The sequence below is a fragment of the Polypterus senegalus genome, chromosome 7 (assembly GCF_016835505.1).
Source record: "Polypterus senegalus isolate Bchr_013 chromosome 7, ASM1683550v1, whole genome shotgun sequence".
Lineage (NCBI taxonomy): Eukaryota > Metazoa > Chordata > Cladistia > Polypteriformes > Polypteridae > Polypterus > Polypterus senegalus.
In genome coordinates this window covers 33,173,507-33,245,595 of record NC_053160.1, presented here as the reverse complement: position 1 = coordinate 33,245,595, position 72,089 = coordinate 33,173,507, and the positions used below count along the sequence as shown (strand labels likewise).

The 72,089-nt window shown below is 38.6% G+C and overlaps 2 protein-coding genes across 5 annotated transcripts; one reads left to right on the top strand and one right to left on the bottom strand.

Moving 5' to 3' along the window:
• The first annotated feature begins 24,941 nt into the window (after positions 1 to 24,941).
• Positions 24,942 to 36,356, top strand: btf3 (basic transcription factor 3). Of its 2 annotated transcripts, none has more exons than XM_039758456.1 (6): positions 24,942 to 25,047; positions 26,386 to 26,454; positions 28,505 to 28,618; positions 33,112 to 33,313; positions 33,493 to 33,549; positions 36,044 to 36,356. In XM_039758456.1, the coding sequence occupies exons 2-6, from the start codon at positions 26,386 to 26,388 to the stop codon at positions 36,088 to 36,090; spliced, it is 489 nt and encodes a 162-aa protein (XP_039614390.1). In that variant the 5' UTR covers positions 24,942 to 25,047; the 3' UTR covers positions 36,091 to 36,356. The 2 variants fall into 2 exon arrangements, with proteins under 2 accessions (XP_039614390.1, XP_039614389.1); XM_039758455.1 differs by having other exon boundaries at positions 24,980 to 25,111.
• A 1,591-nt stretch (positions 36,357 to 37,947) lies between these two features.
• On the bottom strand, positions 37,948 to 71,596 carry LOC120532120 (low-density lipoprotein receptor class A domain-containing protein 1-like). 3 transcript variants are annotated; one of them, XM_039758014.1, is made up of 6 exons: positions 71,521 to 71,596; positions 67,465 to 67,552; positions 62,404 to 62,526; positions 51,797 to 51,940; positions 39,883 to 40,005; positions 37,948 to 38,378 (listed from the first exon to the last, which is right to left on the bottom strand). In XM_039758014.1, exons 1-6 carry the CDS (start codon positions 71,551 to 71,553, stop codon positions 38,239 to 38,241), a joined length of 651 nt encoding a protein of 216 aa, XP_039613948.1. In that variant the 5' UTR covers positions 71,554 to 71,596; the 3' UTR covers positions 37,948 to 38,238. The 3 variants fall into 3 exon arrangements, with proteins under 3 accessions (XP_039613948.1, XP_039613950.1, XP_039613949.1); XM_039758016.1 differs by lacking the exon at positions 51,797 to 51,940; XM_039758015.1 differs by lacking the exon at positions 62,404 to 62,526.
• Positions 71,597 to 72,089: the final 493 nt, after the last annotated feature.

Genomic DNA, 72,089 nt, shown 5'->3' with positions numbered 1-72,089 from the left:
ACAGCTTATTTAGGTGCTTCATTTTCGATTTTTTTTTCATAATTATGGAAGGTGTCTTTTTGCATATCTGGCAACAGAACGTATTACCAACACAATAAATAAATTAGACATAGTCAGTATGTGCCATGCAACTAAAAAGCATCACCTGGGAATTGTCTTAGCAGACCCTGCGTAGCAAACACAACCCCCAGCCTCAGCAATCACTAACTCAAGCGTGTAGTTCCATGGCCTCACACACTGAGCAAATCATTATGTGCTACATAGTTTAGCTTTTATCACTCTTTAATTCAATATTGTTTATCATTATGCAGCTGCTGGAGTATGTGAATTTCCCCTTGGGATTAATAAAGTATCTATCTATCTATCTATCTATCTATCTATCTATCTATCTATCTATCTATCTATCTATCTATCTAATAGTGCCTTTTCTATCTATCTATCTATCTATCTATCTATCTATCTATCTATCTATCTATCTATCTAATATCTATCTATCTATCTATCTATCTATCTATCTATCTATCTATCTATCTATCTATCTATCTATCTATCTATCTAATAGTGCCTTTTCTATCTATCTATCTATCTATCTATCTATCTATCTATCTATCTATCTATCTATCTATCTATCTATCTATCTAATAGTGCCTTTTCTATCTATCTATCTATCTATCTATCTATCTATCTATCTATCTATCTATCTATCTATCTATCAGGAGAACTGAAAACTTATTTGCAGCTCAGAGATTTGTTTACCCTGTTCCTAATGGCCAGCTACAAATATACAGTATAAGATTGCATAATGCAAATACTATGTAATCTATAGACTGCTAAGCTTTTATAAGTAAATGAGAAAAACATTACAGGCTACACCTCTAACATTTAATATTCTCATAGAAGATGATACTTGTACTGTATAAATTTGTCACATTCTGAAATACAAACTTTATGACATTTAAATTAACAGCAGTTCAATAGCAAAAGCAATTAAAATGACAACTATAGACCTGTGAGATAGAATCATGCTGCTTGTAATATTTGAAACATTAGGAAACAATTTGATGAGAACTGCCCAATAGGCTCACTAATATAATTCACTATATTCTCCAAAATAACATAAAGTCAAGACTTGACGGTTCCTAAAGTTGTATTCTCTACCACACTACTTGGTATTTTGTTACGTATGTTGAATGTTCTTTGAGTGATAAAAAAAGAAAATAACTTTCTAATATGTATGTCCTAAATGTGTTTTCAACTGTGGAAAACATACAATATCTTTAATGTTTTTTAAATCTTCTTGGGTCTATCTGTAGGCTTTATATGCCTCCTTAATATCTCGTAATCTTCCTAGTGCTGTATCAAAAGTTAAGCTACTTCTTTAGATATGTTTTATTTAAACCATTAACATAAAAGCTAATTGAGGCACAATTATTATACAACAAATTTGAAAAGGACTAATTAACAGCAAATGTATGTATGTATAGTAAATATTCAAAAAATATTAACACATTTTAGATTTACTTAATATTTATCTTGTTTTCAGCATGTTTCTACATATTACCATGAAGTATGTAGTTTGGACTGTACATGGCTTATCTTTAGCTCTCAACCCAGGCAGTTCCTTACATAAATTGCATTCAAGCACATCAGAGACCCTTCAACTCAATTTAATCAGTCAAGCTCCTTCTGTTCCAAAAGAAGTCACAATACCCCCAAAACCTTACTCTAGGGATGCTAATGATGCATATTTACTGTATTTTAGTCAGCTTCTTTATATCTGCTGAGGGTATGTGATCAGTCTTTGGATAAACTGGATGGGTGAACAGATTTCACCCTCAAGTAGCCTTTCCCTCTATTATACATTCATTCCAATAATGATTATTTTGTTACAGATGACTGAGGTGATGATATTCCCTTCATAGCAAGATGTTTGTGTAGTTTTTTCTTTTTTGTGTTCTCAATGCTGTTATTATTTATTTAACTACTCTAACAACTTGTGGAGGGTAAAATAAGTTATTTCAAAAAGCAAGGGGCTGACATGCAAATTAATGTTATGCCCGAGTAAAAAAAGGTTTTCCAAACACTCTTGCATGAAAGGGGCCAAATTCTCATCCTCCGCATCCATAACAAATTTCTGAATTTTAGTTGTTCTATATCATGTATTAAAATTTGCTAACTCGTTAAGAAGAAAGTTTAAAAGAAAAAAGAAATGACAGATCGTGTCATTATATTGCTAACAATATTTTAGCACAAATAGATGGTTGGGAAGTTGTGAGCATATGAATGAATACCTGATACTGAGATTATGCACCACAAGCAATTTTAGATCTTTTCATAGAGATCTCGATTTTCTTTGCAGTTCTTCAAGACCGCTTCCCTCTGAAGCCCGTTGTTTCAGGAATTAAATTGTGGAAACATGAAATAATTTTTTTTCCTCAGCTGTCACTACAAACCACATGGGGTAAGTAACAGACTCAATAATGATCATTTTTGGGTGGGGTGGAGAGTTCCTATAATGCCTTCTAAGCCCAATTTCCTAATATAATGAGCAACCTACTGTTTTAATGCCTGCAGCTACACATAACTCATCCTTCTTTTTTTCTGTGCATGACATAAGGAGAACTTTTAAACAAGTTAATGTCCATAAGACAAGGATGGTATATCAGTGCGTGTTTTAAAAACCTACGGCAAACAATTAGCTGATGTCTTCTTTAATACTTTACTGAGATAATTTGTGGTCTTGATGACAGAATGTCATCCAAAACAAAGGAAAAGATGCTGCAAAGCCTCCACCCTCCACCATTACCAGACATTCCTCAACATCTTAAACTGATCAATGAATCTCAACAGCTGAAGTTGGTGAATCTGGAAACAGAAAGAACAACATCCTTCTTTGATGTCCTTATAGAAAAAGGCAAAGAAAGGTCTCAGCTGTGTTTCAAGAGAGCACTAGAACAGTGGACAGATGATCCAATTTTCAACAAATTTTGTGAAGCACATGTGACGACAGTTAACTATAAAGCTGAAAAAGGAATAAGTCTCATCAAAAATTACAATGACACACTGACAATGGACGAACAACAGAAACAGTTTATTCTTTGACTGGCTGTAAACCATCACAAGAATTTTCCAACTTCATCAAAGACAGTACTAATGTTGTAAACCTACAAGTGTGGAATGGTTGTCTGCTGTTTAGTTCAGAAGACATAAAAACTACCAAATGGAGCAGCATCTAAATAATGTTGATCTTCATTAAACCTTTGTGTGTTTATTATAAATATAATAAATATCCATCCATCCATTATCCAACCCGCTATATCCTAACTACAGGGTCACGGGGGTCTGCTGGAGCCAATCCCAGCCAACACAGGGCGCAAGGCAGAAAACAAACCACGGGCAGGGCGCCAGCCCACCGCAGATATAATAAATAATAAAACTTTTTTTGGACCACTCTAATATATATATATAGTATACTGTATATATATACTATATATGGTACATCCACCTTCTTAACTCACTTATCCAGGGCAGAGCCACAGGAGAGCTCGAGCCTATTCCAGCAAACGTTGGGCACAAAAGGCTCCCACAATCCCTGGATAGGACATATATAATGTGGCATAGTGGTTAAAGCTTTGGACTTCAAACTCCTGATACTGTGTGACCATGACAAAGTCACTTCACCTGCCTGTGCTCCAATTGGATACAGGCATCAGAGAAATAATAAAAAATAATGTAAAAAATATATAAGTAATATTTTTCATGTGTTCACACAAAAAAAAGGTTTGGGGCAGCCTCCTGTGTATTGTTCCTGGCTGCAAATGGATAGAATCAAGGTACAAATTTGTACATGTTGGAATCTACAACTGAATTGTTTTGCTGGCACCAAGATGGCAGCTTTAAGGGAAATCAGAGGAAGTGACGCCAATTGTGGGGCCGGAACCATGAATGATGTCATCAGTGGGCCCAGAACCAGAAGTGATGTCACTGTGCCCGGGACCGGAAATGACATCATCAGTGGGGCTGGAAACGGAAATGGCATCACTGAGTCCGGAATCAGAAGTGATTTCATCAGGGCCAGGCGGAATTTCCTTCAGGCTTTGTGAGCTTGACTAGGCATCCCTTTTGGCTTACTTTGATGCTGTAGGGAAAGGAGTAGATACCATTAGAGTCAGCACCCCCTCTCATCCCAGGGTGTTATGCATACTTCCCCAGAGTCTGGAAGGTTATCCCAGGCCCGCATGTGTGACACTATTTATTTATATTTTTGATGGCTCTGTTTAAATAAGCCAAAGGTTAATGGTTTTCCTTCTTTTTGTGGGGCTTTTATTATATATTTTGAGATTTTCATAGTTTTTTTGCAAGCTCCACATTTCTGGGGCCTGCATATGCTTTAGACGCCAGGCTGAAGAGTGATGAGCCTCTGATAGGCACTCCAGGTAGGATTCTGCCCTAACCCCTAATTTGTCTTGAAAGCCTCTAAGATTTCACTGTGCAGGAAACTCCATAACATGACAGACTGGGATGAGGCCTATTTCTAGGCAGGCTAGAGAAGGTCCTGGTCTGGAGAAGGGGTCTTTCAGTGACATCATACCTATGTTGATATTTTGAGTGCATTGATGTGTGGACAACAAGTTCTTCTTCGTGTTACACAGCTGTGAGCTTGAGGTGCTGGAGAAGCCAATAACCCACACGGGCACAATCATATAGGATGTCTTCTTTAATAATTCTAAATATTAGATGAGCAGAACACTTTAGCTACACCATTTTTAATTTTTGAAGAAATTTAATTTAAATTCCGAAAAAATAATCAAATGATAATATTTGTGAGCAGCCTGGATCCCTGCTTTTTGTCTTTTCTTAAATCATTCCATAGCTCCTGGTACCTCTCTTCTGTGTCTATTGCTATGTAATGCTTATTGCACAGCAGTCACATGATGGATTAGAAAGGGGCATAAATCGGTGGAGCTCCGATGGTGCTTTGCTCGAGTACTGTGCTTCTTATATCTGCAGAGCTCCTCTTACACGCTTCTTGTTTAGTCAGTCGTCAGTCAGTCATTTTCCAACCCGCTATATCCTAACGCAGGGTCACAGGGGTCTGCTGGAGCCATTCCCAGCCAGCAAAGGGCGCAAGGCTGGAACAAATCCTGGGCAGGGTGCCAGCCCACCACAGTTCTTGTTTAGTTCTTAGTACAATGTTTTTTCTGCAAGAGTTTAATGTTTTTGACCTTTGCTTTCATTTTTGCATTTTTAAGTACTGTCTAGCATGTTTGGTGCCTGTTTGGATATCCTGTTTTTGACCTTTTACTTGTTTTTAATAACTATTTTTGGATATGCCCTTCATGGATTTGTTTATTGTATTCATGTGTTATTCTACAGTATGTATGGCTTCTTGCCTGCTTCTAGATTTGCTTATCAAAATACAGATTTTTTTTTAAATAAAGTACTTTTAGTTTATAGATGTTTCTACTTCATTCATTAGGCTACCAAGACCTTTAATTAACCCCTAGGACTTGCTGAAAGTTTGAAAATCAGAACTGAAAAGAAAACTGCCATGGTGTTCATTACTGCATTTGCAAAGAAGTGTCATAGAAGCTGGCAAACAGCTCTTCAAAGGCAGCAGTTTGCAAATATTTCACAGGTTACACAAAGCTAATTGGCTGAGTGACACCAGGCCATCCCCCAGGGAAAGGAAACAAACAGAATATGTATAAGTAATAGTCCCACACAACCATAAGGGCTTGCATGGTTTCAGGGATGCCAAAGAATGTGACAGTGGATAAAAGAAACTGACAGACATGTTGCCGATACCTTAGTTGCAGGTGAACTCAGCTTAACACTTAAAATGGTGCTGGGTGGTATGTGGTAGGGTAGTGAATTGGTTCACATCACACAGTTACCTTAAGCTACATGATCAAATAACAACTTTAATGTTGCACACATTGTGCCTAAGCGTGTACAGTATGTGTCATGAAAAGAAGGTGTTCTCTGTGATACTAGCCAGAACAACAAGGTACAGTGGCTTTTGTTTGTAGATTGCATATCTACTTAAGATATGCATATCCTAATTAATAGCATTCTGTATGATTAACTTATTGTATACTCCATGGTACCAGATTTAGATTTCATTGTTAACCCAACAATAATATTGTTATTTGTGCAACCACATTAAACAAGGAAATACGAAGAATCAGTGTTCATGATTCCAACCCAGTAAAAGTTACTGCAATTATGGAATCAAAGCATACACAAAAATAACAAATTCTTGATTCATGAGAGGAGAGAAATCAATAGAGACATAGTATAAATGATGGATGTGACAGCCAACAATGACCAAAGGGTCAATATTTAAGAAACATAAATATTGGCTTTCTTACCTTAACTAATTATACAAAATATACCGGGGAATGGTGGAAACTTATCAGTAAACCTACAATATTTCCTTACTATAGTCTTGTCTGTAGAGGGAGCTCCAGGAGGACGGCCGCAAGAAATTCAAGTGGTATTTCTGATCCCAGAAATTATTATGAGGATTCATCTAAAGAAAATCATGGCTGGGGTTTAAACCACTTTTCCAGTCAGTTACTGCATCTAGAAAGTGTCTAGTTAGGTAGTAGGTCAGGAAAAGGACTTCACTAGTTTGAGTAAAAGAAGCAAGATTATGAAAATGAAAGGTATGACAAGTAAAAGAGATGAGAAGTTGTTGTCATAGAGAAGTGGCAAATGGGCTTCCATTCCATTAATCAGTCAGGGTAACTAACCTGTACAAGAAAGCCCAGAGAGACACCAGCATGTTTATTTCCTTGGTGTTTATTTTGTACTCTTTGGCAGTCGTTCTTTTCATCCCTCTCTTTTGAGTATTATTTATAACTAGCAAAATACCCGCTTCGCAGCGGCGAAGTACTGCCTTAAAATTTTTATTAAGAAGAAAATTAAACCATTTTAAACTGAGGGAAAATATACCAATAATTATTTGTTAAGGATCTCTTTGTATACCACATTGTCAGTTCGGCCCTCCGGTTGTAATATGACCAAGCTGTGCGCTGAGCTTACTCTTGAGCATGCAACGTACAGTTGGCCATGTGAACAGTAATCTTCTTTCAAATCTCACAGCTTGGATTGCTGCTGTCATAATCAGTTTGAGTTTCATGTTTGTTTCAATTACAACGGTATTTGCAGGACTTGTGCTGAATTGACATTCGGCATCTGTCAAGCGTTGTAAGCACACAACCAGTTTCATCGATAACTTCACATCCAGCTTTTGAGAATTTAAACATTCATAAACATCGAAGTCTCCACTACTGAAATTGTCACCTGTGAATCTAAGATGTTTAAGAGGCATTGGCGATTGTCAAAAGGTGTAAAATATTTGGCCATTTCGGTTTACTTGAAAGCGACAACCGAACAATTCAGCAGCAGCCATCAACTCACATGCAGAACCATAGGTGAAGGGCTTAAGCATTTCACTCTTATAGTGCTCCTGTGTAGTATAATTATCTCCTGTACCGTCATCAGTCCACACCTTGAACCTGTCCCAGTCATTCAGTACATAAGACACAATGTTCCTCCGGATATCAAGAGTGAGTCTGATATGGCCGTGCAATATGTAACACAGAGAATGGAAAAGGCAGGTGCCATCTCCGGGCATGGAAACCACTCGGTAAGTGACAGTTCTATAATCGATGGTGATCACCTCGATAGACATGTTAATGGGGGTACGGTTGGAACGAAAGGAAATGGGTACCTGAACAATGTAAAGTAAGTCTAAAATACCTAGACAATAACTACAATCCTAATAAATGAACAGTGAAACAGCGGAGAAGCCGTGGATTAAATAAAAAGGCTGTAGTTATCAGCAGGTAGACATGAATCTTGTGGCGAAGCAGGGAAGGGAATGTAGAGACCGGAGCGACAGGCGGCCTTATATAGGCAGGCAGCCAACAACGTGGAAGGCGTTGGGATGGGGGACCCAATGCCGCCTCACACGGTGACCGTGCTGCAGGCTATGGACGTATATATGTACGTAAGTAGGATTCAGTTAGCATTGGGAACTCGCGTACCAAATTTCTTGAAGATGGGCCCATAAGTAACAAAGACCGTTGGAAAGTTCAATATGGCGGCCGACAGTGGCGTCATACCACTGAAATAAGTACGTACATTGGTTTCGGTTAGTGCAGGGAAGCCGCCAACCAAATTTCGTGAAGATGGGGCCATAAATAAGAAAGTTCAACATGGCAGACATTGTTGACCGTTATGACCGTTACGCATAGAATTTCTGAAATGAAACCTGCTTAACTTTTGTAAGTAAGCTGTAAGGAATGAGCCTGCCAAATTTCAGCCTTCTACCTACACGGGAAGTTGGAGAATTAGTGACGTTGGAAAGTTCAATATGGCGGCCGACAGTGGCGTCATAGCACTGAAATAAGTACATACATCGGTTTTGGTTAGTGCAGGGAATCCGCCTACCAAATAAGGAATGAGCCTGATAATTTTAAGCCTTCTGTCTACACGGGAAGTTGGAGAATTAGTGATGAGTGAGTGAGTGAGTGAGTGAGTGAGTGAGGGCTTTGCCTTTTATTAGTATACTGTAGATAATGATACACATCTTAGTTGACTTGGGCCTCCTTAGTGTTTATACCATTGCTCACAAGGGAGCATTTATGGACAAAATATATGAATGACTACAAGTAAATACTAAAACAAATCTTAACCCAAAAGATGTAGCCAGCAAACATATGAAAACACCATGACATATAGATTGTGATCTTTTTTTATCTTAAACTAGCAATAATGTCTTTAAAGTAAAATGCTTAAGGTTCTAAGAAATATTTTTCTGCACAATACCATCAAGAATAAAAAGCAGCAACCTTTAGCCATTAATATTTCATCTTTAGTTATCTGTTGTAGGGCAGAAAACTCCAGTTCTTACAATGTATTCTGTGTTCTGCTCTTCTTTTCTCTTCTCTTCATTTCTTATTATGATTTACAATTTTTCAGATAATGTAACATCTCCTTCTGTGGCCTTCCTCTTGATTTCTTTGCCTTCAGTTTACCCTCCAGCACTGTTTTCAGCAATCCCTCTCTTCTTAGCACATGTCCTCTCCAGTTTTGTTGCCTTCTTCTCATTTCATTATGTAATTTATCTATCCAACTCATCTTCTCCATCCTTGCCTTGCCCATAACCATAGTTAAGATGCCTTCGGTCTATGTATATCCCTTTTCCTCATGGTCCATGTCTCAGATCCATACAAAACAACACTCCAGATTACTATTTTTATTATTCTTTTCGTCAGTGTTGTATTAATTCTAGATGTCAACAATTTCCATTTCACCTTGAAGGCTACTTATCCCATTGCTATAGGTATTTTTAATTTCTTTTTCATTTTTTCCATCTTATGAGAGCATAGTTCCCAAATATGTGACACTGTCTGCTTTTTCCAAGATGTGTTCTCCAATTTTTATTATTACCAGTTCAATTGGTCTTTCTTTAGTTATTCTCATCAATTTTGTTTCCTTTATATTGTGATTCATTCAATACTTCTTACTTGAGTAATCTAAAAGGTTTGTCGTGTGGTGGGTGCGGCAACGCACTGTAATCAGCGCATGCTCCAAACCCCTCTCTCTCTCTCTTTCTCTACACTGCTTGAATGTATTGCTCTATCATCTGTTGTTATGCCTCTGTTAGTCCATATATGATTCTTAATTTTGCTATATGGTTCATATATAGATTCCTAATCAGTCTTTTGTCCTGTCAATCTACCCAAATATATCTCAATATTCTAGTAGTTTCACCCTGTTTACTTAGTCAAATGCTTTCTCTGGTTCCACAAAACAGACCTATAGTTCTTTATTATACTTTAGACTTCTTTCACTGAATATCCTCAGCACTACCGTAGCATCTCTTGTTCCCATCCCTTTCCTGAATTATATTTGATCTTCTGTCATACAGTTTTTTGCCTTTGTTTCTAATCTTTTCACCATCACCTTTAACACTACTGTTGATACATGTGATAAAAGGTTACTGTTCTATAGTTTTCACAATTTCCTGCATTTGTCTTTTTTGGTGTTGGTATTAACATTGCTTCTCTGAAGTCATCGGGCCAGTCTCCTTCTTCGTAGATGTTCTTGAACAGTCTTTTTAGTTCTTGTTTCCCTTTATTACTATGGAGACTTAAATATTTAGCTTTTGAGACAAACACCAGGTGTTAATTCTACACCACATACTTCATATATCTTTTACCACTGGTAAATAGACACATAAATGTGTATTTTACTAATTTAGAAAAGCAGAGTAGAATTAACATAAAAATTTGCTGAGATAATGTCAAACCTACTAGCTCTCATTCACAAATAAAACTAAATTATACATTTCTGTATCTACACAAGCAACATGCATTTGTGACCTAGTCAATGGTTGAAAATGTGCATTAGCCCATACAACAACATTAAAATTTCATCAAAAATTAAAACTTCTCCTTATTTATTTATAGTATTTACTTGACATGGAATAGAATCAAATGAATGTTGAAATTTGAAGATCACAAAATACAGCACCAAACATCTTATTTATATATATATAACTTAACTTAAAATATGGATAAAATAGGATAAAGAAGGAAGAAATAAAAATATTGAAATAATAGTAAAGATGAACACACTTTGACTTTCAATTAATTAATTAATTAAGCGTTTCTGTAAAAAATGTACTTAATCTAAGCAAATTATCCTGTCAATCTACAGAATACAGTGATTTGGTTATAAATAATTTCTAAAGCCAATTAATTATTTATGATGTTCTTTATTCCTTTCCTGACATCTGCCTTATTTCAATTAAAGGCAATGGGGACAAATGCCTACCCCAACAGGTACCCCATGGCAGGAACCAACACTGAACAAGATGGGAGTCCATCTCAGGATATACTCATAATCACAAACACTAACCTAGTAAACTGTCATAAATCAATCCAACCTGCCCATCCTTAAAATTGGGAAGAAACCAGAGTACTCAAAATTAAAGCTCACAAAGACATAAACATGCAAACACATGCAGAGCTAACATTTGAACTCTGACTTTGTGAAACCACTGTGTCACATATCCCTTCTATAAGCTTTATGCATGGACTCTGAGCTTTCCTGGAAATGCCTCCATGATTTTGTGTTCAATTTTCTGTTTTCAGGCAACAGTCATGTGATAGACACCCATCAGCCACAACATCAAAAACATTAACAGGTGAATTGAATAACATTGATTATCTAATTAAAATGGGACCTGTCAAGGTGTGGGATATATTAGGCTGCAAGTGAACAGTCAGTTCTTAAAGGTAATGAGTTGAATGCAAGAAAAATCGGCAAACATAAGGATCTGAGCGACTCTGACAAGGAATAAATTGTGATTGCTAGATGACTGGGTGAGAGCATCTCCAAAACAGCAGGTCTTGTGGGATATTCCCAGTATGCAGTAGTTAGTATCTACTCATTGATGCGAGTGTGGAGTGAAAGCTTGCCCATTTGCTCTGATCACACAGAAGAGCTACTGTAGAACAAATTGCTGAAAAACTTAATGCTGGCCATGACAGAAAGGTGTCTGAACACACAGTGTATTACAGCTTGCTACATATAGGACTGTGTAGCTGCAGACTGGTTAGAGTGCAAATGCTGACCCCTGTCCACCACTGGAATTCCTACAATAGGCACATGAGCATCAGAGCTGGACCATAGAGCAATGCAAGAGGGTGGCCTGGTCTGATGCATCATGTTTTATTTTAGATCATATGGACAGCAGGCACATTTGCATCTTTTTCCTGATGAAGTGATGGCAGCAGGATACACTAAGGGAAGAAGGCAAGCTGGCAGAGGCAGGTGATGATCTAGGCAATGTTCTGCTGGGAAACCTTGGGTCCTAACATTCATGGGGATGTTACTTTGATACATGCCACCTCTCTAAAGATTGTTGCAGAGCAAATACATCCCTTTTTGGCAATTGTATTCCCTGATGGTATTGGCCTCTTTCAGCAGGATAATGTGCCCTGCCACCTCAGCAAACTTGCTCAGGAATGGTTTGAGGAACATGACAAAGATTTCAAGGTGTTAACTTGGCCTGCATATTTCCCAGATCTCATTCTGATCGAGCATCTGTGGGATGTGCTGGAAAGTCAAGTCTGATTTGTGGAGGCCCCACCACATAACATACAGGACTTAAAGGACCTGCTGCTTACGTCTTGGTGCCAGATACCACAGGACACCATCAGAGGTCTTGTGGAGTTCATGCCTCAATGGGTCAGAGCTGTTTTCGCAGCACGAGGTGTACCTACACAATATTAGGGTGGTAGCTTTAATGTTGTGGCTGATCAGTGTATAAGTAGCATGTTAGAAATGGAGCAGTTATGAAGAAAAAAATCACAAATTTATTAAGACTAGATGATCTCAAATTAAAAATTTCAGCTCAACTCAAAGAACAACATACAGATATGAACATACTGTATATCATGTATATGGATATTTTTTTATTTTTTTGTTCTCCCTCTTCAAGCTGATTTGTGAAAACAAAATCAACTTCAACTTCAATTTTCGAACATACAACAAAGCATATTCACAGTTTGTTCAAGTTCTTGACCGTAGGATAGAATGGATTTTATATTTCTAACTGATAAACACATTGATTGTGCGCTCATCTCGCCGTCATATGTCATGGAGATGATTAACTGTTTGTGTATTGAAGGCCATAGACAGTCATGTAACCATATAGCCATGATTAAATGTAAAATAATGCTATTTATAGTTTTGGGAATATTTATTTTACAAAGAAGTTACATATATATTTTTATAAATGTCACTATGTACATAACAACATATCATTTATAATCATCCATCCATTTTCTAATCTTCTTATTCATTTCAAGGTCACAAGGATAACTTTGCAGTCCTAATGTTACTTCTGATTACAATTTATGTAAGAAAGTATTGTTTATGCTTCTCATAGAGCATGTTTGTAGCGTAATCTTCTGTCTAATGCCTCTTTGAAATCAAAAGAACCTTTTTAACTGCTGCCAGAATCAATAGGCATGAATGGCATATCTCCACTGTCCTCTTTGTAAATACAGAAAAACAAATGTTTACACTTTGAAGTTTTGCTTGGGATGTGAGAAAAGAATTAATCACCTTGCAGGCTTGATTTGTCTGAAACAATTAAAGGGTACAGCACACACTCTGCACCTAGCAATTGGCTAGTACAATCCATCCATTATCCAACTCGATATATCCTAATTACAGGGTCATGGGGGTCTGCTGGAGCCAGTCTCAGCCAACAGAGGGCACAAGGCAGGAAACAAACCCTGGGCAGGGCACCAGCCCACCACAGGGCTAGTACAATTTTAATATCAAAAAATGAAACTATATTTTAATTACCCAGCTTTCATTAAAGTTTTCTCTTTACTGTGTCTGGGATGAATAGATTTTTTCTTTATAAAAATCACCATTTCTTTTTCTGTACTCAGCTAAAGGTTGTATAAGGCAACAAAGTAAGGAGGGCACATGCAGCACTGCAGGGAGTTAACTGTCAGCTGTAAGTTACACCATTTCACTTAAGACAAGATGAAACTACTAGTTTGATCTTTTAAAATTTAAGTGAAAAGTAAGAAGTGCTGTCAAGCACCACAGAGCACTATATAATACTCAAAGTGGAGGTGGCAGGTGTTGTGCCAAGGAGAAATAGACTACGATGGTTTGGACATATGCTTACAAAAGGAAGAGGAAGAGAATGATTGGGTGAAGAGATGGAGGGCATGAGGCCAATAGGCCAAGAACACATAGTTGGATGTGCTGTGGTGACTTGAGAATAATGAGCCTCACTCCAAAAGATGCCCACACAAGTGGCGAACATCAAAAAAAGATTTGGTTTGCAATTGGCTAACCTAGGTAAATCCAGAAAATATCCATTAAACCGATGATGATGATAGTGACAAATAGTAACATCCATCCATCCATCCATTATCCAACCCGCTATATCTTAACTACAGGGTCACGGGGGTCTGCTGGAGCCAATCCCAGCCAATACAGGGCGCAAGGCAGGAAACAAACCCCAGGCAGGGTGCCAGCCCACCGCAGCAAATAGTAACATGAATAGTTAAAATCAGCAACTTATAAATATCATGTAAGACATAAAGGAAATACAAAGCCAGAGAGAAAGTGCAGATCCATGCATATAAATAAGTCCTTCTCAACCTGGTTCTCTTTGCTCTTAAGACTAGTAGTCAAAGTATTTCTGGCATAGGATCAACTTGATTTTGTTTCTAATTCTTGTGACAATCACTAATAGGATGAACTGTCCTCGGGTTTGATAATTCATTACTTGTTGACAGGTCTGAATTTGATTTACAAGTACAATATCAACATGGAAGTAAGAACCCATTATTGGAAAAAAATGTATGCCCATTTAAGATGGATATTTAATATACAGTCTTTTTAGCAGCAATTATGCTTAGTTCAGATGTGTCCCTGTTCACTATCTGTGAGAATTGTGCATGTTTTCCCAGTTCCTGTATGGATTTTGTCACCATATAGTTTTGTTTTCCTCCCATATTTTAGATATTATGTAAATGTGGTTGTATACTCCAGCATTCCTTGTAATGAACTGGTACACCATAAGGGTTGGTTTCTGCATTGTGGTTGATTCTACTGGAACAGACTTCAGTTCCTGTAATCATGAAACAGCCCATGTGAGTTTAATAATGGATAAAGTTTTAATTGTAGATGCTTAATTTAATGTAGCTTACGCATTGGATGTATTGTATATGTGTTGTATTTTTGTATTCATGACTTTTACATCCTGTTTTCAGTGTGACAGGAATCTCCTTTCTTTATCTAGTAATTGAAGGTGCAATGGTTCTGACTGCAAAAGTAACCAATAGATGGGACTACAGACTACAGCCACACCTCCTTCCCCCAATGCAACTTTCTCTGGATGTCTTTATATATCATATAATGCGCTACCGTGGCTGTTTGTTTGTCTGTCCAGGATTTTAAATCACCTGTAGCTCGCACACCGTTTGAGCTATTGACTTAAAATTTGGTACACATATACTACGTGACGTCTACTGTCTGCTTTCGGGGTGATGATTAACCTCCACGGTTATTCTTCTTTTTATTTCTATTTCATTTTATTGTAGGATTAACTCTTGGCAGCGGCCCTCAAGGCCTTACCACTTTCATCGTCACTTCCTCTACCTCTTCATATCTTAAATCATTCTTGAGGCAGATTGAAGACTTAAGTGCCAGCTTAAGAAAAAAGAGCTGTTCACAAAGCAGCAAGCACATCAACCTCTGAGCAAACGAATGCTAAATAAAAGAGTATGAAAACTATTACTGGTAGTTCACGGAAATAGGATGTCAGGTCCCTTTACTCACAAAGGATTCTAAATACTATGGTTCATTTTTTTCAGTGGGAATCCTGAGGTCTCTTGCAACAAATAAGAAATGGGTCCCGAAGTTTTGTATGTGATAGCACAGCAACAAGGTGGCATGGTATGGCATAATGTGGCCGTCATAGCATATTATGTGTACTGTGCCACACTTTTTTATGTGTGTGTGTCCTTGTTGGTATTGATTATTATCAATTGTAGACATGCAAGTAAAAATGTCATTGCACTACATACACTATGTGCTATGTACACATGACAATTAACTTGAACTTGGTGGACTAGCTTTCATCACCAAATTGTGTTTAATCAAGTTTATTTATTCCTCTATGGAGTATTTTAAAATTGCAGTTCAAGGGAGAATAATATATCTCATTTCCAAAAGCAAACTACTCCATTCTACTACATATCTGAAGTACTAGCCTTCTGACCTACAGATATTCTTTTCTAGTAACTTGAAGGCTGAGCAGTAAAGTTTATCTACAGCATAAAAAAACTAGGTCATAAATTATATTAGTAACATGGAGGCATTTGGTGTACTCTGCTTCTGACATATACTGTAAGTACTTCATCAGCTTGGACCTGCATGGATCTGTCATGCAGCAGAACACATTTCTGCCTCTATATAAATGTACCCATCCAACCATTTCAGTCTCTAGGCCAACCACTTCAGCCAGAAGAAACACATTATATACAAGTGTATATATACAGTTATGATATAAAATACCTGAAGTATAGGGCCTTGGGGGTAAAAGCCTATCCTAGCAGCCCTGGGGAGGACATCAGTCCGTAGTAGGGCCCACTGAAACACACGTTTACTGACACGTTCACACAGAGCCAATCTGAAATCTATAATTAATCTAATAGTCACATCTTCAAGTGGTTGAGGAAGGTTTGTAAAGTAAAACCAGAATAGAAACAGGAAGAATGTGCATGCAGATTCCACACAGACAATAACTGGCCATGGGAGGGTGCTGTACTAATTGCAGTATTGCTGGTGATAAGGGTTACACTATCTCACATATATATTATTATACATATTTACTGAACATTTATAATGGTTTCTGTTACTGATAACTAATTTACATCAGGTTTATTGTTCATTATGGATATCATTCAATTTCTTTTTACTCCGCGGATATTTCAGATAACATTTCAGTAAGATCCATCCATCCATTATCCAATCCGCTATGTCCTAACTACAGGGTCATGGGGGTCTGCTGGTGTCAATCCCAGCCAACACAGGGCACAAGGCAGGAAACAAACCCCGGGCAGGGCACCATCCCACCGCAGGGCGCGCACACACACACCCACACACCAAGCACACACTATGGACAATTTAGAATCGCCAATTCACCTAACCTGCATGTCTTTTGGACTGTGGGAGGAAACTGGAGTACCTGGAGGAAACCCATGCAGACACGGGGAGAACATGCAAACTCCACGCAGGGAGGACCCGGGAAGAAAACCTTAGTCTCCTAACTGCGAGGCAGCAGCACTACCCACTGCGCCACCAAATTCCTTTTACACTAAGAGTAATATACAGAGCCATGAAGAAACATTTGTCCTTACTTGATTTTCTGTAATAAATTCTCATTTGCCACAGTGGACTAGGCTCCATCTTTTTGCGGCTTGTAGCAGTAACTCTGAAGGAAAAAGACACCAAAATGTGGTGCTTCTTCATTTGTTTGGGGTCCAGAATAGTGTTCAGGTGTGAAAGTGTTTTACTACCCCTGCCCATGAACCCAGCACTATTAGAGGGAAAATTAGAGTCAGCTGTTAGAACACTCAGCCCTGCCAAATATAAATCCGACTAACTTTAGCTGTCACCTTTGCAGTGAAACTGTCAGCACATACGTCCAGCACATATATTATGGCTGTCATCTGGGCCAATAACTGACGCTAACATGCTTCATATTTCAAAAATGCATTTGTTTGAATATATTCAAATGTACTTTAATGATTCTGTGGCTACATGTATATTCCAGGATCAGATTCATACATTTAGCAAAGAGACCATTATCACTGATTATTCACAAACATTCATAAACTTTATATGTTGTTAAACAAGAGAAATGTGTAGAAAACTGCTCTGTTCTTAACACTAATAAATGTTTTATGTTTATTTAGACGTCTATTTTTCTAGGGTCTTAGGATTTCATTGCATTTCAGACCAGATTTAAACTTCACGTGAGGTGAATTTTGGCTGGATAAGTTGGTAAAAGACACAAAATAAAAAGTTGTTATAGTATGAGAATTGTCACTTCAAGGACACTTGTGGGCACTGGAGATAACAGTGACAAGCATTTCTTACAAATGCAGTCTTTTCACAAAGCATTTTGGGATTGCTTAGGGTTTCTACCCATGCACGATCTTATTGGATTTAAAGCCGTATTGGTCTTATCAACGGTTAAACAAGCTATGCATCATTACTGCCTACAGCAACTCACTGACAGAGTTCCACTAGAAGTGACTGCAACCCTGGTACTCTTTGTTTCCTGAATTCCTGCATATGTGAGGCATGCAAAAGGGTATTATTTCTTTTTGTTTGTTTTTTCATTGTAAACAGACAATAAAAGGGATGACCCAGATAGTGCCCCAAGATTTCCTTGCTGTCTCAAGACCTAGCATTACCACACCTGGCCACACAGTCTAATTCTGATTCAAGGTTATGAGGGCTGCACCCTCTCCTAATAGATTACTGTAGTCACAAGGCAAGAATCAAATTAGGTTGCACCACGAAATTATGGCAAAAGTGGGCAATTTAGAGTTACTACCCAGGTGTGATAGGGAATTGGAGTCTCTAGAGAAACACCACAGAAACAAAGGAAAAATGTGCAAATCCTAAAAGGGAAGTACCTGAGTTGGGAATTGAACCTAGGTCATCAGATTAAGCTATTGTAGCACTAACCACTCTGTCACCATGCTGCAGTTATGAAACTGGACAGTTTAAATTATTCAACTGTTTGCCAAGTTATATTGTGATTGATTTTAGAGTGCCAAATTTTACTCAGTTGTCTGTCTAAGATGTTAACACCTGATTGCCACATTATTCTGCACAGTTATTATGTATAATGTGAATGTATCTGCAGGAGATTTGAGTCACAAATGGCTTTACTCACTAATTGCTAAGATGCTGTCAATCCCAATTGGTGATCACAAGCAAAGAAAACATGGCGATTACCTTATTTTACAATTCAGTTTGTTGTGATTGGCAGAACTTTTATTCCAGATGATTATCATTCGATCAAACTGAACGTTTCAAGCAGAGGACATACAAGATATTTGATGGGAAACTTAATTTTCAGATGGGGTAAGGAAGTTCATGTTTCAAGTGAACATTTCAGTCTTTCATATATGTATACTCAGCAATAAAAGAAATGTCCTCTGACTTTCAACTGTTTTTACTTTCAGTAAACTTAATGTGTAAATATATGTATGAACACTAAAAGAGTCAACACCATAAGACATAAACTAAAAATGTTTCACAATGTGTCCCTGAATGAAGAGAGGCTCAAAATCAAAAGTACCAGTCAGTATCTGGTGTGGCCACCAGCTGCTTGAAATACTGCAGTGCATCTCCTCCTCATGGACTGGACCAGATTTGTCAGTTCTTACTGTGAGATGTTACCCCACTCTTCCACCAAGGCACCTGCAAGTTCCTGGACATTTCTGGGGGGAATGGCCCTAGCCCTCACCCTGCGATCCAACAGGTCCCAGACGTGCTCAATGGGATTGAGATCCGGGCTCTTCCACTGCGAGGATGATCAGCTGTCCTTCCTGTCTCCCTGTAGCGCTGTCTTAGGCGTCTCACAGTGCGGACATGGCAATTTATTGCCCTAGCCACATCAGCAGTCCTCATGCCTCCCTGCAGCATGCCTAATGCACGTTCACGCAGATGAGCAGGGACCCTGGGCATCTTTCTTTGGGTGTTTTTCACAGTCGGTAGACAAGTCTCTTTAGTGTCCTGCGTTTTTAGAACTATGACCTTAAACGCCTACTTTCTGTAAGCTGTTAAAGTCTTCACGACCATTCCACAGGTGCATGTTAATTAATTGATTATGGTTAATTGAACATGCATGGAAAACATTGTTTAAACCCTTTACAATGAAGATCTGTAAAGTTATTTGGATTTTTAAAACATTATTGTTGAAATACACAGTCCTGAAAAAGGAACGTTTCTTTTTTTTCTGAGTATATATACTTATACGAACACAATAATGTAACCTTATTATAAACTTATAGGTTTGATATTTGTTTGTAAATGAGAATGATTTCAATCTTCCACTTGTTTGTCTGTATGGGTTTCTTCACTACTCCCAAAAAATATTAGTGTGTTTTGTGCATAAGAGTGCCCTGTGATTAATTGGCAACCTGTTTGGACTGTTTCTTGCTTTGCTTCTGGGATAGGCTCGTGCCCCTATAAACTTGAAATGGATTAAACAGATTTGATTGATCCCCATAAGTTTCTGGCATAATGGCAGGGTCTGGCCCCGATCAAAGAATGAATAAATCCTGTAAATTACAAGGTTAGGGTGCTCAGACATTGCAGGTCAACTCAAATACTTCATGCCGATTTTTTTAAAGGATCAACCCAGCGGAGGAGCTTGTAACAGTGGCTGCTCTTCCTGATGATGTAAGAGATTCTATAGGAGATGATCTGACCGATATGCAGAAAAGCGAATTGATTTCTGTAATTAAAAGGAACGAGGATGTCTTTATGTCCATGCCTGGAGAGACTAAATTGGTGTAGCATAAAATAATCATGGAGGCTGGTGTTAAAGTACTTATTCATTTGTACAGAATGCCTGAAGCTAGAAGAGAAGTAGTACAGTACAAACTAAAACAGATGCTGAAATTAGCTGTAATTTGGGAAAGTAAGAGTGAGTGATGTGGTTCAGTTGTATTAGTCCCAAAACCAGACATATCCATATTGCTCTGTATAGATTTTAGCTAACAAAATAAGGTTTTAAAATGTGATGCTTACCAATGCCATATCTTGATGTGTTGTTGGAAAGAAGGGGCAAGCGTCACATATCTCTGCCTTGAATTTGACTAAGTGATACTGGCAAGTGCCTCTTAATAAATCTAGCTGTGAGAAAACCATTCAAGATGGCTTGCTTGAATTTGTAAGATTCACATTTGGATTTCAAGGGGCACCTCTTAAATTTTAATGTATGATAGAGCACATATTACACCTTCATTCTGAATATTTGGGTGTATATCTGGATGGCACCGTCATTATTAGCAATGGCTGAGAGATGTGCTTGTCACACCTCCAGATGGTCCTAAACAGCTTAAAGGGGGCTTCTTTAACTGATAAGCCAAAGAAATGTAAATAAGGCATGTCAGAAACCCACTGCCTTGGTTATTCTAGGAATAAGGGGCTAATCAAGACACAAATGAAAAATACTGGTGAAGTGCTTGTGTATCCTTGTCCAGAAACACAGACACAGGTATGTCCTTTCTTAGGGCTGTCACGTTATTATAGATAATTTATTTTTTAATTTGGTGATCAGGATGCTCCTTTAACTGACTTGATGATGGTTCTTACAAATTGCAGTAATGCCTGGTCAAATGATTGCAAAAACACTTTTACCAGTTTGAAAGGCACTCTTTCTTCATACTCTGTTCTGCAAAATCCAGACTTTACCAAAGGTTTTATCCTGCAAATATTTGCCAGTACATCATGTATGAGTTGGGGGCTGTGCTATCGCAGGCTTTTGATGAGCAGGAACACCCCATTAGTTATGCGACTCATAAATTGTTGCCCTGGGAATGTCATTATTCTGCTATTTAAAAAGAGTGTTAGGCAAAGCTGAGGGTAAGGATGTGAGCGATCAAGCTATGCTTTCGGTTTTTAGAGCTAATTCAATTATGGAGAAAAACACATTTTCCATCAGTAAAATGCAGACAGAGTCAGCCTGCAGACTTGTGCAGGTCCCCTATCAGACCCTATCAAACCAAGTGCTTTACTATGCTTTCATATGCTGTTCATTATCCAAAACAATGGTTGGATGGGTAATTACATAGAAAAGCACACACAATAAAAACAAGAAAAAAGTACATAAATACCAAATATATAATGAATATAATTTACAGGTGGTCAGTTCAATATGGTTGATCTGCTTATCATATACCCCAAACTACTGGACTGGGCAGAGCTTTATGTGTAATAAATGAGTAAACGAAGTCAGTCGACGGATTGGGAGAGCATGGAGGGGTCATGAGGTCGCATGAGGTGTGTGTGGTGCTCCCGATATCCATGCAAAAAGACGAAGGTCCAAGTCTTTAGAGTCCTGGTGCTTCCTGTCTTGCTGTATGGTTGCGAGACATGGACACTATCCAGTGACCTGTGACTAACACTGGACTCCTTTGGTACTGCGTCTCTCCGGAAAATCTTTCAGTACCATTGGTTTGACTTTGTGTCGAATGAGCGGTTGCTCATGGAGTCCCAAATGAGGCACATTACCGGCATTGTGAGGAAGCGTCAGTTACGGCACTACGGTCATGTGGTACATTTCCCTGAGGGTGATCCGGCTTGTAAGGTCCTCATTGTTAAGGACCTGAGTGGCTCGACCAGGCCAAGGGGTCACCCATGTAACACCTGGCTACGGCAGATAGAGGGTCATTTCCAGAGGGTGGGACTGGACCGCGTGTCTGCCTGGGGGGTTGCAAACTGGGATCCCGTGTTGTTTTGTCATGTAGTGGATGTGGCAACGCGCTGTACCAGTGCATGCTCCCCAACTTGACTTGACTTAACTTGTTTACATATTTAGCTTCTTCAAAAAAGTTAGCTATTGTAATGTTGCCAATTTCAGTTATGATTGAAAATAGGTATGTTACTAATCACACAGAAAATGGTGCAAGCAATCTTCAGTGGACAAAATGGTATATATTTGATTTGTAAATTTTTGGAGCATCTGATCACTTGGACAAAAGCTCCTACAGTAGGCCATATTTTGCATGCAAAAGACTATTTAGTGTTTTAGTTTGTCTTCAAATTATTAACAGTGCTAAATGTTCTCTCCACTGTTGCATTAGATATAGGTAGTGATAGACACATGGCTACATCTTGGATTTCCAGAAGAATCACTGTTCTTATATACTTCAAACCAGAATCATTCTTCATTTGTTTCATTCCACTTTTTATTTGTTAAATTTCTCCATTCTGTCTCAGTTTCATCTATGTCCTTGCACACCATGTTGAACTTTTATTGCTAGACATGTAATTGGTGTCCTTATCTGTGAAGGAGCCTCTTTGAATTAAGCATATCAAGTTTCTCTAGCATTGTTAGGTTTTCTGGCAATCAACTCTGTAGTTTAAGAGCTAACTTCACAAGCATAGCTTTACACCTTTCTTCCACTGCCTCAACAGCAGACTTATTTGAAAGAGAGTCAACAAAGCAGGAAAACTCATAACCCAAGTAGACAGCTGCTGTGGGAATGAGGCAGTCATCCATATTGAAAGTAACTACAGGGTGGTCCAGATCTAATTATGCAATTTTCATTACGCTATAACTTATTAAGTTTATTACTCCGAGCCTGTATCCAATTGAATAGAGGACAAGTGGGACATTACATGGAAAATCAGTGAATTAATTCAATATAAGTCCATTTTCATTTATTACAAGATATTTCGAACAATTCTTTTGTCTTGTATTGTTTTCCTGCATTGCATTAAAAGTTTCACAGTTACATCTGGACCACCTTCTAGAGCTGAAGTGGAGAGGTTTTCTTGCTAATCTGGATTAACTGTTAGATTCAGCAGAGAACGAAAGCACATGCTCAAGTCCAGGAAGTGTTTAGATGGACTGGCTGTGTCTGCTTGAAATAGCTGATTTGTTTTGTTTACCCCACTGAGGGTGGATTTTAGAAATACAAACTACAGCTTGTTATATGGATCACCCATCATATCACTTAGAAGACTTGCTGTGTAACATGTCTGTGTGTTTTTTGCTATGCTAAACTGAAGTTTTAAGACATCCCACTGATCTAAAGTCTTTACTATGCTTTCACCCTGACTTAGCCACCTTGTAGGTGCAGGCTTTATAATTTTGTTAGGGATGGAGCCTTCTAAAGTCTTGTACAATTGAGCATATTTAGTCCTTCTTTTTGCGCTATGTGAGAACCAATTGTAAATTTCACAGATCAAGAAATCTAAATTTATTGGTAATACCTCAGATGCTTTACTGCCAACCAGACTGAGTGAATGGCAAATACATCTTGCCAGAACAAGATGAGGAATCATTTCTTTCAGCAGAGTATATACAGAATGGTTACATCAAACCATAACACTTGCCCCATCAACTCCAATTCCAATACATTTAAGCAAATCTACGCCATCTTCTTCCAAAGCTGTAACAAGCACATTTAGAAGTGGCATCTGTTTCAGTACCTGGGATTACTTTAAAAAATGTTGAGGCAATTGTTTTTTTTTGTGTGAAACTTGGATAGCTCATGCGGTATGACTATAGAAAACATCTGAGTAACAGAGATGTCAGTGCTTTCATCAATTATATTTGGATAAGAGCTGTTGCCAATATCTAGCACCAATTCCTTGGGTAGTTCTGGACCTAAGACATTCACAATAAATGGAGTGCACTTGGTGCGATGAAGTGATATGTTATTTAATACCCTGGAATGGGCATCTAATGATGGCAGTAACTCAGACAAGTGGTCCACTGTGGTAAAGAAATACTTGTAATGTTGTGAATAAAAATATATATAAAATGTTGTACAGTTAAACTTATTGCAACTTTGTGATGTTTGCTAAATCAGAACAAATATGTTGAACAAGGATTCCTTTATCTGCAAACCTGATTTTATATAGACTTTAAAACTGAGTTGTTGGCAGTTTTAAAACACAATCATTTAAATAAAAAAGTTGCTACCTATAAACTCTGGTTCTGCGATCCATTTATTGAAAAATCTCTGCCTGTAGCTTGATATTTTGTTAGTTGTCATTACGAGCGGTAATATGCTGAAAAGAGTCCATTTTTATCTTGTAAAGTCAAATCTACAACTTCACAAAACATCGCAAACTAATACCAACCCTAGATTTGATACTTTACTCAGCAGTAACCCTGAATGGTGTTAATAAAGTTTGGAAAATTAATATGAACGGTACAGACTGGGGTGGGACAAGCATGCCGCGATAAGCTGGCTTGTCAATCTCGAAACCACTGCTACCTCTAACCAATTATACCTGAGCTTCGAGAGAGGGGTGGAGCAATGACAGGTGGCTGTTGCAACGTGCAGTATGTTGTGTACTGCTGTATGATACGTTCATCAAGAATTGGGGGTGATGGAAATTGCGGAATCATGTTTCCATAAGACGGTAATTCTCATGAAAAAAATCCCCCCATGTAATTCTTTTGTCTCCCCCATATTCCCCCCGGCTATGATATCCCCCCTGACCTGGCAATTCCGTGTATCTGGCCAAATCTAAACAAGACCTGTTCCAAGTAGCAACTCCCATAAGACAAAACGAGCTAATTTCACGCCTAAAAGCCAGGAAGCCACGACCCTCCGTCCTTCCCAGAGGCCTGCGCGAGGCTGGAAGCGTGTTGCGTCACTTCCGTCTCTCCCTTTGGCTGCCATCTTACTCCCCGCGTGTGTGTTTTTCCGTGTGCAGGTCAGTGCGAAGAGTTTAATAATCTTCTTACCTGCACATACGCCTCAGACTCGGATTGCAGAAGGTAAATAGAGCCGAGGATATGAATGCGTAGTTTGTAAGTTAAAAAAAAAAGTCTGTCCTGTTGGAAGACTAAACGGTTCGTATTCAGCAGTCTATGACAGGCCATGTTTCTAACGTACTCGACAGAAATGTGTTTTTTTTGTATCTGCCAAATATGTACGCTTTTAGGTTCATTGTTTCCAGCTATTAAGGATAGTGTTACCTACGTGTTTGTAACTAACAGAGTAGGACTTGGTTGCATTGGAAGACACGCTTTTATACTTGTCTTGTGCCAGACGAAATAGAAGGGTGTATGTTCATTACACACAAAATACTTAGTCTTAGTAGTAAGATGTTTCTCGTAACTCTTATTATTTCACCGTGAATAAGAAAACCCGTGTCCTCTAAGTATTGTGCATTGTCTTCAGGTTTATTGTTTTACTGTAGTGTAGACCAAAATTGGGGTCTGTAACATGCTAGTATTTTGCTGAAGTGAGTGACATTAGATACTACTCGACAAATGATTGATTTGAACTCGTTAAAAAGTAAAGTTGTCCAAAACGTTTCTTATAGACAGCGTTTGTCCTGTTCCGTGCCCAATCCTTACTCATTGGCATGGACATCAGCCTTATTATTATGGAAAGAGAAATTAATGTTATTTAACGATTGTAATTATTGTGATATTTTCATTACACTGCCATATGTTATAATAATGTTATATTGTGCTGGTGGGGCATTTTATTCATTCAGCTATTTCTTTACAATGTTTTTTTCCCCTCTACACATAATTATCTTGCATGTGTTATGCAATGCACTATAAGTATAAAAACTAGATCAGCATCTTTTCAGAACTTTGTAACAAATGTACTGCAGTTTTTGGTGTTTTATTTATTAATTCATATTTTTGTCTATGGCTTATACATAAAACATTGTAATGTCAGAGTAAGGTGTGTATGATTCCTAACTGACCCCGCTATCTGTTTATCTTCTGTTTTGAGATATATATATATATATATATATATATATATATATATATATATATATATATATATATAACACACACTTTTTTGTCGTGTTTAAATCGTTGAGCTGTAATGTTATAAAATCTACCCTGTCTACCAGGCCCTTTTATGGAGATCAAAACACAGTTGGTAGTGTATGACTGAAACAGTGTAGCTGTCTTGTCTTCTGCGGACATTGTACTGGCATAACATTGTCTTCCTAAATTTGTTTTTTTTTTTTTTCCCAATTAATTTGACTGCTACTACTTTAGATACATTATTTTAATTGTTACAGATGAAAGAAACAATCATGAATCAGGAGAAGCTTGCTAAGCTCCAGGCACAGGTTCGCATTGGAGGAAAGGTAATAAAACATCTGATAAGTCTGATTGGGTACTACAGTATTAATGGAAGAACTTTTTTTTTTTTAATAATAGCTGTTTGCAACACATGTTGGATAAATCTGCAGAAATGTAAAGTTGTCTTCATACAGTCACAATATATATTCAGTAGTTTTAAACCATTTGATGTGAACCAAATCAAAGTGTTGTTGGTGCAATATCTTTTTTATGTTTTTGTTGGGCTGTAGATTTTCATTGGTTTGCATGCTGTGAATGCAGTACTTCTTTTTACTGTAGTATATATATATATATATATATATATATATATATATATATAAAAGAAAGGCAGGTGTGTCTTTAATTTTTTATTTTTTTACATTTTTGTTAAATTAGTGTCATGGCGTTAAGTGAATGCTTCATACAAAAATTGTTACCCCATGTACTTTATAAAACTTTTTGTCATGTTTTCAGAAAGGAGACCAAATAAGGTTATGATAGAGAAGTCCGTAGTGAGCAACGATAATCAATGTGAAAATGTCCGGGGGGAAAGAAAATGCTCACCTCACTGGTGTTGCATAATCTTTATCTAGTTATGCTCAAAATGTGCAAAATTGATGTTTTTTTGCTAATGTATTGTTATATAGTTCCTGAATTATCAGAATGCATATAAATGGTAAACCTAAAGTATCATTGGATTACCTTTTTAATGGAAGACATGCCTAATCTAGTCGAGGTCTGTCTTTACTTAGAAAATTTGTTAGATTACATTTTTCAAGATAAAATTATACTGGTTGCTAAAGTGATTTGTGATGTGTTCTGTAAAGGTGCCATGTAAAATTATCACTGTAATCTTGTACAGAAAGCCCTTCATGAGCAAGTCAGCGAGGAGTCAAAAACGAATAGAATTTAAATGTCCTCAGCATTATAAGTGTCAGGTTTTCAGGATGGGGAGCCTGCACTGGTACAGCACATTACTGTGCCCACTACACAACAAAAAATACTTAGGATATTGGTTAGCACCCCCCAAGGCAGACACATGGACCACTCCCTCCAGAAATGACCATCTACCTGTTGCAGCGAGGTGTTCTTTGAGTGTCCCCTTGGCTTGATCCAGCCACCTGGGTCCTCACCAGCAAGGATCAAGAAACAGTGCCACATGTCCGTAGTGTCATAGCTGATGGTCTCTCACAATGCAGGTAATGTGTTTCGTATGGGATTCTGCGAGAAACCGCTTGTTCAACACATAGTCAAATCAGTCGTACCCAAGGATTCTCCAAAGAGAAACAGTACTGAAGGATTCTAGTCTTTGTCTCTGGTCGCTGGATAGTGTCCATGTCTCTCAACCATAGACCAAAACAGTAAGCACCAGGACTCTAAAGACTTGGACCTTCGTCCTTTTCCAAAGGTATCGGTAGTGCTACACAACCCTTTCCAGTGACCTCATGACCCCATCTTGCTCTCCCAATTCATTTACTGACTTCATAGGAAGAGTCACCAGAGACATGCATGTCTGTCAAGGTAAGTAAACCACTTGACAAGGTCCACACACTCACTCGGCAAACAGACATGCTGCTGATGGCTATGCCCAAGAAGTCATTTAAGGCCTGGTTCTTTGCTTTTATCCAGGACACTCACAAACCCAGACACGCAGACTGTGTCAGGTTTTGCTTTCAAGAACATAGTTATCCTTGGAAATATTGTGTTTGTTTTCTTGGTGGGCAAAACAAGAAATTTCAGCCTAAATCTTGTTGGTTGTTTCAATTTTTTTTTTTTTCTTACAAACCCGTTTTCCTTCTTTTTTTTTTTTTCTTCTTAGTTAATGGCATCAATTGATACCTGTAAATATTACAAACATACGTGCCTGCCATGTTTGTTTTTGTAACTATGTTATGATTCATTAACTTTATATTCAAATTAAGATTTATTTATTACAGTTATCAACTGTTTGTTTTGAGTATTCTTGACTATCAAAGATTTTTTTTCATTAACACCATGTTGGAAAAACACTAACAGTATGTACAATTACAGCTTTAAACAATGCTAGTCATTGAGCTTAATTGAATTTTTTTACAGGGTACAGCCCGTAGAAAGAAGAAGGTAGTTCACAGAACAGCAACCGCCGATGACAAGAAACTTCAGTTCTCTTTAAAAAAATTAGGAGTCAACAATATTTCTGGTATTGAAGAGGTAAAATTAACTTTTTTTTTTTTTTTCTTGCGACCTCTTGGTTAGTGTTTGTTTAATCCTACAGTTTTGTTGTGTAGTTATGACTTTTGCAATAGGAGATATTGTCATCTCTACTTTTCAGAATGGCAGTTTTATTTCAGGCATAATTTGTACATTTTTCATATTGATATTCTTGGTTTATTTCTGCATTTGTTAGGTGGCACAGATTAAATTGCAGTTACATTTATAAAATATGAAATGTGTTTCATTAATTAACTGATCATAGTTACTTTTGGAAACCGTATTACATTAGAATTTCAGTTGTCTAAATTAAACAACTCGAGTTTTTGTGGGTTCTTTGACAAAGGACAAAGTGAACAACTCATAAATGAAAAGTCAGTGTAGTAAATGTCTTTGTATTTCACAGGGTAACATTCTTTTTATTTTAAATAAATACAGACACTTCTTTCTTGAGCCTAAAACTATTACAGTAAACTCCCACTCAACACAGACAGCGGAAGATGAATCCGTCTAATGTTGGAGGAAAAAATAGCTTGCATCTTTTTATACTGGTTTAGCTTGGGATATTTAAACCAGCTGAAAGATTAGGAACGTATCACCATTATCACCTTGGCAAGAGTATCAAAGTTATGGATAGGTTTCTTGACTATCATTGAGTTTTCCTTCTGGCACTTCAGCTGTGCCAAGGTGGCTCGGCTTGAAAGGAGGTCTGAAGACTGGATGTCATCATGACTTTTAACAAGACAGCAGTCAGATGTTTAACCCTGAAAGTAAATGGCAACATAGTGTGGTAGTTGTCCACCTTTTTCATAATTATTAAAAGATTTTCCTTAATATTTACCTAGTTAGCAGTGTATTTCAATACACACACCCTTTTCCCCATTGTTTCTCTAAAACCAGACATTCTGGCAATTTCTTGAGTCTTGAAAACTTTTTTCTAAGTTTCTTTGGGTGCTTACATTTAAAAACTGCCTTATTCTACAGCTGATAGTGTTGCACATTTCAGAACAAGCTGAAAAATGTATATGTGTAAGAGCAAGCTAAATGTAACATTTGAATGTTAACAAAAATCATCTGCATAACTATATAACCATGTGTCACATTAATAGTCATCATTGAATATTTACTGCAAATGGCAATTGTACTGTAAGTATTGAGCACTCCCTTGTTTGTTTTGCTGATTTCTTTATTCAAAGCAGCTTACAAAGCTGAGCATACATGAAATGTGTTTTAGTGGTTATCAGTAAAGATCAAGGTGAGCAAATTTAAAGAATACAAATTTATAGCAGAGTGCATGTAATTTAGCACCACAGTTAGTTTCATTGGTAGATGAAAGCTATCAGTCCCAAAATGTAAAACTTAATGTTACTTTAGACAATTTAGTGCTGCAATTAGTGCCATGTAGAACTTAACTAAGCCTTTCCAAATGTTTTCTTTTCAATCACTCACAAAGTTATACACAGTTTTGTTGAAAATGGTGATATTGAAAGAGTTCTTTACTTGTTAATTCTTAAAAGGGAAATGTGAAAATGGAGATGGCAGTTAATTTTAATTAGTTTCCAATATTGTTAAGGAAAACTTAAACCAATGGCTGTTTGAATTCTACAGTGTATGCTGGAACTTTTAAATAACCAATAGCAGGATTTCAAAGAGAATTTTTGGGAGACTAAAGTGGTATTAAAATAACTTATAACCAGCCATGTACTTGGTACAACTGTAGATCTAGCAGGAAAGGTTTTAAGCTAGGAAAAAAAAAATGCCAAAATGCTTCGTCATGAAACAGAAGGTTGTTACTTTCACAGATTAGAAAAAACACACATTGCCTGTTCCATTTTTATTTTATTAGACGAATGTGCACAAGGTCGATGTGACAAATTCAGCAGTGTTATTGTTCAAAATAACATGAAGGAATTGGCATAAGGGCAAGCAGACTAACCACTTAACGTTTTAGTATGCTAGTCTTTTTTCTCTATTCCAAATCTAAATACAGGGTGAGCCAAAAAGTACCATATTTCAAACATTTATTCTACAAAAACGCTACAAGATATAAAATTTTTGACACAAGAAAGGGTATAAAAAAAGTTTTTTTTTCACTGTGTTTTAAAAATCTCTTCAGGTTGGTGGCAGTCATTAACGATACACTCTTTGAAACGATTTCTAAATGGTTGCATGACTCGATCAGCCATTTTAAGGGGAATTTGCAGCGGTTTCGTGGCCAATAGCCTCCTTTTCAGGTTGATGTACGTATACCTGAGACTTGAGCTAGCCCCACAAGATGAAATCACATATGGCGAGATCAGGCAAACATAAAGGCCTCCAACATTGCAGCGCAAAGAGATCAGCATCCCCAGAAACATCACCTGCAAAACGCCATGTCAGCTGTTGCTCCATCCTGTTGCCAACCAGGCATCCATCACATCCGTTTCTTCCAGTTGGGGCTGCAAAAAGTTCTCCTGCATTTCATTGTAACGTTCTGAAGTGATGGCGACAGTTTCTTCCCCCTCCTCAAAATAGAAAGTGCCTACAATTGCCAGATAATTTTGCTGATTATGACTTGTAGCTAATGAAAACCCAAAATTCAGTATCTCAGAAAATTAGAATATTATGAAAAAGGTCAATATTGTAGATTCTTGGTGTCACACTCCACTCGGCTAATTAACCCAAAACACTTACAAAAGGTGTCCTGAGCCTTTAAATGGTCTCTCAGTCTGCTTCAGTAGGCCACACAATCATGGAGAAGACTACTGACTTGACAGTTGTCCAGAAGACAGTCATTGACACACTCCACAAGGAGGGTAAGCCACAAAAGGTCATTGCTAAAGAAGCTAGCTGTTCAGAGTGCTTTATCCAAGCATAAAAATGGAAAGTTGTGGAAGGTAAAAATGTCTGAACCCACAGGGATAACCACAGCCTTGAGAGGATTGTGAAGCACAGCCCATTTAAGAACTTGGGGGAGATTCACAAGGAGTGGAGTGCAGCTGGAGTCAGTGCTTCAAGAGCCACCACACACAGACATATCCAGGACATGGGCTACAATTGTCGTGTTCATTGTGTCAAGCAACACCTGAACTAGAGGCATCGTTGGAAGCGTCTTACCTGGGCTAAGGAGAAAATGGACTGGACTGTTGCTTACTTTCCTCTTTTCAGATGAAAGTAAATTTTTGCATTTCATTTGGAAATCAAGGTCCCAGAGTCTGGCAGAAGAATGGAGAGGCACAGAATCCAAGCTGCTTGAGGTCCAGTGTGAAATTTCCACAGTTGGTAATGATTTGGGGAGCCATGTCGTCTGCTTGTGTTGGTCCACTGTGTTTTATCAAGACTAAATTCAGCACAGCCATCTACCAGGGAAATTTTAGAGCACTTCATGCTTCCCTCTGCTGATAAGCTTTATGTAGATGCTCATTTAATTTTCCAGCAGGACTTAGTACCTGCACACACTGCCAAAACTACCAATACCTGACCATGGTATCACTGCTTGATTTGCCAGCAAACGTGCCTGACCTAAACCCCATACAGAATCTATGGGGTATTGTCAAGAGGAAAACGAGACACCAGACCCAACAACGCAGACGAGCTGAAGGTCGCTATCAATGAATCCTGGGCTTCCATTACACCCAAGCAGTGCCACAGGCTTGATCGCCTCCATGCCATACCGCATTGATGCAGTAATTCATGCAAAAGGAGCCCTGACCAAGTATTGAGTGTGTACATGGACATACTTTTCAGTAGGCCAATATTTCTGTATTTAGTCATGTTTTGTATTGGTCTTATGTAATCTAATTTTCTGAGATACCAAATTTTGAATTTTCATTACCTGTAGGCCATAATCAGCAAAATGAAAATAAATAAATGTTTGAAATATTTCACTCTGTATGAAATGAATCTTTATAATACGTGTTTCACTTTTTGAATTAAATTACTGAAATTAAATCAATTATTTGAAAAAAATAGACTTTGGAATTTTCCTCTACAACTAGATGGAGTCAAAGACTAAAGGTTTGCTCAGCAAGAGTTGAGTATTTGGCCTTTGGAAGAGTATAGCATTAGAATATCCGTGTATTAGGTATGTTAAAGCAGAAGAAGCAGTAATAACCCTTGTAAGTTAACTTAAGATGATAGCAATATTTTCAGTATATTGTGGCATTAGACCAGTTTGTTATATCACCAACACTGTATTTTTGCCATTATCTGCCCCTAAGGTTTGCCATTCTTATTTCATTCACTGTCTAGTAATTCTACTTCAGATAGGTTTGTGTACGCATTATGTGAAAGAGTCAGTTGTGTTATTGGAGATTCCGCACGAGGCTTGGAATGGTTTAGGCTTTCACTGATGAAAGCCATGTATATTAGTGTACTAGAATATTTAAAAAATCTGGCCAAAAGTTATGTGAATTGTTTTACTTTTGTGGAGTTCTTGCCTTTTATAAGTTGGCTACTATGCCATGGGTTATATAATTTCCGTCTGGTAAAATGTAATGTCTTTTTCTTAACAGGTAAACATGTTTACAAACCAGGGGACCGTTATCCACTTCAACAATCCAAAAGTACAAGCATCTTTGGCAGCAAACACCTTTACAATCACAGGCCACGCAGAAACCAAGCAACTCACAGAGATGTTACCCAGCATTTTGAACCAGTTGGGAGCTGACAGTCTTACCAGTTTGAGAAGACTAGCCGAGGCTCTGCCAAAGCAATGTATGTTGGAATTGCACCTCTACCTTGTTTATGATTCAGTTACATTTACTGAACAGATGATTACATGTCTGTAGTTAAGTTTATTACTACTTTCTTTGGTTGTATTTTGCATCCTTGAGTTTTGTTGCTTAGTCTTAACTTGACTAATGTATTTATTTTGGCTTTGGCTATTTTTACAGCTGTAGATGGAAAAGCACCACTTGCCGCAGGAGAGGAAGATGATGATGATGTTCCAGGTTAGAATTTCTGGACTCAAATCCATGTATTTTATTTATTGCTGGTGATAATTCTGTCCTGGAAAGTTGCAAAAGTGCTTTATATCCATGTATAATGCGATCCTATTAATTTAATATAACCCACAAATTATCTAAGTGATATCGCTGTTTAACAGAATGACTAAAGGCATGTGTTTGGCAGTTGCTGCAGAAGAGGCCCATTATGTCCTACACATACAGTTTTATGTTCTCGTTGGGCCTCCTTTTAATTTCATCCTTCAATATTCACTACCATTTATACCGCATGCATAACCCCCATACTTTGTTCATTACCATATAACTATTTGCTTTTAACTGTACAGTCATTTTTGCCTCGAATGAAAACATTTGGCACATTTGTTCTTTTTTGCTTAGATTCATTTTCTTCCTTCATCTCACTACATTACACTATATAATTCTTCATAGAATGCTTAAGGTTTTCCTTTATGATGCGTCTTCGAGACAGATCGGAATTAATTCATTCTGATACAAAAGGAGTGGTTTTATGTCTCCATCCCCTGTCCTACATTTTAAAGAATGGCGACCAATACACCATATGTATTTTTGAGACAGTGTCTGTCTTTTGATAGTTGCCTTTATTTTATCACCACTAAACCAGGCTGTCTCCTTTTTGTAATGTGAGTTTTGTCCAATTACAGGTTACTCTTGGTTTTATCCAGATATTTGCCACAGCTTGCTTCCTTGTTGTTTGCAACTTGTGGTTCTTAAAACTTTCTTTACCCTTCCTGTCCATTTCAGAAAGTTTAGTTTTCTGTTTGTCATTTTTGCTTCTTAAAAAGCAGTGCATTTTTCGTTCCTTACACCACTAGGCTCTGATGTTATGCACTTCCTTACTTACACATGATATATCTAGTTATTTTTATTTAACACTTCACTCCACTTCATAATAGACTCCAATCGGGGCTATCTTGTACTAAAGCTGGTTTCCTGTATAAACATCCTTGCGTCTCATGTGGTGGGTTTGGTCTCGGGCCACTAAAGATGCAGTCTAGGTAAACGCATCTATCCAGTCTGAATACAGTAATCCCTCCTCGATAGATGAAAATCCGCGAAGTAGAAACCATATGTTTGTATGGTTATTTTTATATATTTTAAGCCCTTATAAACTCTCCCACACTTAACATTATTCGAGCCCTCTAGTCATGAAATAACACCCTTTAGTCAAAAGTTTAAACTGTGCTCCATGACAAGACAAAGATCTTCTTTCTCACAATTAAAAGAATGCAAATATATCTTCTCTTCAAAGGAGTGCCCGCATCAGGAGCAGAGAATTTCAGAGTGAGAGAGCGCTCACAAAGAAAAGCAAACAATCAAAAAATCAATACGTATGCTTTTAAATATTCCGAAGCACCGCAATAAAGCAGCATTTTTTAGAAGATCGTCAGTATCTTCTAAGCAAACAGCCCCTCTGCTCAGACCCCCTCCATCAGGCGCAGAGAATGTCAGAGAGGGTGAGATAGAGGCAGAGACAAGCAAACAATCGAGCACCGCGCGGGGTGCATATCTTGTATCATTGAGGAGTTTTAGTTAATATGTAATACATGCTCTGATTGTGTAGCTTCTAAGCCATCCGCCAGTAGCGTCCCTTGTATGAAATCAACTGGGCAAACAAACTGAGGAAGCGTGTACCATAAATTAAAAGACCCATTGGCCGCAGAAATCCGCGAACCAGCGAAAAATCCGTGATATATATTTAGATATGCTTACATTTAAAATCCGCGAAAGTCGAAGCGCGATATAGCGAGGGATTACTGTACTTGGTTTTTCTCTTCTGCAAGCCTATGGATTATGGGATAAGACTAAGCCCCTGGCTATGTTGGTTGTTCCAAAAAATGTTGACATTCTTAGTCTTTGACATTTCTTTTCTCATTTCTTGCTTAACCGTGCACTTCCTAAGAGAAATGGGCACATCGTATGTGTAATTTTGTAACTTAGTCCTTCTCATATCTAGAATGTTAGTAAAATTAGGGTTATAGAAATAGTTTAGTGTATTTTGTGCACATTGCTGAAACTTATTAAAGCCTTTTTAACATCACTGTGACTACTCATCTCAATAGCTTTACTGTTATCTCTCCTATGTGCAGTAATGACTGGATAATGTAACATGCCTGTATTTCAATTTAAAAAAAAAAGCCACTCACACACTCAAAGGCCTATTCACACTTGCTAGTACAGGACCTATGAATGGCACAATATAAAATTTTAAAGTAAGGGAGACTTGATGGCTCTAAATTTCTAGATTATGCCCATTATAGGTACTGCCTTACAGCAACAACACTGGTTTGGATCCTTTCTATTGTCAATAAGTAATTAAATGAGTAAATGTAATCTAAGTAGATTGTTAGTGTTGATCATCAGGATGTATTTTTCCAGACATAATGATTATGTAGTTACTTTCTCTCTGAACAGAAACCTGAATTTTCTCTGAATCTTTTTTTTTTTTTTTTCCCCCCAGACCTTGTTGAGAATTTTGACGAGGCTTCGAAGAATGAAGCAAACTAAGTCTCACTGCACACCTGCAACATGAATTGGCTGTGTGGAGCTGCTATTTTGTATTTGTATTTTATGATTTTCTTTTTGTACTGTTTACCAATAAAGTGTAAAGGGTGATAATAACACACAGTATTTTTGAAGCCTTTGAGGTCTGCAGCTCTTTTTCTTTTGTGCAACCGTAAGATCTTAATATGGACTTAATTTGCAGCCTGGTTTAAAATTAACATGTCTGGATTTAAAATATGCATTTGTTAAATGCTAATTAAAAATTGCTTGAATACAGTTTCCTGTGTGTGTTTGTTTGGTAAAGCCATATTTATAAAAAAAAAAAGGGTGTTTCTTACCCATGTGAACAGCTTGTTGTCAGTTGTATGGCCAAAAATTTATATCACTATCACTGTATTGTCTATGTGCATATAAAATTCTTATTGTATCATGAAAAGAGATGGCCCAGACCTCCTTGACAGCAGACGTCAGTTCCAAAGACGTCTTTTTCAGCCTTTATGTTAATGTGGTATGAATGTGGCCAAATGTGAATCACTTCTTAAGGGTTACATCCCTTATTGTGCATAACATACCTGTTTACAACATGCAGTTTATATTTATAATCTTGTTTTTTGTCTGTTCTTTCTTGATAAGTTTGAGTCGGGGTTCAGAACAAATCACAGTACAGAAACTGCACTCGTTAAAGTAGTAAATGACTTAGGGGTGAGTGCAGACAGAGGCCGTTTATCTGTTCTCATCCTCTTAGATCTGAGTGCCGCATTTGACACCATTGATCATAATATTCTTAGAAATTGCCTTAGTCAATGGGTGGGCCTCTCTGGTAGGGTCTTAAATTGGTTTGAATCCTACCTGGCAGGTACAAAATTCTTTGTGAGTTGTGGTAATTACAACTCAAAGACCCATGATATCCGATATGGTGTTCCACAAGGATCTATCCTGGGTCCGCTGCTCTTTTCGATCTACTTGCTTCCGTTAGGTCAGATTATCTCAGGGCATAACATGAACTACCACAGCTATGCTGATGACACACAACTGTATTTATCAGTAGCACCTGATGACCCCGACTCTGTTTCACTAACGCAATGTCTTGTGTTTCTGAGTGGATGAGTAGCAATTTTCTCAAGCTAAATAAAGAAAAAACTGAAATTTTAGTGATTGGCAATATTGTATTTAATGAGGTTATTAGAAATAAACTTGATGAATTAGGATTAAAAGTCAAGATGGAGGTAAAGAATTTAAGGGTAACTGTTGACTGTGACCTGAATTTTAAATCACATATTAATTGTCACTAGGACAGCATTTTTTTCACTTAAGAAATATAGCAAAAGTAAGACCTCTTATATCATTGAAAGATGCTGAGAAATTAGTTCACGCGTTTGTTTTCAGTTGACTAGATTACTGTAACGCACTCCTCAGGACTACCCAAAAAAGACATCAATCGACTGCAATGAGTGCAGAATGCAGCTGCTAGAATCCTAACCAGGAAAAGAAAATCTGAGCACATTTCTCCAGTTTGGATGTCACTATACTGGTTACCTGTGCCATTTAGAATTGACTTTAAAATACTGCTTATGGTTTACAAAGCCTTAAATAATCTCGCCCCATTTTATATATCGGAGTGTCTGACACCTTATATTCCAAATCGTCTCCTTAGATCTTCAAATGAGTGTCTGCTTAGAATTCCAAGAGCTAATCTTAAAAGAAATGGTGAGGTGGCCTTTTGCTGTTATGCACCTAAAACCGGGAATTCGCCAGGCTGGTGATCTGCGCCACCACCACCAGATCAAAACACCATGATGTCCCTACATTGATGGATTAAAGGCCAGAAGTCCATGTGGCCGTCATCATCAAGTCCTTCATTGAGAACCCTGAATACAATGAGGGCTGATCATTTATGTTAGGTAGAATGCCTAAAGGGTGGCTGGGCCGTCTCGTGGCCCCGGACCCCCTGTAGATTTTTTTTTTTCTCTCCAGCCGTCTGGAGTTTGTTTTTTCTGCCTCCCTGGCCATTGGGCATTACTTTCATTCTGTTAATGAGTTTTGTCTTTTTTTTCTTATTTATTTTGTCTTTTTTCTCTTTTTTCATCACTTTGAGCTACATTATTTGTATGAAAATATGCTATATAAATAAATGTTTCACAATTAATTATTTTATGGTTGACAGACATTTTCATCACTCCAGTCGTCACAGTCTTGAAATGTATCCTTACAGCGTGACTTAGGGATGCAGTCACAGTCCTTGAAGAAAACAGTATTGCATCTCCAACCAAGGCAGGAGAGACACTTCTTAGCTGAAAAGAGAGCAAAACATTGGGTTACTTAGATGTTATCCTGGTTAACATCTCCATAATGTTTCTATAGAAGGAAGACTGAAGAGACAATTTGATAAAATCAAGGAGCCATCAATAGGATGTTTTTAATCACTGTTCAATTGTCCTCACAACATGTTGTACAATCTGCATGTCCAATATCCATTTGTATGGTTGAAACAGGCAAATGTGTGCATTATTGCTAAAATATTATTAATGGTTACTTCCTGAAAGGTCTGTATTATATGGGAGGAAGATGTCATTCCCACAATGCTGTGTGTTTCAATGAAAGTGAACGAGGGGGACAGGCAGATCTTCAACTTTCAGCATGAACAGTTTTAATTAACATTGACACCAACATCTTTCTTGGTAGGTTTCTCCTTTTTGCACTTGTGTGTGATCATCATGACATGCCTTTCATTGAAACACTTGAAACAAAGCAAGGAAATAAGTCAAAGACCAAGAAGCGCTCATTGTTAGATTACAATGGCCTCAGTATTATTATGAAAAGAACATTAAAACCAGGAGATGTTAAATGCACACCAGAAATAGGGTCAAAAACAGGCCAAGTGCAGACCCGTCGTGTAAAGGAAAATGTATTTGAAACTGCCTGCCTGTTAAAGTAGGCCATCTACTTTGTTTGCATCAGCACATTTATATTAGAAGTTAAGACCATATATAACATTTACAGTAACTTTATATTTTAGTACATAGAAGAAGTCATTTTTATTAATCAATTTTTTATTCAACACTTTTAACTGGTGCTTTACATAATACTTAATGGCGTAAGGAATGTAACTATAACAATTTATCAGTATACTGATTAGTATAAATTGAAATATATTTAATTTTGTTCTGTAAATGCACCTTAATAACTCAGCCACAGGGGATGTACAAACCAGTGTGTTTCTTCGTGCTGGTCCCAAGCCCAGATAAATAGGATGGGTTACGTCAGGAAGGGCATCCGGTGTAAAATTTTGGCAGATCAAAATGCAGACAATACAAATTTCCACACCAGATCAGTTAAAGCCCGGGTTAACAATGGCTGCCACCAGTACTGTTAGCCAACAGGGTGCTGGCAGAAATTGGGCTTCTGTTGACCGAAGAAGGACAAAAAGAGAGGAAAGGCATGTCCAAAGGCAGAAAGAGAGGAGGAAGGTAAAATGAGTGGAAGTGAGGGTAGGAACTTTGAATGTTGGCAGTGTGACTGGTAAGGGGAGAAAGTTAGCTGATATGATGGAGAGAAGGAAGTCAAATTCATGTTTGTTGGTAAATTCTGAGTTAATCTGAGCAGCATTGGGCTAAAGTAGGAATCCAACTGGACCAGGATACTCAGTAATCAGCATAACTTATACATTTTTGGCATATGACAGAAAACTCTACATAGACACGGTCCATGATGGGATTCAAATGACTGTGCTACTATACCACCCAAATCTGTGCTCCTTGAGGCCTGTAAATCACGTTGGGTAAGTTCAATACTCACTTGTTTCATCAGAGCAGTCTCCGCAGTCATTCTTAGCATCACATACATTGTCATTGTAGGTCCATGAGATTTTATTAGCACACATGAAAACCAAGTCACTGGGAAGACTGTGAGGTAGATTTCCTGTAGAAGAGAAACGAACATATACATGTGCATCAGTGATCCCTCCTGTCTTCTGCACCATTTTCTCACAAAAACATTTATCCTTCAAATTACTTCTTAATGTGGCTCCATGGCTTTACTCAATGCAGATCCTAATATTTAGCAAACCTCCCAGTCAGAATTTTTAATGAGGTGAAATACTGCTGGAGTTTCAAGTTATTAGGGTACAAAATAATCTAGAACGGCACCAAGTGGCCCCTAACTCTAACCTTAACCTTAATCCTAACCCCATCACTCTGCCAGGAAAGATTTGGTCATTGTTAGTTCCAGGGTATCCTTAAAGACATAAAAAGTTGTTACAAAAGCTGCGTTTGATAAAAGTGTAAATATTTTTGCCAACTGTTACTAGATTTTGAAGAATCCACCAACCATAAATGGCATGTCATCTTTTACTCGAATTGTCTAAACGTTGATCTGAAAGGCCTTAGATGGTTACTATCAAGCCTTGTGCCTAGTGCTTCCATTGAATGCTTTGGCTCCCTAAGAGTCTGAATTGAATTAAACAGATTTGGGTAACTGATAACTTTTGAAAAGAAGGCCATTTATTTAATTTAAATTCATTCTGGAACTTTATCACTAGAGGACATCACAAGCATGCACACTGCCACTTGAATATCTTCCGGTAGAACTATCCAGAAGGATCATATTATTACATGTCATTACTGTGGTGTGAAAAACTATTTGCCCCCTTCCTGATTTCTTATTCTTTTGCATGTTTGTCACACAAAATGTTTCTGATCATCAAACACATTTAACCATTAGTCAAATATAACACAAGTAAACACAAAATGCAGTTTTTAAATGATGGTTTTTATTATTTAGGGAGAAAAAAAATTCAAACCTACATGGCCCTGTGTGAAAAAGTAATTGCCCCCTGAACCTAATAACTGGTTGGGCCACCCTTAGCAGCAATAACTGCAATCAAGTGTTTGCGATAACTTGCAATGAGTCTTTACAGCTCTGGAGGAATTTTGGCCCACTCATCTTTGCAGAATTGTTGTAATTCAGCTTTATTTGAGGGTTTTCTAGCATGAACTGCCTTTTTAAGGTCATGCCATAGCATCTCAATTGGATTCAGGTCAGGACTTTGACTAGGCCACTCCAAAGTCTTCATTTTGTTTTTCTTCAGCCATTCAGAGGTGGATTTGCTGGTGTGTTTTGGGTCATTGTCCTGTTGCAGCACCCAAGATCACTTCAGCTTGAGTTGACGAACAGATGGCGGACATTCTCCTTCAGGATTTTTTGGTAGACAGTAGAATTCATGGTTCCATCTATCACAGCAAGCCTTCCAGGTCCTGAAGCAGCAAAACAACCCCAGACCATCACACTACCACCACCATATTTTACTGTTGGTATGATGTTCTTTTTCTGAAATGCTGTGTTCCTTTTACGCCAGATGTAACGGGACATTTGCCTTCCAAAAGTTCAACTTTTGTCTCATCAGTCCACAAGGTATTTTCCCAAAAGTCTTGGCAATCATTGAGATGTTTCTTAGCAAAATTGAGACGAGCCCTAATGTTCTTTTGCTTAACAGTGGTTTGCGTCTTGGAAATCTGCCATGCAGGCCGTTTTTGCCCAGTCTCTTTCTTATGGTGGAGTCGTGAACACTGACCTTAATTGAGGCAAGTGAGGCCTGCAGTTCTTTAGACGTTGTCCTGGGGTCTTTTGTGACCTCTCGGATGAGTCGTCTCTGCGCTCTTGGGGTAATTTTGGTCAGTCGGCCACTCCTGGGAAGGTTCACCACTGTTCCATGTTTTTGCCATTTGTGGATAATGGCTCTCACTGTGGTTCGCTGGAGTCCCAAAGCTTTAGAAATGGCTTTATAACCTTTACCAGACTGATAGATCTCAATTACTTCTGTTCTCATTTGTTCCTGAATTTCTTTGGATCTTGGCATGATGTCTAGCTTTTGAGGTGCTTTTGGTCTACTTCTCTGTGTCAGGCAGCTCCTATTTAAGTGATTTCTTCATTGAAACAGGTGTGGCAGTAATCAGGCCTGGGGTGGCTACGAAATTGAACTCAGGTGTGATACACCACAGTTAGGTTATTTTTTAACAAGGGGGCAATTACTTTTTCACACAGGGCCATGTAGGTTTGGATTTTTTTTTCTCCCTAAATAATAAAAGCCATCATTTGAAAACTGAATTTTGTGTTTACTTGTGTTATATTTGACTAATGGTTAAATGTGTTTGATGATCAGAAACATTTTGTGTGACAAACATGCAAAAGAATAAGAAATCAGGAAGGGGGCAAATAGTTTTTCACACCACTGTATATTGCAAAATTCTATTTATCCATAGCATTCAGTGTCAATAAATTAGGCTCAAAGCAGGCTAGGCCATGCTGATAGTATGGAAAATAAAATTAGTATACTCATGTATTAGCATACATAAATAAGCATTAACCTTAGTGCAAATATTAATGCAAGTTAGGCCTGCTAAACAAATGCTTAAATAAAGGCCCATGCCATATTTCTTTTTTAGTTACAGCTTAGCTTTAGCTGCTAATAAAACCTTGCGAGAGGACCCAGAAAGGGAGATCGATGAGATAATGACAGCTCAAGGATTGAAGAAGGGAAAACACCTGTTGGCTCTCAGCCGACCTAAAAATAAGTGAAGCAGAAAAATAAAGATAATTGACAGAAAATAAGAAATATTGATTGGTTCTAATAAAAGTTAATTAGGCCAGCTGCAGAGAAAGGAGTCACGGGAAAGGAAAGCAGCGAATAGGCTGCTTCTAGCGAGGTCACAATGATAAGAAATGATATATAAACTCCGAGTTTTGAACTGTTCGGGGCTCGGTCTGATTTGGCCGAATTGGGTTGAGTCCAAGTTATTGTTTTATTGCAATCCATAGCAGGGCCCACTCATGTACAGACTCACAGTAACATTCACATAAAGTCAATCTGAAAATTCCAACAAACTGTATTTTGAAAATTAGTTTTGGGGTTTAGTTTACAATGTGTGATTTTGAGCATGAAATTAACCGTTTTGCCAATTGTGTGTTTTAGGTGTGTTGGTGCGTTAAGAGTTTAGGAAACTTGTTAAATGTATTGACAAAACTGTCATAGCGATTGTAAAAAAACTGTAGTCGATACACCCGCCATATCACTCTTGCATTTGTCCAATTTTGTAATTGTTTTAGCCTGCTTATGCATTAAGATAAACAGAAGCTATCCTTGAAGTAAAAGACACAAAGAAGAAAGGAATTAGCTCTGGATGAGAAAACACTCAGAATAACAAAGCAGAACAGGACACCTTCATGCACATATTCGCAGTGAAACAATTCAGAGTTGTTCAGAAACCTGCAAATATATCTTTGCTCAGTGGAAGGAAATCATAGTCCTCAAAAAACCTATACTACCAAAAAACAAATACAGGAGCCATCCTAGCCATATATCAATCCGGGGAGCATTTTCTGCAATATGGAATACTACTCACTACGCTGTCCTGGGAAAGAATCAACCTAAGAAATTTTGTAAATGACTGATTCTGAAGTAGAGTGAGTGTATTTTCAAATTTTTCACTTACATCTTTGTTCTTCTTTGCTTTTGCTGGCTGATAATGTCCCACTATTTTATAACTTTAGAACAATCTATTATATTTTAAAATAAGTTTATAAAGCACAGAGAATTTATTAACTTAGGTATGTTTACAAACCTTAAATCTTACACCGTTTGGCTTGCTCTCTCTCTCAGGGGTGGGGATCGATCTGTTCTTAACCTAATCCTTTTATTGTAAAAACTTGATTACTATGTATGGATTGTAATAAAATTAATAAAAAAAAAAAATAAAGAAAAAAGAACAATCTAGATGAGAACAGGCCATTCAGCCTAACAAAGCTTGCCAGTCCTATCTACTTGATTCTTACAAAAAAAACATCATCGAGGTTTAAAGATGACTTAAGTTTTATTGTCAATCACACTACTTGGTCATTCTTTCCAATTTGGCTGTGGTTTACTCTTAACTATTTTCCAACTGTACCCTTGTGTTCTTGATAAACTCATTATAAAGTAACATTCTCGATCCACTGTGCTAATTCCCTTCATAATTTTAAACACTTCAATCATGTCATCTCTTAATTTACTTTTGCTTAAACTGTAAAGGCTCAGCTCTTTTAATCTTTCCTCAGAACTCGTCCCCTGTAGCCCTGGAATCAGCCTAGTCGCTCTTCTCTGGACTTCTTCTAGTGCTGCTACGTCCTTTTTTGTAGCCTGGAGACCAAAACTACACACAGTACTCCAGAAGGTTCCCCCATTAGTGCGTTATAAAGCTTGAGCAGAACCTTCTTGGACTTGTACTCCACACATCAGGACGCTATATAACCTGACATTCTGTTAGCCTTCTTAATGGCTTCTGAACACGGTCTGGCAGTTGATAGTCACGAGTCCACTATGATACTTAACTCCTTTTCATAATATGATCTTTCAATTTTCAAACATTTGAAGATCCAAGATGGTGCTACTGTTGCTCCATTTTGAGAAGGCAGCTGACTGAAATAATAGGGACTACAAAATAAACTAGGCAAAGAACTAAACCAAAAAACTGGTCATATGTTAAATCGAAACTCAAAATGCTAACCAGAAATTTTAGTCTGGGAATCAAATCAGAAGGATCAAAACCAGAGTAGTCGATAAGTAAAGCACATGCAAATGAAGGGGATTTTTTTTATAATGTTATCTACAATTCATCCCATAGGTGATGTCATATGCTGCACAGTCTCTGTCATCCCAGTGTAGAAAACTATTGCAACTGTAAACAGACAGGATGATATTGTGGGCAAATGTTAAGTATGTTGAACATTCATAAATACACTTTGGAAAAATATATAAACAAAAGTAATACCGTATATACTCACATATAAGTCGGGTCTTGAAACCCAAAAAATCGATCATAAAATCAGACCTTGACTTATATACCCGTTGTGGTACATGGCCAGCCCTTCATCCCAGCCAATACCCCCAGGCCGCCAGATGGAGCCCTCCTTGGAGATGCCCCGAATGCCAGCAGGGAATTATGGACAGTGGACTTTTAATGCACAGCCCTGCTGGATACCATGGGGGCCGCCAGGAGTCGCTGCAGGGAGGCCCAGGGAGTATTTTCCCTACAGCCCGGAAGTACGTCCCAGTCATACGGACAGAAGAAATGATGTGCTTCGGGGATGAAGAAAAGGAGTTTTTACCTGACCTGGAAGTGATAGAAAGTCATATGGACTGAGGGAAAAACAGTTCAAGGTCAAGGACTATAAAGGACTTTGGGAAATCCCAGACGGACGAGCTGAGTTGGGAGGCAGGGTGGCTAAGCATCTGGGAGAGTGGAGGATTGGTTATTGTTTATTTGATTATTGTTATTGGAGTATTGTGGAGAGGAGGGTGCTTTGTGCACTTTATTATTATAATAAATATTCATCTTTGGACTTTTACCTGGTGTCTGACATGTGGTCACAGGGTGCAAGGGAGCGAGAAAGCTCTAATCTGTCACACCAATCAAAAATGCAACACTTAATTTTTTTTGTTTTTTCATGTTCTTACTTCCTCCAATCTCTCACCAGTTTCTCAGACGCATCAAATTTTGTTGCAGCAACGCAGTTACCAATTTCTTTAGCTACTTTAAGGACTTTTAATTTAAAACCAGCTTCATATTTTCTTCTGATCAAACGCTCCATCGTAGATAAGGGATGCTCTTATGATGAAGATGTATGAGGGTGTAAGATACAAAAACACAAAACAGTGTAAACGTCGCTTTGGAATAGTTCAGGTATTACCATGTGGTCACGTAGGCACAATACATAGAAAAAAAGGCAGTGTGCTCCGTGGTTACTCTCTCAGGTGAGCGTTAGCATATCATAATCTCTTGGAAAAATAGCGTGAGTTTTCTGCATTTGACTTATACGACCGAAATTATAAAATATCAGGAATTATGAGGTAAAATCAAGCCCGACTTATCTGCAGGTGAACTTAAACGCGAGTATGTACGGCACTCATTAATAAAAAAAAATTGTAATGAGAGGAATTCAGAGTCAAGAAACACAGAAAAGAGGTCAGCAATAAATGGAAAAATAATTCCAGATCATAAAATAAACATTGTGATGTCATCTGAGAGGTGTGGGCATGTGAGTCTGTGTGTGGCATCACGTTGACCGTACTCCCCCTTATAAAAGTACATCGAGGTGTGATGTGAGTTCGACCCTCTGGTCCTTTAGGACTTTTTTCTCTCTCCTTTTGCATAGTTTTTCAAAAGTGAACACATTCCTTTCTTGTGTTTTTTTCATATTACATTTTAGCATTTTGTTGTTGTCATTTTTCCCTAATTTCTTTTGCTCTTTTTATTTCATCTTTGTGGTGTTTGCCTCACATTGGGAGCTAATTATTTCAAACAGGCACTCACACTGTCCCCATAGGGTCAGCTGAGTGTAGTAAAAAATTTGTTTTGGCTTTTTTATTAGGCTAGTGAAACAGGACTGTAAAATATTAACAAAAAAATTAAAGGGTATAAAGTAGAAACCGTACAATAACACTGCTTCTATCATCACCCCCACCCTTTCCTCTCACCACAGACACACATACTACCTTAAGTCCTGTAAGTATGGAATCAAAAGAACTTCCAGGACCTTAATCTGGGAAAATCACAAATATCTAAGGAACATAATAGAAGGTAAAAATAAAAAGGAGACTTAGCCCTACTATGAACTTTGTTCAGGGTCTAAATCACCAGAACGTAACAGGGTATGTTAAGGATTTGTCTGTTTTTTCATCCCTGTCACTTCTAAACATATCATATATATATATATATATATATATATATATATATATATATATATATATATATATATATATATATATATATATACTAATAAAAGGCAAAGCCCTCACTCACTCAGTCACTGACTCATCACTAATTCTCCAACTTCCCGTGTAGGTAGAAGGCTGAAATTTGGCAGGCTCATTCCTTACAGCTTACTTACAAAAGTTGGGCAGGTTTCATTTCGAAATTCTACGCCTAATGGTCATAACTGGAAGGTATTTTTCTCCATTAACTGTAATGGAGTTGAGCTGGAATGACGTGGGGGGGCGGAGTTTCGTGTGACATCATCACGCCTCTCACGTAATCACGTGAACTGACTGTCAACGCAGTGCATAGAAAACCAGGAAGACCTCCAAAAAGCGCTTAAGAAAACATGCATTATATAATTGAGAAGGCAGCGAAACAATAAGAAGCGAGCGAGTGACATATACTACCATATTCATGACTGCTGCTACCTCGGAAAGAAAGCAAGGTGTAAACCTAAACTTTAAATTAAGTTCATAGACAGGCTACCGCTGGCGTTTCACATGCCCACAGGTAATGCGGGATACAAGTTTAATGAGAGGCGCGAGGATATAAGCGAGAGTTTTGATCACTTTATAACTAAGTTAAAATTGTAGGTGAAGGGGTGTGCTTATGCAAATTCCGAGACTGTGTTTGTGGGGATTGACAGTTAAGGCGGGTGGGGAGTCACGTCATCATCTCCCCTCCCATTCATCTCATTTCGCTCTGAGCTGAGCTCCGCAGCTAACGCCGTCTTCGAAGCAACTTCGTCAGACTGCCACCAAATACTCACAGAAAAATCCACAAGTTAATACACACGCTGTCTCTAGAGTTTCTCCACACTGAATCCTCCAGGCACTACTTACAAAAGGTCACATTGACAATCGTGTTACGTTATTTTTAAAATCTTTCCTTTTCTTAGCACAAGCACAGCTGAGAAGCTTGATGCATGTGCTCCATAAGCGTTAAAAATAATGCATTTAATCACACTTTGCATTACAAGCAAAGGGAGCTTTTGTCAATGCATGATTTCCTGGTACACCGATTACTTTGATCAGCGCATCCCGATTCATTTTACCCTCGCACCACCTTAGTTTGAGAAGTATGAAAAAATATGAGGTTAACACAGAAAAACAGATCACCAATTCAAGCTTTATGAATAATCGATTCGCCATCAATAATTGTTTTGGTAAAGCCATCCTCCTTCCATTTTATAATTTTTCCGCCACTAGCCGTGATTAAATGAGCGGTAAATAAAGTAAGAGCAAAGCGAGGGTGACTTATTTAGGCAGGCATATATATGACAGCAACACTCATGACAATGTCAATCATGTTACGTTATTATTAAAATGTTTCCTTTTCTTTTCATTACTTCTTTAACACACTACTTCTCCGCTGAGAGGGCGTATTTTGATATATATATATATATATATATATATATATATATATATATATATATATATATATATATATATATATATATATATATATATATATAATATATGAATGACCTCCAAACAGCGCTGAGACTTTTGATATCATGAGCGTGTCTGCAAAAGGGGTCTCCTGCCCTGCAAAAGTCGAGCAGCCAGCGCGTGCATAGCTGTGCTGGCCTTTGAGACGCTGACTGCGCTTCTGCCTTAAGTCAAAGTGAGCACTTTTAATTTTTTTCATCCTCCCCCTGCGCTATAGCCCAGACAAGTGCAAACACGGGACCCCTTTTCTACACCACGGCAAAATAATATTAAGGCGATTCACACTTTCTTTTGCACGTATACGATTATGAGGTTCTCACCCGGATTATGAAGACACGCACACGAGTGGAGGACTGACAGTGCCATCACAGCCGATTAATGGCGAGGGACGTCTCACCAGTCTACACAAGACCCACGCGACTGTCCCCAAAAGGCGATCACATCTCTCTATACTATATAAAAGAAAAAGGCAACTTTCCTTTCTTTACACCTTTTTCCTTTTATCCCAAACCAAAGCCTTTCTCGCTTAACACTGCAGAGGACACAAAACTAATTTTCTTTAAATGCCGGTAAGGCACATTACCAGAGGCACAAATTTGAACGTTCACATAGAAAATGTAATTTCTATACCACAGCCGTCGTGTAGCGCCTTTCAAAAGGGATCTACTACCGAGAGATGATCCATATACATTTTAGCTGCTGTTAGTTACTTACCTGTTGTGTTACACAGTCTTTAAAATGTAGTTTACCCAACCACTCCAGTAGTGCTCAATGTACCTGTACTTCTTAAAACGTTAATGTTTTACTGTTTAATAACTTATAGACTATATTTTATTATTTCTCCCTTGCACTCAGTGACCAAAGCTATACACACACATATATAAAAGCTATACACACAAGTATATGTACATACATATGTATGTATATATATATATATATATATATATATATATATATATATATACACATATATATATATATATATATATACACACACACACACACACACACATATATATAATTTGTGTGTGTGTATGTATGTATGTGTGTGTATATATGATGTAGATAGGTATGTATATATATATATATGTGTGTATATGTAGATATGTATATAGATATGTAGATATGAAGATATGTATGTGTATATATATGTGTATATATATATATATATGTATGTATGTATGTATGTATGTGTGTGTGTGTGTGTGTGTGTGTGTGTATATATATATATAACAGCAGCAATACAAGCTGTGAGAAAACAGTAAAAGGAGGCGTGTCAGGCGTCGTGGTACATTTTCTGATGCAGCTAGACGAAAAAACTTTGTGATGCTGTGGCCAAATACACAAAACAATTACTTTAACAATCATATTACATTATTTTTAAAATGTTTCCTTTTCTTTTTCATAACTTCTTTAACACACTACTTCTCCTGCTGCTGGTATATATATATATATATATATATATATATATATAGATAGATATATATATATATATATAGATAGATATAGAGAACATATATATATAGATATACATATATATATATATATATATATAGATAGATAGATAGATAGATAGATAGATAGATAGATAGATAGATAGATATGAGAACAACACTCATATCAATGACAAAACAATTACATTAACAATCATGTTACGTTATTTTTAAAATTTTTCCTTTTCTTTTTCGTACCTTCTTTAACACACTACTTCTCCGCTGCGAAGCACGGGTATTCTGCTAGTATACTAATAAAAGGCAAAGCCCTCACTGACTGACTCACTGACTCATCACTAATTCTCCAACTTCCCGTGTGGGTGGAAGGCTGAAATTTGGCAGGCTCACTCCTTACAGCTTACTGTACTTACAAAAGTTAGGCAGGTTTCATTTCGAAATTCTACGCGTAACGGTCATAACTGGAACCTACTTTGTACATATATACGGCCATAGCCGCGTGAGGCGGAGTTGCGTCCCGCATCATCACGCCATCCACGTAATTGAGTGCCTGCCCATATAACAAGATCACACAAGAGAGCGGCTCACGTGAACTGACTGTGAACGCAGATGCGTAGAGAATAACGCAGAGCTCCAAACAGCGCTGAAGAAAAAGCGATTATACAATTGAGAAGGCAGCAAAAGAATATGAAGCGAGTGATGCATACAAGCATATTCATAAGTGCAGCTACTGCGGAAACAAAGCACGGTGTAAACCATAAGTTTAAATTAAGTTTATAGACATGCTGCCGCTGGCGTTTGTCATGCCTACGACGAATACAATATTCGCGAGATACAAGTTTAATGAGAAGACACGAGGTATAAATGAGACTTTGGATCGCATTGTAACAGAGTTGAAATTGCTGTAGCGAGAAAATTTTAAGTGCCGGGTCTTAGCTAACATTAAATAAAGCGTGGACATCGCAAGATCACACAAGAGAGCGCTCACATGAACTGACTGTGAACAGTGCGTAGGGAACAAGGAAGAGCTCCAAAGAGCTGAACAAAAAACGCATTACACAATTGAGAAGGCAGCAAAAGAATATGAAGCGACTGACGCATACAAGCATATTCATAAGTGCAGCTACTGCGGAAACAAAGCACGGTGTAAACCGTAAGTTTAAATTAAGTTTATAGACACGCTGCCGCTGGCGTTTTTAAAATTGCTGGTGAAGGACTGTGCCTATGCAAATGAAAATGAGATGGTCAGGGATAGAATAGTGTTTGGCAGAAACTCAGCAAAAGTGCGACAGAAACTTTTAAGTGCCTGGTCTGAGCTAACATTAAATAATTGCTGGTGAAGGACTGTGCTTATGCAAACGAATAGAAAGCAAATGTTATGTTATTTTTAAAATGTTTCCTTTTCTTTTTCATAACTTCTTTAACACACTTCTTCTCCGATCGGCGTGGGTGTTCTGCTAGTCGTATATATATTGTCACTCATGAGGGTTAGAGGAACACCTCAAGGTGAGAAACATAATACCACCCTGGGGTTGGACAGGGTGTCATTGCTTACTGTGTTGTCTCCTTCTTTCTCCACACTGAAGAGAAGATGCCTATTTAGGGTAGCAGACTGCACCCCTTCAGGCTGGGGCTCCATAAGTTTTGAGCCAGAAGTGCTGAAGTTTTCTTTAAGACTGATTGTTATTTAGTTAACACGCCATCAAGCGTTTGTTTCGTTTGGACTGAAGAATTAAATGGGGACTGCCAGGTTGGCACCCAACATTTATTCCTTCGCACAATGACAATATTTTTCAATTTTAATTGACAGCAACAAAAACTAGTCATAGCCCTAATTCCAATTAAAACCAGTTGTTAAATGACTATTGTGGCTGATGCAACAATAGAAATGTATCAGTAATTCTTCCTAATTTTTCCAGTTTAAAATGTTTTGTTTTTGTTGTACTGTGGTAACTGATGAAGGTTTTATTTTGACCTCAAAATATGACCACAATTGAACATATAACTTGACTTGTCCTACCACAGTATAATTTTGATTCATCTTCTCCATTGTGGCAGTCTACCTTGCCGTCACATATCCTTGAAGCTGTTAAGCAGGTGGTGCGGTCATCACACAGGAAGCCACTGCTGTTGGACTGTAAGCTGCAGGTTCGTGTGTAGAGTCCTACAACCAAATTGATATATGCATATTCATCAGTTACATCAATTATATAAAAACAGCTAATAATTCAACATTACATTGATGTCTTCTAAGTATTCCTTTACTACTCCTCTAATAGAGGTGTCTCTCAACCAAGCAAAAAATAAAAGTCTCATGTTTCACTTTGGCTGAGTGAAAAAAGAATTATTTAGCTTCTTAGTATACATTGAGTGACAGAGATTAAGTAAATTGTCTCTAGTAAATTGCTGTTTGATTTACAAAGAAGATCACTAACCAAAACATCAAAAACTACCAAGCTATCAAAACAAAAGTAGAACAAGGCTCAATGCTGGAAACACATCAACTAACCAGAAGTCTCAACAACAAATCAGTCTCACACAATGACAGTTTTTGCATTTTGGTACCTGGTTGCTAAGCAGTTACCAGGGTCATACCCCATGGAGGATGTGCCCCGTGCCAGTTCCACGATAGTTGAAATGTTCACTATCCTAATTTGTGAGTACCTTTAGAAACCTTTGCACAAAAATCTTGTTGATTTTCTGGTTTTGCCCGCCTTGCTTTCATTTTTGGATTACGAGTTTTGCCTTGTCACAATAACGAGACATGAACAGGTAAAGGTTTGGGGCAGCCACCCGTGTAATATGGCATCCCGGCTGCAAAAGTCGTTTTTATCACAATAATTAGCACTGAAGTGCATACAGCGGAGTCCAAAACAAGACTGAGGGAAAAGGGGAAAAGGGCAGGTTTTTAAAGGGCAAGACAGTAAGTGAGGTCATAAGGATCGGGCATGTGTTCATCGCTCATTGGATCAGGCCGGACGTGACATCAGGGGCCAGAGCTGGTAAGTTCTGTTTCCATTGGAAGTGATGTCAAGAGAGCCAGGTGGAGTCTCCCAGGAATGGTCTACAGGGAAGTGAGAAAAGAGTCAATGCACTCTGCCACATCCCGGCATGCCTCGAACTGCCTTCATTTAAGCCCTTTAGCTGCCTCCCATGCGCGTGTGTGACAGCCTTTTCTTTCAGCTTAGTCATCAGACCCCTTGTCTTCCTAGTTTTGATCCTTGCCTGTCTATTGACTTCTCTTCCCAGTTGGCCCTTTTAGCCTGCCTGCCCTTTGTTTCTTTCAATGGAAGAACAGTTTAGAGATTTTTGGTTTTCTATTTGAGATTTTGTTTTTGGATTTTTCTCTTATAGTACAACAAAGGGTTCATATCTGGGTCATGTCGGTTGTTCTTTTTATCCTTCTTTTGATTGTTTATATTGTGGACGCTAGCACCACACACTCCACAATTCTCCAATAATCAATAATAATAATAAATCAATAACAATAATCCTCCACTCCCAGCAGCTTCGTCATCCAACCTCCCAACTCCGGCTCTTCTTGCTGGGTTTTCCGTAATCCTTTTATATTCCTTGACCCGAAGTGTTCCTTCTCTTTTCCTGGGTCAAACACCACATCATCCGTCCTAAAGTATCCCGAAAGTACTGCTAGCTTCCGTCCTCGTGACTCTGAAATACTTCGGGTTATAGTTAACAGTAGGAGTCCCCAGGTTCTTTGCGAGTTCCCCTGGCGGCACCCACGGCACCCAACAGGGCTGAGGAAACAGACTCCATTTCCCAGGATGCCCTGAGGGAATCCGGAGAATTGTTGCCGTCCAGAGGAGCTGCCACCTAGCGTCCCAGGGGAGGAAGTGCCCTGAAAAGGCTGCCTTCCTCTATTCTTCTTTTCCAGGGACATCTCGGCTGGACTGAACCGCCGGCCGTCCATCACAATATATTACTTGGTAAATTATGTTCCTGAAAATATTGTCTTTTTGTATTGTTTTTATTAAATGTTCATGTTTTTATTTTGTATTTCCATTTAGTTAATATTTGTTGTTCTCAGTATGTTGAGCCAGGGGAACACTTCAGCTTTAGGCCGCCCAAAGTCATATTTTAAGGGGCCTAGCAGACCAAAACATGGCTGCTATGGAATTACATCTGTTGTAATTTAGCAGCACAAAATACCTCATAAAGGTGAACATTTTCTCTTTAATGTCCTGCAGCTGATCACATTTATGAGGGAATATAATCAAGGGCAATTGTATACTTCTGAAAATATTCATCTACTTCTCCAGGTGATTTCTGCAGATAATGTAACTCTGTAAAGAGACACTTTTAAGTCCACATTTTTAAAGTTTTATGTTGGCTGTTCTTTCTTTTCAACTAGGGAATACCCAAAATAACCTGTGACATCGGGAGTTTAGCACATAAAATGGAATACATGTAATAAATAGTGGTGAACCCTCCCTAAAGGGTTTCCCATACAATAACTCATGGACTGTAACTGAACAGTAGCTTCTTTATACAGATCCTGAATTTGTACAGGCAGTTGTATCATAATCGTTTATTTTACTGGCATTATAAACTCGTTATTTTTAATCAAAGATTGGTTTCTCAAATCCAACGCGAATGGAAGCTTTTCTTTCTTCCCTATGCTTCGTGCCATTCTGTGACCCATTAATCCCTTTCAATGGTCTATGGCAGGGGTGCCCAAGACGTTGATCGCGATCGACAATTAGATCGCAAGGGTAGTGCAGGTAGATCGCGTTGCATTCAAAAAATGTAAACGTTAGTCTATCATACAGTGGTGTGAAAAATATTTGCCCCTTCCTGATTTCTTATTCGTTTGCATGTTTGTCACACAAAATTTTTCTGATCATCAAACCCATTTAACCATTAGTCAAATATAACACAAGTAAACACAAAATGCAGTTTTTAAATGATGGTTTTATTATTTAGGAGAAAAAATCCAAACCTACATGGCCCTGTGTGAAAAAGTAATTGCCCCTTAACCTAATAACTGGTTGGGCCACCCTTAGCAGCCATAACTGCAATCAAGCGTTTGCGATAACTTGCAATGAGTCTTTACAGCGCTCTGGAGGAATTTTGGCCCACTCGTCTTTGCAGAATTGTTGTAATTCAGCTTTATTTGATCGTTTTCTAGCATGAACTGCCTTTTTAAGGTCATGCCATAGCATCTCAATTGGATTCAGGTCAGGACTTTGACTAGGCCACTCCAAAGTCTTCATTTTGTTTTTCTTCAGCCATTCAGAGGTGGATTTGCTGGTGTGTTTTGGGTCATTGTCCTGTTGCAGCACCCAAGATCGCTTCAGCTTGAGTTGACGAACAGATGGCGGACATTCTCCTTCAGGATTTTTGGTAGACAGTAGAATTCATGGTTCCATCTAACCATCTCTCCAACTCCAACCCCAGACCATCACACTACCACCACCATATTTTACTGTTGGTATGATGTTCTTTTCTGAAATGCTGTGTTCCTTTTACGCCAGATGTAACGGGACATTTGCCTTCCAAAAAGTTCAACTTTTGTCTCATCAGTCCACAAGGTATTTAAGTCTTGGCAATCATTGAGATGTTTCTTAGCAAAATTGAGACGAGCCCTAATGTTCTTATTGCTTAACAGTGGTTTGCGTCTTGGAAATCTGCCATGCAGGCTGTTTTGCCCAGTCTCTTTCTTATGGTGGAGTCGTGAACACTGACCTCAATTGAGGCAAGTGAGGCCTGCAGTTCTTTAGACGTTGTCCTGGGGTCTTTGTGACCTCTCGGATGAGTCGTCTCTGCGCTCTTGGGGTAATTTTGGTCGGCCGCCACTCCTGGGAAGGTTCACCACTGTTCCATGTTTTTGCCATTTGTGGATAATGGCTCTCACTGTGGTTCGCTGGAGTCCCAAAGCTTTAGAAATGGCTTTATAACCTTTACCAGACTGATAGATCTCAATTACTTCTGTTCTCATTTGTCCCTGAATTTCTTTGGATCTTGGCATGATGTCTAGCTTTTGAGGTGCTTTTGGTCTACTTCTCTGTGTCAGGCAGCTCCTATTTAAGTGATTTCTTCATTGAAACAGGTGTGGCAGTTATCAGGCCTGGGGTGGCTATGGAAATTGAACTCAGGTGTGATACACCACAGTTAGGTTATTTTTAACAAGGGGCAATTACTTTTTCACACAGGGCCATGTAGGTTTGGATTTTTTTCTCCCTAAATAATAAAACCATCATTTAAAAACTGCATTTTGTGTTTATTTGTGTTATATTTGACTAATGGTTAAATGTGTTTGATGATCAGAAACATTTTGTGTGACAAACATGCAAAAGAATAAGAAATCAGGAAGGGGGCAAATAGTTTTTCACACCACTGTATATCCTCCCTTTGGCATTTGCCACTTGATTGACATACAGGGCGGCCAGTCTGAGATCACTTTTCTTCTAACACGCTGGTCATCCCGCACACACGATCAAACGCGCAAGCTACTGCAAAACTCCGCTGTGATCTTGTTAGCCTTCCAATTTATATCGACTAAAGAAGGGATTTAAAAAAAAAAAAAATTTGTTTGGGGAGGGTATGGGCTGGATATGGAATTGAAAAGGATTTTTCTCTCACAATGTCACAATCGAAGTGTGTTTGTCTGATCTGTCAATCTATCATTGCTATTCCAGAGACGGAAAATGTGGAAAGGCACTTTCAAAATGTTCATAAAAACTACAAAACTGACTTCCTTCCAAAAAGCGATCTGAGAAAGAGAAAGGAGAGGGAACTAAAATCGCAGTTAATCGGACAGCCGTCATTTTTCACTCAGCTGAATTCAAAAGCAAAGGCAGACACACCGAAGCACTGTCCTGGGTGAGTCACTCGATCATTAAGCATAAGAAGTCCTTCCAAGAGCTACTTCCTTGACTGCATTATTTGGCTCTACTTATTTATGCGAGTCAGCCTTTTCCCAGATGAGGATTATTAAATCCAAATGCTGTAGTGACCATAAATGTATTGAATTGTTATTGTGCCATAAAGGTTATTCAGTTATGCAAGGTATGACAACATATATTTTATGTATAAAGTATACTCAGAGTGTATATATATATAATTTTATCTCTCTCTCTCTCTATCTATATCTCGATTTTTAATGTAGGTAGATCATTTTGACCTGATCATTTTAAAAGTAGCTTGCAAGCCGAAAAAGTGTGGGCACCGCTGGTCTATTGAGACTGTTACATCAAACATATAGCTCTATAAACCAGAGACCAGTTCTTTTATTTCTCCTTGCAAATACCAAATGTCTCTGTATACTGTATATGCTGTTATCTCAGGGCTACTCATTCTTTGAGATCAGAGTTAATGTTAGAAAAACTAGCAAGAGTTATTTGAAAAGTAACTAAACAGATTCCAAAACCCCTTTTTGTTTATCATCTTTGTGTTTTGCATATCCATTTATTAAAATAGTTTCTGGTTTCAACTTGTGTTATTGTTTTTGAATGTTTTTGTCCGAATTGGTAATGATTAGTCTGAGCTCTGTTTTATGATTGTTTCATTTTTGATTATGTATTTTCTCATGATTATTTTTAAAATTGCTTTTGCTGGTTTTTCCAGCAGAAGTGCCTACTTCTGTCTTTCTGCTGCCATTTTCATTTTTTATTTTTCAACCACTGTAAGAACTTTAATCTGATTCTCCAGTTTTTGGACTTTAGTTTGTTTCTACAAAATGATTTAGATTAGTGTATGCCACCAAACTTCAATGGGATTTTGTTTTGTGTTAGTATTATTTGAATTTTTTCCTTTTGGTTTTCTGAGTACAATTTTATTATGATAATCCTGGCTCTTCAAAACAGAAAATTCAGACTTTGCTCCTGGCTGGGCCTCAATGCTCTTTCACGTTCAAAATGAGTCCTAGTCTTCTTAACCCAAGCCTCAGTCTGACCCAAAACTCTAGAGTCAGGCCCTAACCCTAACTTCACTCCTTTATGAAACGTTCTTCCCTTGTGTCGTGATCAGGGCTGAATTTTGGGGTATTACAGAGTCTTTCTATAGTGTAAACCATTTTGCTTACCATTTTTAGCATTGAGGGCAGCACGGTGGCGCAGTGGTAGCGCTGCTGCCTCGCAGTTAGGAGACCGGGTTCGCTTCCGGGTCCTCCCTGCGTGGAGTTTGCATGTTCTCCCGTGTCTCGTGGGTTTCCTCCGGTACTCTGGTTTCCTTCCACAATCCAAAGACATGCAGGTTAGGTGGATTGCCGATTCTAAATTGGCCCTAGTGTGTGCTTGGTGTGTGTCCTGCGGTGGGTTGGCACCCTGCCCAGAATTAGTTCCTGCCTTGCGCCCAGTGTTGGCTGGGATTGGCTCCAGCAGACCCCGTGACCCTGTATTCGGATTCAGCGGGTTGGATAATGGATGGATGGATGGATTTTTAGCATTGTGAAGCACGCTTTCTAGAGGTGTCTACTCAGGGTCGTGACTTCTAGTTCTTTTGCAGATAAAAGTGGTTGCACTGAGCTTTATCCGATCTGTGGATAAATCCTTCAAAACCCTTATAATATTCTCTTTGTGACTGATTTTCATGTCTTGCCTGGTTTTCAATTTCTTGCCTGACTTCAACTGTAATTTTGCCTTTCATTTGGGTTTCGTTCTCTTCATTTTGCTTTATTTGTTTTGTTTTATCCCAGTTAAACTCAAAAATTAGTTATGTTTCCTGCCAACGCTGAACACCTTGGTTATCTACACTGGAGATATTACATGTCTTCTTTACTTTACCTAAGAAGATGTCTTTACAATAAAATTATAAGGAGAAAATCACAGACAGTTCCGATACTTTTAACAAAGTCCCCATAAAACTCATTTCCATCTGCAAACTTTGAAGCGAGACCACAGCCCCCAAATCGGTTTACATCTACATTGACGTCTGTGGACTTTAACATACCCAAGTCTATCACAACATATTGCCAGCAGTTATTTTCTACCATTTCAAGCAATAGAGAGAGAAAAAAACAAAGCAAAACAAAATAACAAATGTTCAATTCATTGCATTAGCTGCCTAAATGTACAGGCTGTAAATGTTATTGCTGTTTAAAATAAGCTAAAAGACAATTCAGCATTAGAAATTTATTGTCTGGCTATTGGGGTATGATAGAAAAAATGGAATCTTGAACATATGACTGAAGAAAAACAAAAATAAATGGAATTAAAATCCAGATTATTTCTACTGATTGCCCATTTCAGTTCAAAACATAAAGGTTTCCTGTAAAACTGTGTTTTGCAGTGACCATTGACAAAAGCCAAAGTCAATCAGTAATTGTATGTAGCACATCCAAGAGTCAGGAGACCCAGTGTCCTAATAATATTAGCCCCAAGAAAAAAAAACAAATATTATAGAAAAAAAGTACTTCATTTGTTACATAGCACTTCTGATAAATAACTGACGTCTGTATATCCGAGGCCCACTTGTCATAGGAAATAACCCGAGTGAAGCCTGGTAACACAGCTAGTTTATTTATATAAAACAGAATAAGACGATCCCCTTAGTCAGGTTAAGGGCTAAATGACCGAATAGTCAAGCCTGATGTGGTAAAGCGGTTTTCTTATTTGGTGTCTGTCTCCTTCATACTGTTGTATTCAGTCAGTCATTTTCTAACACACAGGGGCGAGAAGCACTGGAGCAAATCCCAGTAAGCATAGAGTACAGGGCAGGAACAAATCCCGGACAAGACGCCAGTCCATTGCAGACTTTTGTATCCATTATGATTCATAATTTCCATCTGTATTTAAATAATTATTAATTGTGCATTCCTTTGACATTGTATTCTGAACTGGAACTATCCCTGAGAGAAACAGTTTAAAATTTTGCAGTCAGATATTCATTTTAATTTATTCCTATGTACACTTGCATTCAAATGTATGGAATCACCCAGAAGTCTGTATGCTTTTTGATAGAAACTGGCACATTTTTATCAAGGGACCAGTAAATTGATTTAAATCTGTGATAGATTGTTGCAAATTTCTGTTACTGCTTGAAATGAACGATTTATAATTTATTACTCACATATGACTACAAGGCCCCATTTTCACCAGCTCTTACTCTAGTATCCTAGTGGTCATTTTTCTTCATTACTCTTAATTAATTTTATATAAATAGTTACTGGTTAATCTTTGTAAATGTACAGTGGTGCTTGAAAGTTTGTGAACCCTTTAGAATTTTCTATTATTTCTGCATAAATATGACCTAAAACATCATCAGATTTTCACTCAAGTCCTAAAAGTAGATAAAGAGAAACCAGTTAAACAAATGAGACAAAAATATTATACTTGGTCATTTATTTATTGAGGAAAATGATCGAATATTACATATTTGTGAGTGGCAAAAGTATGAGAACCTTTGCTTTCAGTATCTGGTGTGACCCCCTCTTTGCAGCAATAACTGCAACTAAACGTTTGCTTAGGGTCGTTGTCTTGCTGCATGACCCACCTTCTCTTGAGATTCAGTTCATGGACAGATGTCCTGACATTTTCCTTTAGAATTCTGTGATATACTGTAATTCAGAATTCATTGTTCCATCAATGAAGACAAGCCGTCCTGGCGATAATACCACCACCATGTTTCACAGATGGGATAAGGTTCTTATGCTGGCATGCAGTGTTTTCCTTTCTCCAGACATAACGCTTTTCATTTAAACCAAAAAGTTCTATTTTGGTCTCACCCATCCACAAAACATTCTTCCAACAACCTTCTGGTTTGACCACCTGATCTTTAGCAAACTGCACACGAGCAACAATGTTTTTTTTTGGAGAGCAGTGGCTTTCTCCTTGCAACCCTGCCATGCACACCATTGTTGTTCAGTGTTCTCCTGATGGTGGACTCGTGAACATGAACATTAGCCAATGTGAGAGAGGCCTTCAGTTGCTTAGAAGTTACCCTGGGGTCCTTTGTGACCTCACCGACTATTACACGCCTTGCTCTTGGAGTGATCTTTGTTGGTCGACAACTCCTGGGGAAGGTAACAATGGTCTTGAATTTCCTCCATTTGTACACAGTCTGTCTGACTGTGGATTGGTGGAGTCCAAACTCTTTAGAGATGGTTTTGTAACCTTTCCCACCCTGATGAGCATCAACAACTCTTTTTGTGAGGTCCTCAGAAATCTCCTTTGTTCGTGCCATGATACACTTCCACAAACATGTGTTGTGAAGAGCAGACTTTGATAGATCCCTGTTCTTTAAATAACACAGGGTGCCCACTGACACCTGATTGGCATCCCATTGATTGAAAGCACCAGACTCTAATTTCACCTTCAAACTAACTGCTAATCCCAGAGGTTCACATACTTTTGCCCCTCACAACTATGTAATATTCGATCATTTTCCTTAATAAATAAACGACCAAGTATAATATTTTTGTCTCATTTGTTTAACTGGTTTCTCTTTATCTACTTTTAGGACTTGAGTGAAAATCTGATGATGTTTTAGGTCATATTTATGCAGAAATATAGAAAATGCTAAAGGGTTCACAAACTTTCAAGCACGACTGTATTAGCACACCTGTTTTTCTGTTCAATGAAGCAAGTAAATTATTTTTTCTTGGGCTGCAAGGTAGTGGCATTCCTAAAGTTCAGTTTTGGGTTAAAATGGCCAAAATGAATGGCTTTCTCCACAAACATGTCAGTCTATAGTGGTTTTGTGAAATGAAACATATTCCATGTAACAGAGTGCCAAAAACTGAAGATTTCATACACAGGTGTCCACTACTGTCTTGAGAGAACCAGTAAAACTCAATCTAACTACAAGAGAAGAAGAAAGAGAAGACCAAGATGCACAACTGCATAAGATGATAAGTACATCAGAGTCTGTAGTTTGAGAAACAAATGCATTACAAGTCCTAAGTTGGCTTCTCCTTTAAATACACACTAAATACCAGCGTCATCTGAAACAGAGAAAAGATGACTCCAGGATGTTGGCCTTGGTTGGGGAGTTTCAAAGATAAAGCCATATCTGAAACTGGCAAAAAAGACTAATGGTTGAAATGGGCACAGTGTTGGGATCACCCAAAAATCAACTGTCCAGTGTTGGTGTTTTTTGCCCATTTTAACCTGTCTTTCCAGGAAATGAAATTTCTGGGTGATTCCAAACTTTTGAACACTAGTGAAGTTCTTAGGTAACAACAGTGTTGTTCTGACACAAAAATAAAACTATAGGTAAAATCAAGGAAACATTTGGGGTTTCTTTTCAGCTTGGTGGTGCCCAGGCATTGGGAAGAGTTCTTCTCAAATGAGAGATCTGCCAGACACATATAAGGCATGCATGTAGTTGGCTCTCACACAAAACTATCAAAAAAGTCTACAGAACTTCCCAGAGCCTGCTTTTGGTTAATGTTATAATTCTATCTAGCTCAGCTACTTAAAAACATCTACTATGAATATTGTTAATATCAGACTTTCTGATTTGTTTTTACCTTGCTGTTATGATTCAGCCCGCCGGTGGGCTGGCGCCCTGCCTGTGGTTTGTTTCCCGCCTTCCACCCTGCGTTGGCTGGGATTGGCTCCAGCAGACCCCCGTGACCCTGTAGTTAGGATATAGCGGGTTGGATAATGGATGGATGAATGTTATGATTCATGTCAGAGTGTGCAGTTCACACGTAGTGGTTGATCTTACCAGTGTCTCTTGGTGGGATTCCATATATGCTACCAAGAGCAATTGCAGCTGCTATTAACCCTATCATAATCAGTGATCCAAAAATAATTAGTAGACATCTCCTGGTGACACAGCCTCCACAGACTGAAAAAAAAAAACAAAGAAGACAATCACAGGCTTTGTGTTTCTCTTGAATGTTAGGTTAAATCTGTTAGGACTTAACATTTTTAAAGTAGTTTGTTTTGGTAGTAAATGCAGTATTTTACAAAGACCTGGCACAGCGTGGTAGTCATGTCAATACCCCATGCCCAACCTCATGACAGATAAAAGTCCAACTGAGACATACAAGATTATACATAAAGAAACTTCCACATGCAATCATAGCAACAACCTCCCATGAAACATCTCAAGAGAAATGTTGCCATGAAATTGTTTTATTAGTCATCCAGAAAAAAAAACTCATACATTAAACAGAAACCATCAGATTTAAAAACCTTAAGAGTTCAAAGAGATTAAATGACTGCTTTAGGGTCATGTAGTAGGTCACTGTATAAAATGGGCCCATAGCCTTAAACATTGGAATATTAGAACAATCTAGATGGGAACTGGCAGGCATTCAGCCAATAAAGCTCTCCAGTCCTATCCATTTAAATCTTCTAAAATAACATCAAGTCCAGTATAGAAAGTCTCTAAAGTCCTACTGTCTACCACACAATTTGGTAGCTTATTCCATATGTTTATTTTTCCCCATGAAAAGAAAAACTTAATTACGTTTGTGCAAAATTTACCCTTAACAAGTTTACAACTGTGCCCCCGTGTTCTTGATGAGCTCATTTTAAAGTAACAGTCTTGATCCACTGTGCTAATTCCCTTCATAATTTTAAACACTTCAGTCATATCTCCTCTTAATCTCCTTTTGTCTGAGCTGTTTAGACTCAGCTCTTTTAACCTTTCCTCCTGACTCATCCCCTGTAACCCTGGAATCATCTTAGTTGCTCTTCTCTGGACTTTTTCCAGCACTGCTCTGTCCTTTTCGTAGCTTGGAGACCAAAACTGTACAAAGTACTCCAGATGAGGTCTCACTAGTGTGTTATAACGTTTGAGCAGGACCACCTTGTGGATGTACAGCCTCGTTATTTTAATAATCTGTAATCTGTAAACTGTAATGTGCTGTTTTGCAGTGGATTTAGACACGCTGATTAGGACACCATTTAGTAAAACTCCATATTATGATGAGCATTTTTCAGTTCAGTCTTTGTTCTGCTAATAGGTGTGGACGCTGGCCCGGACACAGACAGACGGACATCGTTGTTACACCCAACACACTGTTTTTTTAACAAATATTTACAATTTACCGTGCACTCTCAAACCCCAGTGCCTCCAGCACCAATTCCCCCAATGTCCAGGCCTCACAGTCCTTGTGCCTTTCTCCTGGCCGCCTCCAGTCCTTAAATAGGAACCCGGATGGGCTCCAGCCGCTTCCCGGCATTCCCCTGTAGCCACACCCCTGTGTGTCAGAAGTGCCGGCTGCGCACCCGGAAGCCGTCCGGGTGTCCCCTGTCGTCTTCCCCTGGGCTCCCGGGATATTCAGGCACTGGGGCGCCGCCTGGCGGTGGCCACAGGTCCCTACAGGGCTGGGCTTCCAAGCCCTTTACCCGAGGCCCCCTACATAACCAGGGCGGACGCCCCCTCGCGGTCTGGAGGAGGCACAAGCCCTCCTCTGGTCCTCCAGCCCCGGCCGGGGACCACATAGAAAACACATTAGTGGTGTCATGAAGGCATGGACAACAGCACCAACGCACCAGTGCCTCACACTCCAGTAGCTTCGGCTCAGTACACTGGCCTGGTAACTTTATGGTTTGTTTTCCCTGAGTTTGGATTAGATTTTTCTGCAAGTATTCAGGAATTCATCTCCTATTTGAAAGACGAACAAGTTAGGTCAAATGTAGACTCCAATATGGCCCAATGTGACCGAGAGTGCTGTGTCACGAATGGTCTTCTGGTGAGCTTCTCCCTTAATTACGTCTATCATCATACAGTGACAGGAAGGGAAGGTGCAGGCTTTGGCTATAGTAGTTCTTTGTGCTGTTAGCTAACAGTCATAATAATTTGGATGAAATGCTTACCATGGTTAGCGAGTTGCTTTAAAATTCTTGATTATATGTTTACAATGATGGGTGGCATGGTGGCACAGTGGGTAGCGCTGCTGCCTTGCAGTAAGGAGACCCGGGTTCACTTCCCGGGTCCTCCTTGCGTGGAGTTTGCATGTTCTCCCCGTGTCTGTGTGGGTTTCTTCCCACAGTCCAAAGACATGCAGGTTAGTTGCTTGGCGATCCTAAATTGTCCTTGGGGTGTGTGTGTGCGCCCTGCCCGGGGTTTGTTTCCTGCCTTGCGCCCTGTGTTGGCTGGGAATGGCCCCAGCAGACCCCAGTGACCCTGTATTTAGGATATAGCGGGTTGGATAATGGATGGATGGATGTTTACAACGTGCTGATTAATGCACTTTTAATTGTTATATTAAGTATTTTCCACGTGTCCTTTACTCACTATTTAGATTGCAGATCAGTTTGTGCTTCATATAACATTTTCCAATAGGAGAATTGGCAACATCAAATTGGTCCTAGTGCGTGTGTGGTGTGTGGGTGTGTACGTGTGGTTCCCTGCGAAGGGCACTCATTGGCAGACAATTTAGTTCCACTGTACCAGCGATTTACCAATTAAAACACAGCACTTGGCTGAGCCCACCCAGTCAACTTTGACAGGTTTCATTTCGAAATATATTTCATGATGTGTGTAGTGTCACCAAAATAAATCAATGAATAAATAATTATATAAATGCATAAAGAAATAATCAACAAAATGGCATATTTTGTGACACATTTAATTACCTATGTGCATCTATCATTTGTTATTATGAATTTATTGTTAGCTTATTTATTTATTTATTGATTTGTTTATTCCTCCATCCCTATGTGTACAATAATGTGCTTCCTTAAATAAATGTTGTTGTTGAGTGTGTATACTCTACAAAGGAATTTTTAGAGGTACGCTGGTTACCTCCCACTTCCCAAACATGTGTAAGTTGTTTGATTGACGTCTCTTAATTGGCCCTGTGAGAGTGAGTGTGGAGTGTGGATATGTTAGTCATTGTGTCCTGTGATAGAAAGGCATCTTGTCCCTGGCTAGATCAAGCCAGGATAGGCTTAGACACACTACGACTCATCACAGGAGTATGTCCATCCACCTAGTATCAAATCAGCTTAACCCAGTTTGGAGTCACACTGCCCAAAACCTCAATAGAATCTGACAGTAGAAACCGAGACTCCATTTTTTCATCACTGTTAAGCTGTGCTTGAAGATGTTGTGCTGTGAGGCGCCTATCATGCAAGCTGGTGACCCTCAGAAACTCGTCTTCTGATCGGGTTGTGACTTTGGGTCTGCCAGATCTCTTCCTATCAGAGTTTCCTCTGGATCCATTTGGCTTTGGGTTGTGTAGGACAACACTGTACTCACAGACACTTTGATTTTTTTTGCACTTTCTCTAAATAAAACACCTTCATTTGTTAATTGCTCTTTTCCTGCCATTTTCACTGTAATATTGTCCAAGTAGTACTTCACAGGGTATACTAACACGGTCTGTTCCAGCTCTGCTTTAAGACAGACACAGTGTTTTTAAGTAATCAACAGAAGTTGGGACACCTGTGCAAATTGTTTACTTCAACTTGCAAGACTTAATTTACTTTAATTGGTGTAGAACATCTGTAGGTTGTAACCTATTAGTTGGTCCCTGAAGAAGGCCCATTTGTAATATTTTGAAATTTCATTTTTTTCAGTTTTTGCTAAACTAAACTTTAAATTTAAATCTCTTATAGTTTACTACTTACCTTTCCACCATTTTAGGTCATTCATTGCATTTCTACTGATTAAATTTGAAGAAATAATGGAAAAACTCAGGTGTTCTAAAACATTTGACCAGGAGTGTACTGTATATCAGGCCAATTGACCTGACACGCATGATTTGGGAATGTTGGGAAAACACACAGATACAGTGAGTAATGGAAAATCCCCTGCATCTACTGAACAGGATCATCTCCAGACAGAGGAGCAGCTTCAGCGACAGACTGCTGTCACCATCCTGCTCCACTGACAGACTGAGGAGACCCCACACTATGCGACTCTTCAGTTCCACCCGGATGAGGTAAACGTTAATATTATTGTTATTGTCTGTTATACCTTCATTGTTATCACTCTTTAATTTAATATTGTTCTTTATCAGTTTGCTGCTGCTGGAGTATGTGAATTTCCCCTTGGGATTAATAAAGTATCTATGTATTGTGGTCTATGGCCGGCTTGTCACCACGGCCAATACCCCCAGGCCGCCAGATGGAGCTCTCCCTGCAGCATGGAGGTGCCCCGGAGGCCAGCAGGGAATCATGGACCTTGAAGTTTTGCCTTACAAACCTGCTGGATACGCCAGGGGCCAACAGAGGACGCTGCAGGGAGGAATAGAGAGTCATATGTGCCCTATAACCTGGAAGTGCGTCATAGGCAGAGCGACGAAGAAGTGACGTACTTCCGGGATGAAGAAAAGGACTTTTTATCTGACCCAGAAGTGATAAGGATCACATGAACTGGGGAATGGAACACTTCCGGGTCAGGGACTATAAAAGGATTGTGGGAGTTCCCAGATGGAGCTGAGCTGGGTGGTAGGAGGGCAACGCGTCTGGGAGTGGTGGAGAGTTATTTATTGATTGTGATTGGTGAATTTATGAGTATTGTGGAGGAGAGGGTGCTTTGTGCACTGTGCTGTGAAAATAAAGTCAACTTTTGGACTTGGTGTCTGGAGTCTTGGACAGGGGTTCAAGGGAGCGATAGCACTCCCTATCTGTCACACTATCTAGATCTTGTGAAACTCCTGACAGACAGACTGGAATTTCAACCCAGGCTAATCATTGGTCTAGCATGACACTCCCTAGAATATGTAGGCTCAGGAAATTAACATATATAAGTTATGAAAATCTAAAGGCAAAAGTTGACTAAGCTTTCAGGCCATTCATGCAGCATTTTAAAATAACAAGTTACCTTTTTCCTTGTATTGTCTGGGAGCTAATGAAACTTCCGATCCCCAACGTGAAGTTGCTCGAGAAGTAACAGAATAGGCTTCAACATCCTGTTGATAAGAACAATGCAAACGGACAGCAAGGTCATTTTAAAATGAATAATAATACGACCAGAAAGAATTGTATTTCCATTACATAATGTGCAAACAGTTATCATAAGATGATTTTGAGAGGATGCTTTTCTGCAATTTCTATTATATAGAAAGTTATGTTCCACAAAAAGTTGGATTATGAACTGGTTAATGAATTGAAAACAAAGAGTATCATCAGCGGTTCCCATGTTCTCTCTAAAAAGCTAGACCCCCTCATGTTGCAGATCTTTGTTCCAAACACTTTCACAATTCATAATTCATTTTACTGTAATCTCACTTTTTAATTAGCTGGTCTTTTTCTTCTCTTATTCTGAATTTAGAAAAGAGCAGTAGTGGGAGATTTTCATTTTGACATTTTTTAGTTTTTTTTTTTTCATTTTTTCAGTTCTTAACTCTCTTTTCACCTTTTTCTGTACAGTTTACCATTAATTGTATCCTATTAAAAACAACAAAGACCAGAGTAGATAACAGGACAAGCAGAACTGAATGATAAAAAGGCTACAATTACATGATTATCAGACTCACTAGTGAGTCCATTACTAATGACGACTTAAGCAACCAGAACATTTGGGAAAAAAATGAATACCACAATGATGATGATAACAATCTTTAACAACTAGTAAGTCACTGGTCTCCATGTAACATGCAAACACAGATAAGCCACAACATTAAAACCACTGACAGGATGAAGTGAATAACAATGGCACCTGTCAAGAGGTGGGAAAGATTAGGCAGCAAGTGAACAGTCACTTCTTGAAGGTGATGTTTTGGAAGCAGGAAAAATGGCTAAGCGTAAGAACCAAAATGGCTAAGCGTAAGACAGCTGGGTCAGAGCATCTCGAAAAACGGCAGGTCTTGTGGGGTGTTCCCGGTATGCAGAGGTTAATACCCACCTGAAGTGGTCCAGCTGGTTAACTGGTGGCAGGGTCATGGGCGCCCAAGGCTCATTGATGTGTGTAGTTAAGTGAAGGTTAGCCCATCTGGTCTGATCCTACAAAACAGCTGCTATAGAGCTGCTGAAAATGTAATGCTAGACATGAGAGAAAGGTTTCAGAACACACAGTACACAGTCATAGTCTGAGGATGGCGGGTGTGTGTGCAATATTTACCTAGGAAAAAGATGTCAGCAGGTTGCACTATGGGAAGAAGACAAGCCTGCAAAGGCAGTGTTATGCTCTGTGCAATTTTCTGCTGGGAAACCTTGGGTCCTGCCATTCAAGGAGATGTTACTTTGACACATACCCCCTACCTAAAAAGTGTTGCAGGTCACATACACCCCTTCATGGCAGCGGTATTCCCTGATGGCAGTGGCCTCTTTCAGCAGGATAATGCGCTCTGCCAAACTGTTAAACTCGTTCAGGAATGGTTTGAGCAACATAGCAAAGAGTTCAAGGTGTTGCTTTTCTGGCATGTGCATATTCTCACGCTCAAATCCACGTAAAGTTTTACAAATGAGGTCCCTGAGCATACCATTAAGTTTAGTTGCATCCATGTGCTAACCTTAACTAACAGTATTGACAGCTAAATGGCAAGAATTAATTTCATGGCCATTTTCACTTGCCTGTTGATGAAAAATGATTTTTTACAAATGAGCAGACAAGTGAACATGTCACTGAAGTAATCACTCCTATTCAACAGTAATTGTTGTTTGCATTTTGATACAATTCAGTGTAAACTCTACATAAAATCCATCCATCCATCCATCCATTATCCCACCAGCTATATCCTAACTACAGGGTCACGGGGGTCTGCTGGAGCCAATCCCAGCCAACACAGGGCGCAAGGCAGGAAACAAACCCCGGGAAGCCCACCTCAGTTTACATAAAATAGTAAATGAAAAAGAAAATGCAAAGTCCACTTAAGCATTTAATGCTTTGGCAGAACTACAAATATTGCAGAATTTCTTAGGATAAAAGGTGAATGAAAGAGAATAAAAAAGGACAGTTCACTAAACAGTGGCATCAATTAAAAGTGAGAATGATGTTCGGCGTGAGTGAGTCTCCCAGAGCTGTATTTGGGAGCTAGTGGTTTAGACTAATCCCCAGCTAGTCTTCCATTCCAACAATACAATAAATTAATTTCATTATTCTGAATGAGAAGGCTTTACTTAATTATATATGTATAATATTATATATATTGTGATGGAACAAGGAGTGTCAGCAAGCTCCAAACCCCAAAACACACAGTGAGTCCCAGGTTCAAATAATGGAAGGTTCATTAAACTACTTCTTCTACAAAGTTGCAAAATTGCACAAAGACACAAGTTTTCTCTCTCCACAATGCCCTTCTCTCACTAACACTGCACTGCACTGCCCTCCTCCAACTGAGTGTTGCTCCACGTCCTCCCAGCTCCAACTCACCTGGATAAGGGAGTGCGGTCCCTTTTATTACAGACCCAGGAGTACTTCTGGTGCCAGGGCGATTGCCCGATGGAAGCACTTCCGGGTCATGTGAAAGTCCATTAACAGGGCGCTTGCCTCCCTGCAGCGCACTCTTGTGGCACCCAGTGAACCCAGCAGGGCTGCTCTGCCAGACTACATCTCCCAGCATGCCCTGCTGGCTTCTCACTGGACACTGATATCCACGGCTGCTGCCCTCTAGTGTGCTGGGGGAGTAAAAAATCCCCAGGGACATCTTCTCTTTTCAGTGGGGTGTCCGTCCATCACTTTTGGTCCTTCCTTACAGGTCTGATCCGTTTCTCCTCCCATCCTGCCTGTTAGGAACCATCCCCTGTTCTGGCCGGGATGCCCATCCAGCCCATGTGGCATCTACAATATATATGCAGTATATTGTAATGGACAGTAAGAATGGATTGGCTTTCTGGCCAGGATGATTCAAGGTCCTTAACCAGCTGGGAGGCCGGTGTAGTGGAAAGACAGAGGAAGACTACTTACATGGACATCAGGTGGGAGTCCTCCTGGACTACGGTGCTGACTTGGATGCCTGTAGGGCTAGTTGGGAGTTGTAGTCCAGTGACGCAGCCCTTTGGTGCTCCATCAGTGCCACCAGGGGGAGCTCCAAGGACAAATCGTCCCCAGTTTAGGGAAGTTCCTCCAGCCGGTAGTCTCATAACACCGGAACTACTTCCGGGTCTGGCATAAAAGGAGCCACTCCTCCAATACAAACCATTATTTGAACCTGAACTTATATTGGTGTCACTGTGTTGAAGGGGTTGATGCTCAGTCACAAAAATGTCAGAAAAGAGTAAAGATATTGTGAACGTGTTAAAAATTTGTCTTCTAAAATTTGTCAGAAATGTCTCATTTTACTTTAAAATTTACTTGGTTATTGGGACATTCTGTTACAGTGCTAAAGCAACAGTAAATGATTTATCCAGTTTGCTTTGGCTTATACAGTAGTTTAAAATATCACTGTCTGTTTTTTCCTTACATTCATATTCATTTAAATCTCGCTCCTAAACTGGGGGCACAACTATAGAAGTAGAAACAGGAATTAGGGGTGCATCAGGTAAGTTGATCTATATTTTCTATTCTTATAAATACAAGTTCTTTATTTTAGTACATTCTCGTTTGTTACAGCCCTAAAGACTGCTGCATGTTGGCTTGGCATGCAAGTTCCTCTGTACACATGACAGCACGACTTTTAGTATAATACATTTTTAGATCATGGATTATGTTCTTTTTTCTTTCTTTACTTTATGATTCTACTGTTTAACATTTACAAATGCACAGTTTTAACCTGGTTTTAAAGCACCATCGGATAGGACTAACATCCTCCAAATTACTCAGTGCTAAAAGCTCGAACAAGATCAAAATTGACAGTAGGGAAACGTCAAGGTTCTTAGGCAAGTGGAAGCTGTAAAGACTACAGCAAAGATCGGATTTTGAAACTCCACTGACAGCGCCTCAAATGGAGAACTTTTATCAAAATTATTTCAAATAATATTAAGAATAATTCATGTTTACCTGGTACTCTGGATATACAGTATTTGAATGCATCCTGCTGCGGTGGTAAACCTTCTGAATAATAAATTGAGTGAAAGCAAACAAATGCCATTGAAATTTGAACTACCTGTGTTACTTCTCTTTAATTTTACTGAGTGTATTGACCAATGGAGAACAACAGTGCCGTTGCTTGGTTTGTGGTTAGGCAACAATCAGTCTACTTTAAGTGTTGTGCAAGCATGTAAGAAAAGCATTATTTATAGTCTTTAAATACAAATGCTATCTATTATTCACATTCCATTGTTCAGTGTAATTTAAAACTCTCCTGTATGGCTTTTTCATTTCAGTAGGAGTCCATGAAGAATGAGGAACAACACAATAAAGAGTAGCTGTGTGTATTTAGTTGTAGTCGGCTGAGCTCTATATAATAAAATAATACTGTGTCACATTTTAAAGAAATGCAATCGTTTTGAATAAAAACACCCCAATGTGGGGCAGCACGGTGCCGCAGGGGTCGCAGTAAGGAGACCTGGGCTCGCTTCCTGGGTCCACCCTGCATGTTCTCCCCGTGTCTGCTTGGGTTTCCTCCC

Coding starts and splice junctions, on each gene's coding strand:
- btf3 (XM_039758456.1), top strand. CDS start 26,386: ATGAAAGAAACAATCATGAATCAGGAGAAGCTTGCTAAGCTCCAGGCA. Junction 33,314..33,492: donor CGAGGCTCTGCCAAAGCAAT/GTATGTTGGAAT, acceptor CTATTTTTACAG/CTGTAGATGGAAAAGCACCA. Junction 33,550..36,043: donor AGATGATGATGATGTTCCAG/GTTAGAATTTCT, acceptor TTTTCCCCCCAG/ACCTTGTTGAGAATTTTGAC.
- LOC120532120 (XM_039758014.1), bottom strand. CDS start 71,553: ATGCATTCAAATACTGTATATCCAGAGTACCAG. Junction 51,941..62,403: donor AATCCCACCAAGAGACACTG/GTAAGATCAACC, acceptor ATTTGGTTGTAG/GACTCTACACACGAACCTGC. Junction 38,379..39,882: donor AGACTGCTCTGATGAAACAA/GTGAGTATTGAA, acceptor CTCTCTTTTCAG/CTAAGAAGTGTCTCTCCTGC.